At 46.6% G+C, this 59,098-nt stretch overlaps 1 protein-coding gene across 7 annotated transcripts; it reads right to left on the bottom strand.

The window, feature by feature from the left end:
• Nucleotides 1–579: 579 nt before the first annotated feature.
• CFAP70 (cilia and flagella associated protein 70) lies at nt 580–44,112 on the bottom strand. Of its 7 annotated transcripts, none has more exons than XM_084818834.1 (29): nt 43,793–43,860; nt 42,548–42,679; nt 41,006–41,136; nt 39,540–39,726; nt 37,605–37,703; nt 37,020–37,099; nt 35,141–35,317; nt 34,025–34,207; nt 33,000–33,094; nt 31,746–31,845; nt 30,141–30,311; nt 28,730–28,882; nt 26,423–26,503; nt 24,851–24,942; nt 22,897–22,957; nt 21,134–21,325; nt 18,691–18,822; nt 16,756–16,881; nt 15,780–15,913; nt 14,824–14,939; nt 13,240–13,428; nt 10,700–10,852; nt 9,015–9,139; nt 8,501–8,653; nt 7,495–7,656; nt 6,571–6,660; nt 3,801–3,902; nt 3,279–3,326; nt 580–1,493 (listed from the first exon to the last, which is right to left on the bottom strand). In XM_084818834.1, exons 3-29 carry the CDS (start codon nt 41,093–41,095, stop codon nt 1,407–1,409), a joined length of 3,378 nt encoding a protein of 1,125 aa, XP_084674960.1. In that variant the 5' UTR covers nt 41,096–41,136; nt 42,548–42,679; nt 43,793–43,860; the 3' UTR covers nt 580–1,406. The 7 variants fall into 7 exon arrangements, 5 of the variants coding, with proteins under 5 accessions (XP_084674960.1, XP_084674959.1, XP_084674961.1 ...); XM_084818835.1 differs by having other exon boundaries at nt 593–1,487; XR_014785590.1 differs by lacking the exon at nt 42,548–42,679 and adding an exon at nt 6,796–6,885 and having other exon boundaries at nt 661–1,493; nt 43,793–44,112.
• Between the last annotated feature and the right edge of the window lie 14,986 nt (nt 44,113–59,098).

Below are 59,098 nucleotides of genomic sequence, written 5' to 3' on the forward strand. Positions count from 1 at the left end.
AACTCCCAAGATTTTGCACAAGATTTTGAATAGTATGCTCGGGGATGCGCACTCAAGTGCTGATCTATACATCATGTACAATGAGGTGGTAGAATTCCACACTGGACTCTTTCATTCTGCAGCTGGGATATGTACTGTAAGTTATTGTTCTGAATACTCCTACACATTGAAAACAACAACACCCTGGACACAGTAAATAAGCACAACAGGGAGAGATAAAAGATGCTAAACCAGAAGAGCAGAACCTTTTTCAGCTGGAGGGCCAAATTCCATTTTGGAGAATCATTTGGGGGCTGCACTCCAGCTTCAAGCTCTTACTGCTGGTGAAGAAGTCTTAGGGGAGGCATTTCAACCCTTCAAAATTTGGGGCGGGAGGGCGGAGGGTGGAGTGAAAATCCAGGAGACCACCAATGATTGATGCTCTGTGTCTTTTCACTTACTGAAGTGAGGTCCGCGAGGCCACAGAACAGGGCCTTTTCAATTGTGGCACTGACTATGTTATACAGTAACTCAGTCCAGTGATAGTTCATAGGCTTCATCACTTCAAGCATTCCACTACTAGGTGACGGATGTGGAGCTCAATTTTATGCTGCTGCTCTTCTTTATTTGCATTGTTTTGCAATACAATTTGCAAATTGGTTATTTTATTATTTATTTATTACACTTTCATCCCAGCCTTCCCTCCAACGGGCTGATGGATGCATACATCGCTCTTTCCCAATGTTATCCTCACAGTCACATTGTGAAGTAGAGCAAGTTGAGAGAGACCATGACTGACCCAACATCATCCAGTGAGCTCCGTGGCTGAGCAGGGATTTAAACCAGAATCTCCCCAGTCTAAGTCCAAGACACTTGCCACTACATCACATTTTAGCTGTGTATTGTTGCCAGTGCTTTTTTTAAATAGAAAAATGATACACGCATTTCATAAATCAATAAAGTATATTTTAAAATTAGAAATAATCTAGCTCCGGAAGTTACTTTCAAATTATGTCAGGTTTGTTGTTGTTGTCTGGATGCCTCAAATTCCAGGGACTGGGCATGCTAGCACTTCTGGCCCTGTAGTCCAGTCAACCCTTGTGGCTCCTTACTGGTCCACACAGCTGGCAGCGAGGGCACGACTTGTGCACTCCACACAGCTCATGGGGTGTTCCCAAGGGACTGGGTACCTGGGTTTCCCAGGACAGTCCTCTTGCTCCCAGGAGCTTAGAAAGCTGCTGTCTGGAATTCCCATAATCCCTATACAATAAACTTTGGATGTGCAGTGCTCAGCATTTCTGGGCACTGCAGGTTGGACTGCCCTTTGGAAAGAATCTGGCAACCTGGCATATCTTCCTATGCTGTAACACCCATTGTTTATTCATCCCCTGGCTGAAGCATCTGAAGCGTCCATAAATCAGAGGAGTTCAGAAAGATGGGTCGCCGAAGCCAACAGCTAACTGCACCTCTTTGATCTCCTGCAATAGATCCTTGTTGACCAGCTCCAGCTGCAACTAAAGGAGAAGGAGATGAGACCGGGGCACAAATCAAGCAACTATTTAAAGATCTGTCAAGTATACTTTGGTTCAAGGAGGAAGACTGAGCCAGCTAATCCTACATCAAGGCTACACAAGACAAGCAGAAATACTGTCACTGTCAGTCTGCCAAATGCTGGTATCTGATATTAGATCTCATGTCAGGATGGTGAGACAGTGGCAAGCAAAAGCGGCAGACTCAGAAATGCCATGTTTAATTCAGCTGCATCTGCAACATATAACGTGTGTCACTTTTCATTATGGGAATATTCAGAATACAAGATGAGGTCTAATATACAGTTGCTTTTAAAACAATCTACATCTGGACACTGAGCGGTCCTTTCTATATTTGTTTCTAAATACAATCAAAACTCAAAAAAGTATTTTGGTAGTAGGAGATAAGAGTTAACTGTGACTAGACAATTCACTGAGTAATTTTCAGTGCAATCCTATGCATGATTACTCTGAAGTAAGTGCCGTTAATTTAAATGGGGCTTAGGCCCAAGTAAGTGCACACAGGCTGCCTTAGTAATTTAGTTTTTACTACACTTGCTTCAGCCTTTTGTTTAGTTTATACCATGAAGGGCAACTAGTAACAAGCATCTCTTTGAAGATTATAGAAGACTAGTGTAAAGCTCATGTCACCATGAGTGCTAATAGTCCCACTCCTTTCCCGCTTTTTTACCCCTCAGTCCCCTCACCAGAGGGGCTCATGAATAATGCAAATGTGGCTCATGCATCATGAATCCCCCCTCTGAAATTTACATGCAGTGCAGCCCCTCCCTCTCCCTTGCACACCCTGACTGGCTGCTTCTGTCCGCTTTCCCCTCCCTGCTGGTGGTGGCAGCCTAACTGTGCGGCTGCACTCGAGGCCCACCTTTGAGCCACACTGATTGGCTAAGCAGGGCTGTCTGTCATCCCGCTGGCAGAGGGGCTGCCCTGCCTGTTTGGCGCGGAGGAAATTAATTGCTATTAAAGCTTGGGCTTTGAACTTTTTTAAACTTTCAAAATTGTCTGCATGTCTACACTGCTCAAGCTTCAGTTTAAAACAAAAATGAGCAAAATCAGTTTGGTAGACCTCAAGTAATAAGCCTGACACTGCCATATTCTTATAGAAGATAGCGTTTTGTTTGCACCCTGAAGATTGCAAGAATAGCATCTTGTTTCCAAAAGAACGCATGGACTGACACACATGGTTAGAACAGGTGGTTTGGTTTTGGTTTGATGCAAACTAATTCTGTTTTGAGGTGGTGGTGGTAATTCACTTAGATCAGCTAGAGAGACCCTTTTGTATGCCCCACCTCTACTGTTCTTGGTGGGAACACATGGAAGGGCCTTCTCTGTTGTTGTGGAACATCCTGCCAATGGAGAACTGTTTGGCCCCCTCTCCAATGGTGTTCTGACTCCAGTTTAATTTTTGTTTGTTCGTTTGTTTTGGCAGGCTTTTGGCCTGATCAGTGTTTTAATTTATTATGCCTGGCTTTCTGGTTACTGTTGATTATACTTGCTGCTCATGTTTGTTTTCTTAATTTGTTTTTTTCTAAATTGTGATTGTTTTTCATTTTTGTTGTTTTTAGGCACCTTGGATATCTCACAGAAAATGAAAATGTGAGATATCCTCGTTTGAAAAAGTAATGAATGAATGAATTATTCCTGGCTTAAGCATGCATGACCTGCTAGTCACACATGCTAGTGGCCCCAGAGCCAAAACGTTACACCCCTCCACAAATCTAGCAATCCAGAGAGAGAGAGAAGGCAACAAACCTTAACAGCATATTTGTATGACTGTTCTGACTCCAGTTGCCTTCCACCCTGAAAAACAGCGATTCACAATAAGCTGATTTTGACAAGACAAGACTGCAGTTGTGAGATATTGAAAGGGGTTAATTCCATTTTGAAGAAGAATAGACAGTGGAGGAATACATCCCCCAAGGAAGAGTGTGTTTGTTGACTTCTTGAGAAAGATAAGAGAAGGATTACAACAAACAAAAGGGGATTTGTATTGCTGTTGTTGTTTTACTTCTAAGATGTTTCTCCGTTTCTATTTGACAGAGAGCATCCTTGAACCCATGTGCTTACCAGTCAAATCTCGGAAGGTGTGCTGTTTCAAGTAACACAGGCAGGCAAACACATGGAGAACTGCGTTAAGTTTGGGCATCAGAGTGCCTGAGTACCTGTTTCCGCAGAGAGCATCCTTGAACGCATCCACTTCTGTCCCCACATTGCTGCAGAGAAAAGCAAAGGACCCTGTTTGTTGCTGGATAAAACGGCCCTTTGGGAGCTCACCTGCATGCAGACTAGAGCCAGATAGGCCCACACTTCAGCATTGTTGTTGTTGAGGGCGTTGGCCTCGGACAGGGCGTCTTCTGCCTCCACCATCTCTTTGAGCTTTAGAGAGGAAGAAATATAGTTAGGTACTGATGAAAACTGAACTTTGGCAGAAGCCGTCACCACCTGCTCAGTACAGCAGCCTCATCATGAATGTCTAGGAAAGCTCTAGCAGCTCAGTGGTGAGGACACTGCACATGCTCAGGGGCACTGCCTTACTGATCATCACTTTGCACATTTCAGGACTGAGTTCTGGCAACTCTTTTTAGAAACTAATTATAGACACTGGGACCCAACCACTTCATGCTCAGTGTCAGGAAACCCCCACAGAGGAACAAGGAAGGGGTTAACTGAGAATCAGGATCCCCCGTAGATGAGGCAGGGAGCCACACAGTGATTTTTATTCATTATCTAGGTTCTGGACAAGGCTGGTGTCATAAGCCCTTGTGGCACAGAAAGAAGCTCCCATTTTTCAGGACACAACTAAGGCACAACTAAAAGGAAGGTAGGAAAATCAGAGTTTGGAAATAAGGAAGAACCAGGAACAGACTCATGGGAGTGGGGGGGGGGGTAGTGCGAGAGAGAATAAAGAGCGAGCTCTGTCCTGGGCAAAGGCAGGGGACGAAACTGGAAGGGGGAAGGCAAGGCGACCAGGATCGAGGCAAAGAGTCTTGGTCAGGTGATCCCTGCCTTGTCCTGGGCAGTGGGTGGGACATAGCCCATCCTGGATCCCTCCCTAGCACCAAACAAGGAACAGTGACATCCTGAATAATGATTTTCTTGCGCAGATAGATGACTGTGATTAGCTCTATGGCTTGAGACAGCACGGATTATTTCTTCAGGAGGCATGCCCAGAGTAGAGAATGCTTCTGCGCACTGAGGCCAATTGAAGATGATAAACATGGCAGCAGCTTCTAGAAGCCAGCTGCTTATGCACTCCAAGGTGGAGTCTGGGACTCAAAATGGAAACTGAGACACTTGGGTCAATGTGCCCAGACAGTCTACCCCAGATTAGCAGGTCCCCACACACAGGCTAGCACTAATCACTCAAACGGCTGGTTCATACATGCATGTACAGATCGCTTGATTTTTCATTACTTAAGGAATGGGAGCTGAATGTGTGAACTGCCTTGGCTGGAAGGGCACTGCAGTGGAGGGGATGCTGGAGAAAATGGAAGTTCTATCTGTTCTGTAATGGCCCACTAGCAGAAGCAGCTCTTCCCTTGATATCGTAGTCATCGAGCGATGAACATGCATGCATAAATCACTCTTCTTTTGTGTGCTCTTGCTTAATCTGCAAGTGGCTGTTATTATTTCTTGTTCATATAGCATTTAGAAGTGTACATTTTTAGAAAATAGAATATGAAAAAGGTCCTTTCAAATAAGAAAAGCAATTCAGAGAGCGTGCTATTTTAAATTTGCTAGTCGGGTGAGTGTATAGTTGTCAACATCTTTGTTCCTTCCCAGTTTCTATTTTAAAAAAAAGTGGAGAGTGTCTGGATTCCAGAGCACTCCAAGTTCTGCGGAGGGGACTACAGCACACATCCTCCACATTCACATGATCCTTAGTTCAGTCTCTGGTACGCCCAGCTAAAAGATAACAGGGCTTGGTGGGTGGGGGAAACCCTTCTCTGCCTGAGGCCCAGGAGAGACGCTGCTAGTCAGAGTAGGAGACAACACTGGGCTCGTTATATCAATGGCCTGACAGTATAAGGCAACTCCCTATGCTTGTATGGCCGTCATTCATTTTCCTGTGTCCATTAGGACCCATTGGCTGCATCAGAGGGAGAGGCGGGTTCATGAGGCCCCCTCCATTGGTTCTGCTGGCTAATTGCCACTTGACCCCTCCGCTGGCTCTGGTGTGGCGGTCCTAGTTCACCCTCCCTTCAACGTTGTTTACCTGACTAAGGTCCCTCCCCCACCCCAGGCAAAAGAAAAGCTGCTAAATGCCTTGTGCGGCAAGTAGCAGTTTTGAGAGCTGTGTGTGATTTTCACTGGGAAAATGGCAGGGGTGGGGGTTAAAAAACACTTGCCCAGCACCACAGTCTCCATCTTAATCTTGCCCCCACCCCACTGCTATTAACACCTTTCTTTAAAAGTGGGCTTGCCTAGTCACAGATTTCACATTTCTTGTTTCATTTTGCCCTTAAACTGTAACCCTGCCTTCAGTGCAAAGGCAGTATAGAAATGTAAACAACAAATGAACAAAAGAAAACGTTCCATGAACTTACGACATCACCACGGTTACTTGGATGGCACAATCATTCAGAAAAAAAGCATCTCTGACCAATTCTTGATACTGGCTGGTAAACTGCAGTGTCTGTGCAAAGCACAGCGATCAGTCACAAAACTAATGGTTTGCTCATAGCAAGGCTTTGCTTCGCTGAAGTTCCCAGTCAGGACGCAGAGATGGCCTTTCTGTTGTTGTTCAGTTGTGTCCGACTCTTCGTGACCTCATGGACCACAGCATGCCTTTCTGGGCCCCCCTAAATTCCCCCCTGTGAACACCACCCCTGGCAGCTGGGTAAGGACCACAGGAAACTGCTTTATATCAGGCCAGACCATTGGTCCATCTTGCTCAGCACTGCCTACACTGACTGGCAGACAGGGATCTTTCTTAGCCCTACCTAGAGATGCTGGGGATTGAGCGTGTGACCATCTGCACACAAAGCCGGTGCTCTGCCACTGAGCTGTGGCACTCTGCATCCAAAGCAGCTGAGTTCCTTACCCTGTAGCAGGCAATTCCCACTCCCAGCCATGTGAGACAAGAAGGTGATTTCTTACTGGCCATCAGATAGATGTACTTTGCTTTGTCGTACTGCCAAAAGAAAAGATTGGCGAGTTACTCTCGATGCCGTGGCTGTTTACACGGCACTCTGGCAATTTGATTCTGGATAGAGGCTTTCTCCAGCCACCCTTACGAAAAAAGATCCACAAGAAGGTGATTTCTTACTGGCCATCACAAGAAGGTGATTTCTTACTGGCCATCACAAGAAGGTGATTTCTTACTGGCCATCAGATAGATGTACTTTGCTTTGTCGTACTGCCAAAAGAAAAGATTGGCGAGTTACTCTCGATGCCGTGGCTGTTTACACGGCACTCTGGCAATTTGATTCTGGATAGAGGCTTTCTCCAGCCACCCTTACGAAAAAAGATCCATAGATAACAATATAACCACACTTGTCTATGTGACCTGCCAGAGATGAGTGGCTGGAGGCGGCTCATAAATCTTTGGAACCAATAACAGAAAACTGGGTTGCGGGGAGGGTGGAGTTCTGCTCCTCCACTGTTAAAGCAAGCTTACGATTTATTATTGCTATCTATTCTTTATACAGCACCATGAATTTATCTTGCGCTTTGCAGCATAAGCAAAAAAAAGACGGTCCCTGTAGGAAAGGGATTACAATTTGCAGAACATATTAAGCACCTTGCTGGATCAGTCCAAAAGGCCAACTAGTCCCGCGTCCCATTTCAAACAGTGATCAACTAGACTCATCCAGGAAGCCCCCAAGCAGGGCTAGAAGGCACCAGCTCTCCCCTGCTGTAGCCCCAGACCCCCAAACAACTGGCATTCAGAGGTATAATGCCTCTACCCATGGAGGTTTCAACTAGCTATCATGTCAAGATTGCCAGTTCTCCCAGCACTCCTCACCTCCTTCCCTTCCAGATAGATGGATCCCAACCGCAGGTACACAAAATGCATATCCTTTGCATCAGTCACAAAACTAATGGTTCGCTCATAGCAAGCCTTTGCTTCGTTGAAGTTCCCAGTCAGGAAGCAGAGATGGCCTTTCTGGGCCCAAACCTCCGGATTCTGCACAAACGAAATTGTGGTGGAGAATTTTGATTTTTTTCAATGCTTTCTGTAGGAGAAATTGACAGAGGAGAGCTTTGTCTAGCACATAGGTGGCAGCCAATCTGTGGCACAGGCCAATGGGGGCTGCGGAATGCTTGGACAGGCCAAACGTGCTGTTCAGCTCTCCGGTGCAGGGCTGCTGCTGGCTCTTTACCTCAGTAGTCTAGGGACAAGTGCCGCGCGGCAGCTTGGATATGTACTGTGCAGCGAAGAGGTAGCTGTGTACGTCTCTTGCAGCAAAACGGCAACAGCCTTGTGCCACCTTAAAGGTTACGGAGTAAACTTTTTTGACCTAGGTCTACTTCTTCGCATACTTGAAGTGTTATCCTCAGTTGGGGGGGGTGCATGTGCGTGCGCACACACATACATGGATATAGAGGAAAAAATGTAAACAGTAAGGTCCAAGAGCAATGAAAGAGAGCCAGTGCGGTGTAGTGGTTGGAGTGTTGGACTGGGAGTCAGGAGATCCAGGTTCTAGTCCCCATTCGGCTGTGGAAGCTCACTTGGTGACTTTGGGCCAGTCATAGACTCTCAGCCCAACCTACCTCACAGGGTTGTTGTTGTGAGGATAAAATGGAGAGAAGGAGGATTATATACACCGCCTTGGGTTCCTTTGGGAGGAAAAAAGGTGGGATATAAATGTAAGAAATAAAATAAATAATAAATAAATAAATGCAGACATAATGCCTATGACATCATTAACACGATGCTTTCAGTTCCTTTGGGTGTGAGTCTTTAGAGGTGTCTTCCTTATGCAGCTGGGGTGGGGCGGACTGGCACAGTGCTAAAAAGAGATACTTGCCATGTAATCAATCTGGACAGCCATTTCGAGGCATTCTTCTGTCTTGCCAAATTCGTTCTTGAGCAAGTATGTCTGGGCCAGCGCCAGGTAGTAATCGCAGCTGGGACCTCCTTGAGGGCAGAGCAGTTCATGCGCTAATGCCCTGTGAACAAACTAAGAGGGAAAAGACAGCCCTGGGGTTGCCACACAGCTGCAGGGATGAAAATGGTGCAGTCACAGCCTGGACCGACTTTCCAGTCTGCTCATCCCTGCTGCCTCTAGCCTTCTTTCTCAGCCAGCTTCGTCTGCTCCCTCAATAGCCTTTGATGGCCTCTTGTTCACCTGGCTATTAGTTTTCCACGGTCCTACATGGCTGGCTCAGGAATGCTGGGACTTGTAGGAATTTTTTCAGCCTAAACATGCATAGGACTGCACCCTAATCCACCAGTTAAAGCTTGCAACCCTGGTAACTTCCCATCAAGTGGATCATGACCATCTTGCAGCCACCTCCATCCCCAGTCGATTCCCCACTCACCTGGATGGCATTGACCTCCATCAAGAAGCTTATTGTCTCCATGAAGATGGTGGTGGTGGGCTGTGAGGAAGGGATCACCACGCAAGGCTCTGTTTCAAATGCAACCACAGCAGCTTTGGCCGCTTCTGAAATGAAGTGAACAAAATCAAGGCATTTAAGGGCTCCTCTTCAAAATTAAGAACCACTCTCCAGTGTCTTTCTTTGGTTCTCAACGGTTCAGTTTGTTAACGAAACAAAGTGAACCACTGAGCCTTTAAACCACTGGACCATGAAACAAAAAACACTTCTTTTTCCAATTAAACTTTTAAGCAAACTTATTTTAAAAAGGTAAAGGTAAAGGTGTCCCCAACCAGTCGTGTCCGACTCTAGGGTGCGGTGCTCATCCCCGTTTCTAAGCCGAAGAGCCAGCTGTCCGAATATGCTTCCGTGGTGATGTGGCCGGCATGACTGAACACCGAGGTGCACGGAACGCTGTCACCTTTCCCGCAGAGGCGGTACCTGTTTATCTACTTGCAATTTCTTGCTTTCGAACTGCTAGGTTGGCAGAAGCTGGGACTGAAGACGGGAGCTCACTCCATCACGCAGCACTCGGGTCTCGAACTGCTGTCCTGCCAACCTTCCAGTCTGCAGTTCAGCATCTTAACCAACCAAGCAACCCCTCTCCCCAACTGTACCCCCACACAACCCCCCCAAATAAGGTTTGGAACTGCAAATTGGCATTTACCTATAAACGGACAGGCAAAACAGCAATGGGGCTGAGGGGGAATTCTGATCACACTAAACAAAGCCTTAGCCAAACAAATAGTCTGTCAAGATCAGGAAATGTGAAATAGGTACAGTGCTAGCTGGTTGGTTCAGCTCCTTCTGTTCAAAGGAAATAATTTTAATTCTGCTTCCAGCTAATTGTTGAAAAACAGTGCTTCAGCAGCACTAAAGAACTCTGGTCCATCTAGCCCAGCTTTGTTTCCTGTGACTGGTAGCAGCTCTGCAAGGTATGAAGCAGAGGCCCTTCCTTTTCAGAGGATTGACCCAGGAGCCTCCTATATGCAAAGCCTGGGCCCTCTTCCAGGCCACTGTCCAATTCTCTGCCCAAAGATACCAGCACCATGTTATGCATGTTTGTCAGTGGCTTCCAGCAGCCAGTCCCCAATCAGCTAGATGGAGAGAGGCTTCACAATGCCTTGCTAGGGGAGGGGAGAGGAAGAGGGGAGATTGAAAGACGAGCTGAGATGGGGCGGGGAGCAGCGCTCTGCCGCCACCTCCTCCCCTGTAGTCCTTCCTTCCTGCCAACCCTAAAACCTTGTGGGGCATGCTCAATTGCATACCCCCAAGGTGGGATGGGGGACCACGATGGTGGTGGAAGCAGGATGAAAGATAGAAGAAACCTCCCCTTGACTAGCATAGCGGTGCCTGGTCTATGGGTCTGCTTTGTTTGGCTCTGCTAAGGAGTAGGAGGCGTAACTCCTCTGTGGGTGGTCACTCTGCCCATAGCTAGGACCATTCTACTACTGGAAAGATCACCCTATGCAATCCAGACCCGTCTACTTCTACAAGAACACATGCATTTGATTTTCGCAGGTGCATCCCTCAGACTACTGGCATGCTATCGTGCCAATCTGTAGCACCAAGAGCGGCATTGCAGCTCATGTGGTTATTCCTTGCACGCCAGGCTTGTGGCCCCTAACCTTTCTGAGAGCCCATCTTGATTCTACTGGACACCGTCGACAGCCGTTTGGATAACTTGAGTGCTGCATCTTCTTCAGGTAGGCGAAGGGTTATGACTGGCTCTTGAGAGTCTGTTCGGGTTTTCATGGAGGTGTCTGGAACTTCATCAGAAGCTACAGGGAAATCAACATCAATGGGAAAACAGAAACAAACCTGGGTTCAAATATATCCGAATGGATAGCAGGCCTCTGTTCAACAGAAATAAGTCCTTCCCCCCATTCCTGCCACACACAAAAACCCATGTCCTGTTTGGCTGGGAGCCCTATAGGAACGTCTTGGGTTAACCAATGGTGAGGACATTCTGTTAGTAGCTGGATGCCTGTGGATCAAGGCCACTTCCTGTTTTCCCAGCATTTTACTGCTGTGTTTACTCTTTGCCCTTTAATAAGACCTTCTTCTCTGGCTACAGATGTCAGCTTATTTCTCCTCCATCTTGCAAATTGCTTCATGCTGAACCAGTGCTGACATTTCTGAGGAGCCAGAGCCTGAAACCTGCCTCCAGGCCACATCTGTTGGCTCAGAAACCCCATCCTGTAATCCCAAATGGCTAATGGTGAGCTATGCGTAAGGCACCAGGGGTCTCAACCCGGGGATTCTGCCAAGGAAACAGTGAAAGAGAAAGGAAAGCCCAGGCATTACAAAAGTGACAAAGATTATAAAAAAGGGGTACCTGATACCAGGTGAAAGAATGTAATGTACCAGTGGAAGTAATTACAAAAATGATTCTATTATTGTTAACCGAAGAGCCTTCTATCGGATGGAATGCAGGTCCAATGCATTTTTTTTAAGTATTTGGCAAATACTTAAAAAAATTGAACTTCCTTGTACTTATTTGGAAGCATCATCTTTCAGGACTGCTGGAGTCCGACAGTTAGTCTATCTAGTCAAGTATTGTCTATTCTGAGAGGCAGTGATTCTCCCAAGTCTCAGTAAGGTATTGTCCCCAGCCCTGCCCTCTGAGGTCTTAAGGATTGAAGATGGGAGCTTCTGCAGTCAATACACATGCTCTATAGCCTTAGGAACATCCGAAGACTTGAGGAGGCTTGTAAAACACTTTTGCTCCCCCAGTGCCTCTTGCGTCTGCCACCAGGAGCCCCAAATGCCTCCCATCTGAGAGCCCAACCAGGTCCATCTCTACTGAGGTTTAGCAGTGCTCCCAGATTGTTCGCTGGGCACCTTGTTCTCCTAAAAGAACCTAAGGATCAGACCAAAGGCCTATCTTGCCCAGCATCCTGCTTCTCAGAGTGGCCTAACTGCTGCCCCAATGGGAAGCCCCCAAGCAGGACATGAAGGGAATAGCCCCCTCCCGCTCCTATTCCCCAGCAGCTGGTATTTAGAGGTGTGCTGCCTCTGATACTGGAGGCAACACAGAGCCATCACTATTAGTAGCTACAGAAAGAAAGAGCTGCCAAAGAAGTGTGGCATGTTCTCCACATTTAAGACAGACAAAACTGATCCCCTGGTACACATCTTTTGACGCTTTTTCATGGTGATTCTCATGGCACTTGTGATAATACATGGTTGTATTATTTTTTGTGACTAACCCTAGAGGTGCACTTGAACTTGTGTTGGAAGAGGGTCATACTCCCCTTATACAAATCTATGGTGTGACCACATAATACTGTGTACAGTTCTGGTCACTGCACCTAAAAAGGGTATTGTAGAAAGGGCCAAAAAGGGCAGCTAAAATGATTGAGGGGCTGGAGCGGATCCATTATGAGGAAAGGTTACAACAGCTGGGCTTGTTTAGCTTGGAAAAAAGGAGGGTAAGGGGAGACATGTGCGAGGTGTACCAAATTATGCATGGTGTGGATAATGTGGATAGGGAGATATTTCTCTCTGACTTTCATAATACTAGAACTGCGCTCATCCCATGAAGCTGATTGGTGGGTAATTCACGACAGATAAAAGGACTTCTTCACACAGCACATGGTTAAACTATGGAATTTGCTATCACAAGATGTAGCGATGGCCACCAATTTGGACAGCTTTAGAAGGGGATTGGACAAATTCATGGAGGAGAAGGCTATCGATGGCTACTAGTTCTGATGCCTCCATGCTACCTCCAGTATCAGAGGCACTATGCCTATGTCCACCAGTTGCTGGGGAACATGGGCGGGGGAGTGATAGGCCCTTGGTCTGATCCAATGATGTTACCTTCTTCTGATTCTTGTGTTCTTAAGATTTCTGTGTAAAAATCTTCTTGTCCTGTATGAGACCTCCTGATTCATTGATTGCATGCCACTATATGAGCCCTTACAGCCCAGACATAGGTACCACCATAATGAGAATTAGGCCTCAGAGAGGGAGCCCAGAACAGGCCACTCACACGCACCCCTTGGCAATGGCTCTGTTAGCATAATGTATTCTGCTTGCTTTGAACTTGAAGAACTTTTCTGTGGTTGGAAAAAGGTGGGAGCTCTGACTTGCAGCAGACAAACTCTGCCTTCCTCCAGAGCCTGTTGTCTGCCACTATCCCAGAGGCCATGTCTCAGCTTACCCATCTCGTCCCTGGAAATGACGATAGACTGTGCCCGTGAAGCGGGGGCAGACAGAATCCTTCGCCCACCTACATCCACAATCTCAGGTGGTGGTCTCTCCCTAGCCAGGCGAGCCTTCTGGAGTTTGGTAGCCTCATGAAATGCATTCTCCACCCTAATGTCATTCTCCTGGATATCATAGAATAGCCCTAAAGGAAAAGCAAGAGAATGGCATCAGGATAAATCACTACAGGGAGAAGGGGACCCAGAACCTTTCAGGGGACTGGAAACAAAGCCCTGTGAGGAGAGACTGAAAGAACTGGGCATCTTTAGCCTTGAGAAGAGAAGACTGAGGGGAGATATGGTAGCGCTCTTCAAGTACTTGAATGGTTGTCACAGAAAGGAAGGACAGGATCTCTTCTCGATCATCCCAGAGGGCAGGACACAGAATAATGGGCTCAAGTTACAGGAAGCCAGATTCTGGCTGAACATCAGGAAAAATGTCCTGACTGTTAAAGCAATACAACAATGGAACCAATTGCCTAGGGAGGTGGTGGGCTCTCCCACACTGAACGCATTCAAGACGAGGCTGGACAGTCATCTGTCAGGGATGCTCTGACTTGGATTCCTGCATTGAGCAGGGAGTTGGACTCAATGGCCTTGTAGGCCCCTTCCAACCCTAAAATTCTATGTCTCTGTGAACCTGAAGCACCCTCAACTGACCAGGTGCCTTAATGGGCCATGGGTTTCCTTCCCAGGAAGGAACAAGGGGAGAGTTCTTCTCAGAGAAGGGTGAAGATGCCTAGGCTGTATCATCAAAGCAGTGGGTCTGGGAGGAGGAGGGGAAGGAATGAGCAAGGTATCAGATTTTGAACCAAACCAGAATCAAAGCAATATTTAATTTATTATTACATCTTTATACTGCCCAATAGCTGAAGCTCTCTGGGTGGTTCACAATTAAAACCATAAATTTTTCATAAGATACATTGTAAAAGTTTAAATGTTTAAAACTACCGTATAAAATAAGAGTAAAAACTAAGATAAAAACTAACTGCAACACAAATATTTAAAATACAGTGACAGATTTAAAACAACAGAACGAAAAGACTACAATGCCTGGGAAAATGAAAAGGTCTTCACCTGGCGCCAGAAAAAGTACAAAGTAGGTGCCAAGCAAGCCTCTCTGGGGAGTTCATTCCACAATTGAGGTGCCACAGCAGCAAAGGCCCTCTTCTTGGTAGCCACCCACCTCACTTCCTTTGGCAGGGGCTCCTAGATCGCTGAAAATGATCTTAGGATCCAGGCAGGTACATATGGAAGGAGGTGATCCTTCAGATAACCTGGCCCCAAGCCATTTAGAGCTTTGAATGTTAATACCAGCACTTTGAATCGGGTTCAGAAATGGACTGGCAGCCAGTGCAGATGGAAAAGGACTGGCATAATATGATCACGTTGGACAACCCCTGTCTACTTACCTGAGAACAAAGCTACCTGTGCATGTGCAGATGGAATCTTATAACAGAGAGCTACACCCAGTACTGATGGAGACAATATAACAAAAAGCATCAACAAGACCACTCAAGCAAATCTAGTTGACCTCGTACCTAAGATAGTCCAGGCCTGAATGCTGGATGGCTCCAGGCAGGTGGCATCCTCGAAGAAGACCTCGGCCTCTTCATAGTTCTCCAGCATCACAGCCATGATACCGCAGAGCAGCACACTGGGCAAGTGGAAAACAAAGAAGTAGCACCCAAATGCAAAAACAGCCCTTTACACTGTAGAACATGGAAGTTCCTGCCGCAATAAGTTTCGTCCAGAGGGATTCTATGCATGCGTGTTCAGAAGTAAGTCCCACTCTTTTCAATGGAGCTTGCTACTCCCAGATCAGTGTGCATAAGATAACCTTTTCACACAGGCTTTTCCCTGGGCTGTAACTGCTTCTGGGGTTTACCTTGGTTTTACCTGGTATTTTAAACTTTTAACAATTTTATATTGTGTTTTTTCAAGTTGTATTTTATGGTTTTGATTGTGAACTGCCCAGAGAGCATCGGCTCTTGGGCAGTATAAAAATGTAACAAACAAACAAAGAAAGTTGGGAATTCTTGAGACTAACAAAAAGAATGTTGTGATGAGACATATCACTCTTCCCCAACCTGGTGCCCTCCAGATGTGTTGGGCATGGCTGGCTGGGGGATGCGGAGTAGCTCAACACATCTGGAGGGCACCAGGTTTGGAAAGGCTCAGGCACACAGCCTTGATTTGGGACATATTGTGAACAGCATGGACACCTTTCCCTTCCACTAAACCCCTGCAGTAGCATATGACACAGAGGCTCCCAAGTCCAGCTACCCCATCTGTGTACCTCTTTTTCTTAAACAGAAAGGGGGGTGGGAAGGATGGGGTCATGTTACAGTTCATATTAATCTCTGTGTGTTACATCCAGAGTATACATTACTTAATGTCAAGGGCAGAACTGCCAAGCCACTCCTCTATCAGGTGAACCCTCCTGGTGCAAGATAAGTGTCCAAACAGGGCCACAGTGCTCCCCTCCAAGGCGTACCTGTGCAGGTGATTGGGATCCAGCCCAACAGCTTCGCGGAAACACTCCTGGGCTTTGAGGTTGTTCTCAGTCAGCAGACAGAATGCTCCATAATCCAGCCAGCTCTGGATATCCTGGCGGTCACGAGCCAATCTCTGGGGGTGGGGGGTGGGGGCACAGAAGTATCATTACATGAGTCAGGTCTCTGCTCCTGGGCTTAGAATTGGATAGATGAGAATCAGAACTGGGGCTCAATCTTCCTGATGATTCACCATATCGTTGCTCATCTCCAAAGGCCAACTGGCACTGTATGATCTTTATCTGATTTTATTTCAGTCTTGGGGTTTGTGAGATGTCCCTCACTTGCACAACATCCCTGCAGAGGTTCTCAAATACGAATCTATCCTTCTGACCCAAATCGCTCAGTCAATCAGGCCTAGCTCAAAAACAGCAGATAAGGTGGTAAAATTCTTCTTGGACTATAGCACTTCAGACTGCAGTTGATGGGAACTGCTTCCCTATGGGCATGGGGGGCCATGCACATAGAAAACTAGTATGTCAGGGAGGAAGCTAGCCTAGAAATATTCTCCTTTGTATGCCAGCTTTCTATATGTGGGGAGTTTATATGGAGGAGCATTCAATCAGATGGCCCTTGCCTGCAGTCCAAAGTGATATAGTCCAGAACTAGTTTTACCGTTTGAACCGCTGGCCTTATACCCTATGACACAAAATACTTCCACTAAAGTCTCACTAAGAAAGTGTCAGTAGGCTTCACTGGTTCAACAACAACGTGCCTCCCCAACATCCTGCCTCTGGTTGGAATACACTAATGCCTCCTGCAAAATCCCAACCCCCTCCCCCAGATTATGGCCACCATTGAGGCACCAGAATACAAATGACTAAAATATCCTTTCTAAATGTCTCCAATTCTGCCTGAAAACCAGAAAGACTCTCTGTTCTCGCAGCTGTTCTGCGTGGAGAGAAGGAATTCTGTCACCTCCTGGTAGTAAGTCGTTGCCATATCATAGTCTCCGTTGACTTGGGCTTCACGGGCAAAGAGCCGGAGCTGCTCAGAGGTGGTGAAGGTGGGAGGAGGAGGGCTTGGGCTCTGCTGGGACAGCACCTGGCCAAGGGCAAGGAAATACAAGAACATTCTAGAGCATACAGTTCAACCAGTTAGAGGCTCACATGCATTTAACACTTGAAAAGGATTTTCAATACATTGGGGGGGGGGGCATTCTGATGACCCCCCTCACATTTTCAAAGAAGGCATGAGGGGGTTGCAGGTCCATATGGGCTCACCTTGTCCCCAGTGGCCCTGTCCAAGAAGATCCCTGCTCGTGTGGAGGAGCTCTACACACGGACGTCCACACCAATGCAGAGCCCCATCTCACATGCACCGAACGTGCATACAAGGGGACAGGGCTGCCAGGCACAGCAGGGCAAGTTTGCATGGCTCCACAGCCCTCTCAACGATTTGTTGAATGCAGTGGCTGGGGCCAATCCCCTGCTATGGACGGAGGCAGATGCCTGGCATCTCTCAAGAAGCGTGACAATGTGGCACACAAGAACAGACTTCTGGAACCCCCACCATCAGTATCCAAGGCACAGACTTGTATTTTTATATCAAAACCTCAGCTAGAGTATAACAACATCCATCACCGATTCGTGTTCTAGGCTTCATCTGATAGTCCCCCAGATAGCCCCTTGTGAAGGTTTGAGGCCTACAGAGGCAAAGTAAAAAGGTCAGGTCTAGAGGCCTGGGCATTTTTGTTGGGAGGGGGTATCCCTGACAGGAGTAGTTTCATTTCCCTGGTTAGTTTCATCTTCCTGAGTTAAGTTTCATTTCTCTAGGTTTGAAACAGTACTTTTGGTTTTGGGGAAGGAGTGTCAGGGTTGCCTCTGAGCACAAGGAGTGGCATAGTAGCTCAGATTCTGAAGAAGAATTGCAAGACATGGGGGAGGAAGTTTCCCAGGCTTGTCCAGAGATGGAGACACTGACTCCTCAGGCTTCAAAGGCCCAGCTGGGCAGAGAGGGCCTCTCTTCACACACTCCTGTGAGAGACAGCGAACAGGGAGAGGTGGGGCTTGGAGAGCCTGAATTCTTAAGACACCAGGTGCAGACGCAGAGCCAAGACAGAGAAGGCAGGGGCCGGAGCTTAGATGGTCTGCCTGATTGGCCCGGCGTGAACAGCTCCGCTTAGAGGCCTCACGAGAGAGAGGGAGATCCCTCCGCCCCTTAAGTTAGGATAGTAGCCTGCCTTTTCTTCAAATGGTGGGCAACTTTTGTAGCTTTCTTTTGAACTCCCTGAAGGCATTTCCTTTGTAGGCTGTGAGTCACTGACAATCTGTATGTCCCATTGAAGTAAGTGGATTAAAAACTGTGGATTGAAGCCTTTTGTCTGTGTTTTGATTTGGCTTTTGAAGTTTTCAGCAGGGGCAAAGGGAATCCTGACAAGGAGGGGATAAAAAGGACAGAAAGCCAGTGAGAGAGATAGAGAGGAAGACCAAAGAGTCAGGAAGACCACAGCCTGAAGAGAGAACAGGAAGAAGCAGCCTGGAGAAGTCTAAGTGCAGCTAGGGCAGAGGAACTTGCGGTTTTGCAACCTTTATTTTCTCTTAATGCTTTTTGTATCCCTCAGCTCTATTCTGTAAACACCTTTAGTTGTGATTTGCTTGCTTTAATTTACCAGTAAACTGTTGGGTCTAGAGAGTCAATCACCCCACGCCTACAGCCTAAACCCCACGTTATTGGAAAGGGGAAGGTAAAAGAAGGAAAGTGGGACTCTTAAGGAGGCAAGAGATCCTTAAGGAGTTGCTCAGGGGGTCCAGGTCATAAGGCGAGCCCTGACACCCCTACAATAAAAAAAAAGCAGTGGTGCATTGCTGCAGGACATTTAAGGATACAGCTCTGTCTTCTAGTCTTGCTGACCTGATTCAAAGCCACATGCATCTGATCCACCAGGTACACGTACAACTCGCTCAGGAAAGCTTGGAGCTCATTCAGATTGTTGAATGCCGTTGTTTTCAAGTACTTCTCCCTCACAATTTTCACAACAGCGTGCTGCAGGGAACACAAAGTCTCCACTTGACCACAAGAACCCAAACACTTTTTGAGGCAGGGGACAACAGTGTGTCAGGAGATGCCAATTTCAACTGCCCTGTAGACAGAGATGTAAAATTTCTGGAAATGTTGAGGCCGTGGAAAAAAACCGTTTTTCCCTGGGGGGGGGGGGGGGGGTTGGAGAAAACTAGAAATATTGGGAAAAATAAGCAATACTTTTTTAAAGCACTCTTTACAGATCTAAAGTCACTTCGTTGCTTTAAGATAGCCTTCCCCAACCTGGTGCCCCCCCCATATTTTGAACTTCAGCTCCCATCAGCCTCAAGCTGCATGGCAAATGGTCAGGAATGCTGGGCATTGTAGTCTAAAACATCTGGTGGGCATCAGGTTGGGGGAAGACTGCTTTAGGAACATAAAGCAGCGTTTCTGTTCCTAAAGTTATTTTATGTATCATTTGGTTTGCTCATAAAATTATCATTATATTTTAAAACTTTCAAAAGCAAACTCAGTTAGTAAATTTGTAATTATTGTCTGAATAAACTATACTTTTACACTTAATGTACCAAACATAATGTTATGACCAAACCAACATATACATGTTTTAGGTTCCTATTTAAAGTCTGACCAGAGTGAACATCAGCAAGTAGACCCTGAAACATCTGAATAATCCTAGAAACCAGAAGAAGCAGGAAGAACTGGAGGCAGAGGAAGACCGGTGTACAGCATTTGTTCCTATTTGTAAAGAAGTTTAGGGAAATTCCTAAACCTGTTCATGTTTATGGGGTGGAGCTTAGGGAAATCTGATCTGAAAGAAAAGCTATTAAGATTTTATTTAGCCAGGAAAGACTCAGCTTAGGAATGGTAAGCAATTGTATTTAACTGAAGAACCTTTAAGCAATCTTAACCTATTATATGAATTATATTTTATTCATTTTTGTAAATAATTTCTGTTAATGAACATCTTATTTTTTTTGTTCATTTTGAAAAGTTGTCTCTAGTAGTAGTGTCAATCCCATGTCTATGCCATAGGAGCCAGGCTACTGAGTTTCTTTTAGGTAGAGAGGGTTTATTTTGGTGGCAGCAATTAAAAGTTTTATAGGTGAGGCAACATACCCTAGTGGTGAGGTCTAATTGACAACTTTATTAAAACTGTGGCAGTGAGTTCTATAGATCCAAGCCTCACTGTTATTTTAAAAAAATACATAGGTGGGATAACCCACATGCTGTTCTCCATTGCATCAGGTGACAACAGCTGGATAACCTACAGTGTATTTTTCACATGTGGGTTTTAGATTAGAACTACATTAATTGACTGCTGCAGCATCTAACCAGACCAAGGCCAGAAACACAGGACTCTATAGAACAAAACCCAAACTGTTAAGAATGCACAATAGTCACTCTACTCACATGCTGGGAAACTGAGCATAAATGGCTATCAGTAAAATATACTTCAGATCAGTAATTTTAATAAGGAATGAAAGAAATAACTATGCTGGGAATCTTACAGAGAGGATTAAAAAAATGTTTTTCCCCATGGCTTCATTATTTCAGACCTTTTACATCTCCAGTCTTTCTATAAGTGCTCTTATTACATAGTTTTTAGAAATAATTTTGGAGGGAGTAAAGGGTGGGTAACAACTGACATCCATGGCCCTTTGGGGAAGAAGAAGGAGTGAGGAAGCAGGCAAAGGGAACATCAGGACTTGCTCCAGCTGGACTGCTCCTCCTTTGGGAGATGAGAGGGGGGAACAGGGCCATCCCACCAGCCCTGCTGACAGTCTACCTAATTCTTTTTTCTCCCTCTTCCCTCCCCATTGCCTTTTCCTTGTGTGCCGTGTCTTTTTTAGATTGTAAGCCTGCGAGGAGAGACTGTCTTCTTTGTTCATTGATTGTAAGCTGCTCTGGGAGCCTTTTTTGGCTGAGGAGCGGGATAAAAATACAATAAATAAATAACATATAAACACTTGATCTTAAATTCTAAAAGAAAGTATTTTAAAATCCAAAACAGTTCAATTTTTCCATTTTTTCAGAAAAAAACAAAAACGGTCCTCGGAAAAAAACATTTTCCTTCCAAATTTTTCCACTTTTTTTCTGGGCCTTCACATCTCTACCTGTAGGGCTAATACAGATGTAAAGGAATGTGGCTTTTGAAACACTGAATAAGAGCCAGATCAGGGGAAAACGTGGGGTTTTAGCACACCTCTGGACCCTCCACAACAGGATGTCATTTTTTTTTTTTCACAGAACGAACTGAAGACTTTTGCCGGCAGAGCACCGGGTATGGGAGAATCAAATGAAATGGAACTAGTACCTTGAGTTGCTCCTTAAAGGCAAAATATTTCCCTGAGCTGTTGAGCTCATAGTTGAGCTGGCATTTCTGGTCCTCCAGGGTGTGGCTGTCGATGGCAAGCCCTTCGGCCAACTGTCTTCCGAACAGCTCATGGTACTCATCCAGAATGGCCCCAGCGATGCTAGTGATCTGTGTATGGTAATCTTCCACAGCCTAAAAAGACAGAGAAAGAAGACTTTGGGAAGAAGAGCAGCTCATCTGCACTCACGGTCAAAAAGAGCCGTTCCGAGTGAACATGCCATTTCTCGCCAGTGAGGTCTTGGGAAGTATATCCACTTCACTGAGGCAGCCTGCAGCCCTCCTTCCCACAAAGTCAGTGCTTGCACACCCAGAAGCAGAGGGCCTTTGAGTGTGGAAAGAAGACTGAGGCAGAAAAAAGCCATCATGGGTGTCAGTGCAGAGTCATAAGCAGTTGCTGTGCGAGAGCCAGAAATAATGCACAATCTCCTTCCATGTCAGGGAGAGCGTAGTGTAGTTCAGTCTTCCCCAACCTGGTGCCCTCCAGATGTTTTGAACTTCAACTCCCATCAGCCCCAGCCAATAGTGAGGGGAGGCACCAGATTGGGGAAGGCTGGTGTAGTGGTTAGGGTGTCAAACTAGAAGGACCATGGAGATGATAATGATGAATTCAATGGGCTCAAATCCCCACTCAGGCATAAACTTCACTGGGTGAGCTTAGGGCCAGTTTCTGCCTCTCAGTTTAACCCAGTCTTCCCCAACCTGAAGTCTTCCAGATGTTTTGGACAACATCCAATATTCATGACCATTGGCCATGCTGGGTGTGGATGATGGGAGTCGAAGTCCAAAGTATCTGGAGAGCACCAGGTTGGGGAAGGTTGTTCTAACCTATCTCACAAGACGGTTGAAAGGATAAAATTGGGAGTGGAAACTCCTTTTTTTTTAAATTACAAATGTGGGCCCCAGCCTTCAATACTAGTATTTCTGGTGAGTCTACATGGGCAGAGTCACTCCACTCCAGAGTTCCACTACCAAAGGGACACTCTCCTCTGCAACCCAGTGGCTCACCACATGAGACAGCAGCATGCAGATCCTGACGGTGGACCGCTTAATGAACTTCCAGGGCTATGTACATGCTGATTCCATAGGAAAGCAGAGTGTGTGCTTAATGAGATTCTGGGGGATTCCAGAGAATCTTCACTTCATTTTTTCAGTAAGAATACATTTTTAGCCCTCACAGTTGCAAATAAATGCTTGGAAGCACATGTAGGTAGGCAGTGCCCAATGAAATCTCAGAAGCTGGGGTGGGCTGGGGGGAGTCCAGTGGTCAGAGCAGGACTTTTCTGCTCTGCTCAGATCCGCATTATTAGCCAAACCAGATAAATTACAATGAAGAGTCTTGTGGCCCCTTAAAGACTAACAAATTTATTATGGCATAAGCTGTAATATTACATATAATCAGATATATCTGAGGAAGTAGACTGTAATCCATGAAACTTATGCCATAAGAAATGTTAGTCATTACAGTGCCCCAAGACTCTTTGTAGTGTTTGCTACAACAGTCTAACATACCTACCCCTCCAGAAATCATTACAGATATATTACATAAAGTAGTAAAAAATAAATTATGCACAGTAATTAAGCACACTTATGCTATCTATTCCATTTACAGAACTAACGTTTTCCTGGCAGAGAAACTGGATTACCATGGCACAGAATTTCAGTTGTTTGTCAGGTACAGAAAACCCTATGACTCTACTCAATACCTTTTTAGCTCCTGTAGTCCTTCGAGGGAGTTGGGGGCGTGGAGGAACCATCTCCCTTACTCTGTAGGTAAGAAAAAAATGGATTCCGGTAAGCTGGCAGTTAAGTCTGCAATCCTATACACAACTTACCTGTGAATAAGTCCCACTGAACTTAATGGGACTTACTTCTGAGTAAACATGCATAGGATTGTGCTGTTAAGTTGCTTCAGTCTTGGCTAATGTCCTTCCACTACAGACTGTACCCTACATTACATAATACACTGATTCCTCAACAAGAGCAACTGTGGCATAGTCCATACACACAGGGTGATGAAGTGGGAATGAGGTGGTAGAATAGACAGTACCACTTTGGACAGCAAATTGTGGACTGCATTTTTAAATGCTACCCTACATTAAAACAATTGTGCAACGTAAGAAGAGCCGTGCTGGATCAGACCAAGGATCCATCTAGTCCAGCATTCTGTTCATACAGTGGCCAACCAGCTGCCCGTGGGGAACCCACAAGCAGGACACGAGTGCAACAGCACCTCTCTGTGATGTGCTACTTTTCTACCTGCAGGGAATGTATCACATATAAGAGTGTTCAAAAATGGTATTTCCTACCTACAGGCTGAAGTAGTACAGTCCACTCTACCACTTCCAGATTCTATTTGCATGTGTAGACCAAGCATCTGTCCAGTCTTTCCAAGCACTTATGCCATGTGCCCAAAGACATATTTTTGGGATCAGTTATCCTGGAATAACAACCCCTGAACTCTCAACTAACTCTGATTTGCTTAGTCATTTGAAGAGCAACTCAGAGACTGAAGGGGGCTGAAATATACTAGCCAAATTAGGTCTCCCAACGTTCCTGTTTTCCATCTTGCATAAGTAACCATGTAAGCTCCAGGGTTATCTCTGGCATGCAAAAGTAGGTAGCGTATGGATTTCCCCCAAGTTAGCGCAATATACCTAAGATAGTTAGCAAGGATGTTGCTGTAACACTCAAGCATTCATGTAGTCCGAGAGAGAGATGTCTCAAGATAGCAACCTTAAAGTAACGACCGCAAGGCGTACTAGTTTACTTCCTTCCAGAGCCTGATCCAAGCCCACTCAAGGCAAACTGACAATAACTTAATTGTTTAAGACAATGATTGGAGTTCTCCGCCTACCATCAACTATCTAAACCAGGGAAGCAAGGGCAAGAAATAGCTGGCAGGTCTCGGAACTCTGGAAGACTCTGTTGCTGTGGAGCAAAGAGGAGCAGAACTAGATGTGAGTACCTCCATGACCCGGACCCTGAGTAGCAGGCAGGACTCTGACAAAGAATAGGAACCAGCTGGATCAAGAAGACTAACAACCCGCATTGCAGAGGTGCTGAACCCAGACAGACCCAGACCCTAACACTGAGCCTATGCCTTTCAGTCAGGAGCCCCTTGAGTCAGAGAACCCCAGGCTAGGACCCCTGGAGGCATCATTCCCCCTGAGCCAGATTCCTGAGAACCGGCCCGCTTTTCACTAGGGGCCTCATATCCCTATTCCATGCTCACCAGCGCAGGCAATGTACAAGACAGGAGCCGAGAGGCAAAAGAGAGCTAGGCTCCATGCCAGGGGACTATCTGGCCTGGAGGGGAGCCCAGGAGGGACTGTTTGGCCCAAGTGGGATACAAGGCCTTACCTGAGCTCCAGGCCTTGCCAGACCTATCCAAGGGTCCAACTCCATCTGGACCCTATCTGCTATTGACTGACTGAACCACCCTCAGATTTCTGTCCTACCCCATGGGTTCATGATCTGCACAGGATGCAACGAAAGATTAAGAGTCTGCCATGATCGACCTGGCCCAGTCTGTGGAGCAAGGAGGACGAGTAACCCAGCTCAAGATAGCTTCCTCCACTGAAGGATTTACAGAGCACCTTAGGATGCACATTTATGGAAAGTGTTTCTTAAAACCCCCCGATCACTGCACATGCGCACCGGCTGGCAAGTTCCTCTGGCAAGCGCTTGGGCACCAAAGCTCTGTCCAGTGCAAACTCGATCACAAGAAATGTTCCAGATTCTGCATATTGCTGAAAAGACAAACAGATTGACACTTTCTCAGGATGGGAATGGGAAAATGGGGTTGTGACAATGCAGGTGCCAATTAGCCAGTCAGCACAGGTTCTGCTGCAAAATGGCAGGAACAATTTTCATGGAGCCTGGCCCTGGAGAGAAATGCACAATGGGATGAGCCTGTTTCCCTAGTGGCTTGACTACACAGATACAATATATATAAACATTTTTAATGGCTTTCCTTAATATTACTCTAGGGAGGCAGCTAGAGCTAAAGTAAAAACAGATTTCCACTTTTTGCCTGATGACATTTATCTAACTTTTATTATTTTATAAAAAAGGAAATTACTATTGTATAAGGAAGTTACAACAGTGTCCCATTGCAAAATTTTGCCTTCTTAATCCCTGTTCATTTCTTCCCTTTCCCACCCTTTTGCATTTTTGCATATAAAAATAAAACAGGTATCCTCATTCTTTCTCCTGTATGTATCGAGAGGGAAATGAGAGAACAGATGGGTAGACTGATAAATAAAACACATAATTTCTAAACCAGAAGGGGAGAGGGAGGGAAACTCTAAGAGAAAAGGAAGCCAGAAAGGAATCGGTTCTCTCCACAACGTTCAAGGGAGGGGAGGGGGACATATTTCCATGTCAAGATTTTGCCTGTCTCCTTAATGAAAAAGCATTGGCTCCCCCATAATCTACTACATTGACCTCCCTAACCAAGACTATGAAAAGAGAGACTGGCTGCTTTCTAGTGGCGCATCAGCCCTTTAACTACCAAGCAAGTCCTGCAAATCCAGGCCTTACGAGCATGGCGGAGCACCCACAGAGCCAGCATATAGCTCCAAATTGCATTAACAAAAGGAAACCCATACTATTCCAGTCACCAACCAAATATACTAGAATATTTCCCTCCTATTATTCTACAATCCCATTTTATGTGTGTTGGTTAACACCCAACCATGGCTTAGTGTGGCATGAATAAGCCGTGTAGTCATGCATTCCCTCTTCCTGCCTTCCTCTCCTCCATTCCTTCATATGTACCACTTCAATGAATTACTTCTGCTTTCACAGAAATGGTATTTTGCAGCTATTTGCACAGGCCCTCAAAACCATGACTGCAAACCAGGATCAAACTGTGGCTTGCAATCCTGGTTTGTAGGGCTTGTGCAAATCATCGTTTGCTGGTCTGGATGTCATGACAAACGATGGCTTCTGAGAAAGAAGAACTAATTAAAGTGGAGAACACAAGGGGGGGGCAGAGGGCTCATTCAAGCAGCGCCAGACCATTGCTTCATTTCACATGTGAATTAACCTACTACTTCACATCACACACACGTTGATGTAGTGGTGAGAAAGTCACTCTGTAGATGCTCAGAGGCACAGGTTTCACATGACCCAGGACTGAGCCTCAGCATTTCAAACAGGTTCCATACTCAAGAGTAAGGCCAGGATTTACAATTCCTCAGCCACCCATTTAAAGAAGATATTTACCTGTCCTTCCAGGTTCTGGCACATAGATACAGCGGCTTCTATTGTGATATCTGATGCGTCCTTTTTTAGAACATTGGATGCCTTGTAAAAGAAATGTGAAATATGGTGCTCAGCAGTCAAAGAGCCCTAGATGCAGCACAGCTGTTATGTGGGAGACATCTATCAAATCACAAACCACACTTCGGTTCTGCTGAGGCCAGAACTACAACAGTCTTATTACCCAGGCAACTATCTGCAGCTCCAGGTTCAATACCTCAAATCTGATTGACTATGATGGCTTGCTCCCCAATGGTGGTTGGAACCAAACTACATAGGGCTGTAAACTCCAGTCTGATCCATATAAGTGGGACTGCAACCTTTGACCGGATTAACCAGTATAGGTTTAGTTCAGTGGGTTTTTTCCCTCCAAACTATGTCTTTGAGATTCCTCAATAAAAAGGTCAGTAATGGTGGACAAGACAGCTTGCCCAGTGCTGTTCTAGAGGGGACTCAGTTCAATACACACAAAGCTGAAGTGAGAGCAAAGCTCAACAGGCTTAGCCAATGTCCCTTGTAAACTGAAGGTATATCCAGAAGCATGTCCCAGAATCCACTGGTGTTCCCCGGCAAGCAAGTCCATGTGGAAAGGGATTCCTCAACGTAGTAAGCTGAAAAACCACTGCCTCCCTTGCCTACATGGCAAGAGCCAATTTTAATCGGTGGGACTGAAAGTTAAGTTTTACTTTTTTGCAGCTATTTTTGTACCACCAGGTTACCATAACAGGGAACGAAAAAGATAATTATTAAAGGTGGCCTTTCCTATTACCAACAAGTGGTAGCTTTTGTTTATTAAATTTTAAATTCCTCCAGTAGTTTGCGTTATACTCTATATTGAGGCTTTTGGGCAACGTGAGCATTTATTGCAATTTAATGAATTAACTAATTGCCAATATGGGAGATGATTATCAACTACAAATTCTTTAACTGATTGGCAGCTCTAACATGAAGATTTCCTGTCAGGCCGTACGACTCATTGGAAAATATTCCAACTCACCCTGATTTTGGCACTATGAGCACCACTTCGGCCTTGCTAACAACTCTGAGGGCATGTGCAGGATGTTTCCTCTGAACTCCTCACATTTCCTCTGTGGTCTGGTTTCTTTGGCAGGCGCGCTATTCTAGTTGAAGGTGTACTGGCTGCCCTATGAGGTGGTGGTTCTTCACTTCAAGGGTTGCTCGTGGCAGTTCTCTTGCTTGTGGCAAGCAGGCTGTCGGACTTTGAGCTGAGCATCATGCTCATCCTGTGTAAAGCCTGTTCAGAATGCTAAAGGGCTCCCTTGAGCAAGCTGCTCAGAAGAAGCTTGCAGCTTCTTCAGAAGAAGCTTGCCCCTTGGCCTTTTTCCTGTCTTGTCAGGGAAAGAGAGAAGCCTAGAAGTAGCTCGTAAGTGCTAACCTGCCCCGGTTCTCCCCCTCCCAACTGCTAGGGAAGATTAGCTATTTGCGAGATAAAATCAGGAGATTACAAAAGCCTGGCCAGCAGTGATGACAAGACCTTTTCCCTCTGGCAAGACATTTCTCTTGTGGGGCCTGTTCCATGCCAAGACAGCAGGGAAAGGAAACGAGGAAGCTGGCACCACATGCCTCTCCAGCCTTTCCTAACTGTAGGGACAGACGTTGAGGGAGCTCTTCAGTGTTCTAAACAGGCAGAGGCCGACTGATTCTGATGAGGTAAGCATCATGCGTAGCACAGACCCTATTTGCACTGAGCAGATGCTGCTGGTTCATCCCACCAATGTGTTCCAGCTGTGGTGTCCAAAAGCAGAAGCAGCCAAGCCAGATGGCCAACTTTCCATGAGCAGGAAACAGGCCTGGGGCCAGAACACACCATTCTCAAGCAGCTGCCCGGGACCCCTCACTGCTGACATCTGTCCTGAGCCCGCCTAATCCCCCGCCCCCTGCTGCGCCTGACACCAGGTGGCTGGATCTAGCCACCATTTTAATTTCCCCATGACATTGCCAAAGTAGCATTGCTCTGGAGCACTGTGGGAAAATTAAAATGGCAACTAGAGCCAGCCCCCAGCCCCCGCCCCCAGTCATGGCTTTAGCACTGAAACTAATTATAAGCCCATTAGGGCTTATTGACTGGGGGGGGGGGGGACATTTTGCTCATTGTACAAGATTCCAGTGTCTCTCTTGGACATGGGGATTAGGGGGGACATCCAGAGCAAAGCACCTTGTCACCACTTGCCCTCCTTGCCAAATGATGGTTCTTCTTCAAAATCATCAGGACTTCCATCTCTTTTGCACAGACCTTCTCTCCATACGCACCTTTCTTAGGATGACCTCTTTAGCAGACCTGTCCTCCTTTGTGTTCTTTCCCAGAATACCTTTGGTATGCAGGGTGTACATTCCTACCGGCCCAAATTTATTGAGGGCTGCCTGGTGGCCAATGTCACGGAAGAGACTGAAGAGACACTTGGTCTGAAACAAAAGGACAGAGGAAAACCTTAAAGTGGAGGTACAAGTGATATAATAAAGCAAGTCTTGGCCCTCTAAATGTTGCACTTGAGCTGGGGTGGGGTGGTTCCTTCTATGGGCCCATCTCATGGTACTATGTTAATGTTAAAAGACCAGGACAACCAGCCCTGTCCACACAACAGCATGCCTTCAAACCTCACAGGAACACCATAGGATGAACGAATGGGGAAAGCACCTTCCATGGTGCTTCTGTAGCATTTAAAGGACATCTGGAGGTGGCCCCAAACTAGACGTACAGAAAGAGCATGAGGATTGCCCCTCAAACTCTTTCCAATATGGAAATGTTAGGAACAGAAGGGAAACTAATGCATACGTATGTGAAAACAGAGGTAACAATGCTGTGCTATTAAAGACCCCATGAAAAAGTAGAAATGTGTAAGAATAGGTTTTTTAAAATAACTTAACTAGTCAAACACCAGTCAAGAAGATGGGGGAGAGAGAGAGAGGAAGAGAGAGAGAGAGAGGGGTAGGCTGCAGCTCTGCTCTATCCTGCCCCCTCCTTTTTAAATAAGATGGCTTAACATATAGACAGATAAATATACAGGTGGAGCTTAAAAACAGGAAGGAAGGAAGGAAGGAAGGAAGGAAGGAAGGAAGGACGGACGGACGGACAGACAGAAAGTTGCCTGTCTGAAGAATGGGAAGATGGTTGACCCAGTGCCTGGGTAAAAGTTGGGCTCACCATGTGGGTGAAGAACTCACTGTGATTTCTCTTTAAATATTACAGGTTTCTAAACAGCCACTTTACAATGTTGCTTGTGGAAAGTGATAATTGCCTCCAGGCAACCAGGCCAGGAAGCTATACAAAAATGTTTTCTTTTCTTCCCCTTTTAGACCATAAATGGCTAACATGGGCTTGTGTGGGCTACTAAAATGTTTGCAGGTCAGTGAGTTTTATGGGCGTTAATTATCTGAAATATGACATCTGTCTTCAGCCTCAGATGTCTGGTTCCATCAAGATTGATTGATTTAAAATATTTCCTGAACACCCTTCATCAAGAGAATCCCAGGATGATGTGCAAGAGCATGATTAAAACTATCCACACAAACATATCAATCCAATAAAAAGAAGGTACATCCTGCGGCAAGTACAGGCTTGTCTGTCTCTCCTCCTGTTTGTGTTGAGGGGGCCCACCTCCCTCTCCAAGTCCCATGGCAAGAACATCAAAGGGCAGGTAGGCCACGCAGCACAGGTTCTCACCCTTTCAAACACCTCGCTGTCATGGTAGGCTAAAACCCGGAATGCTCCCCGGATCCGCTTCACCCCAGGGTACAGCAAAGGGATTAAGTTGACATAAGCTACACCATGAAAGGAAATGGGTTCTTCATCTCCGCCACCAGCACCTCCTCCTGCGCCACCACCTCCGCCTCCCTGGAAATGGATCCACTGAGATTTATAGCTTGCCCAGCCTCCAGTCTGGAAGGCTCAGAGTGGGTAGCCAAAGCTAAGTAGAGGAAACAAAAAGCACGACAGCAGCAAAACAGAGTAACATGGAGTCAAATTCACAGAATGTTCCCCACCATTGGCTGACTTAACTCTGGGCACTGAAGGCCAGCCAAAACAGATCGGCCTCATGAGACTTGCGAAAAGTGCTCAGCTTTGAATCTTGGAGAATCTGCAGAGGAAGCAAGTGGATACCTAGGAGGCAACTGATCAAAATGCCTCTTTTTGATACCTTGGTCTCTGAATCTGACATACAAGTGGAACCAACGAAGAGGATGTCCTCAATAGATCCCAGAGATCATAATGGGGCATATGGGATGAGGTGGTCTCTAAGGTATGCCAGGTCAAAGCCCAAGCAAGTGGAGAAGCCCTTGCTTTCAAGAAAGGATTTCAGGCAGCACTACAGAAGGAAGTCCTACCAAAATAAAGTTCTTCCAATTAAGCCTCTCCAGTACCACCTAGAAATGATACTAAGAGAAGAGTAGATGGTCACTCCTGCAATATTTGAGGGACCACCTTCTACTGGATGAGCCTACCTATTTACTGAGGTCAATCACTGAAGACCTTGCTCTGGGTGCCGCTGCCTTCAGAAATCAACGAATTACCTGGTAAAAGGCCTTCTTTGTGGTTGCACCCAAGGATGTTGAACAGCTTAAGACATTTGCTTGGCACTCACTAGTTTTATTCCTTTCAGCACCAAGTTACAATGATTGTAGAAAAGATAATGTGCCCTCATGAACTGGCCCAATGGCACCAGGCAGCATGGTTGGGCTGCTGTCACTGGCCCAGCACCAGCTCCTTGCTGCTTCTCTCACTCCTCCGTCAGCCACAGTGCTGCTTCTGGTCCCTTTGTCAGCACTGCCACTGCATCTTCTTGCTCCTCTCTCTCCTCGCTGTGTATAGGGAGGTTCTGCCCATCTGCCAAAAGCAAACTTTTAGAGGATGAGAGGATGAGAGAGCAGCACTGGCATGAGGGAGCACACCAAGAGCGCATGCAAACTTGGAGTCAGCCAGCCTTATGATTCTGATATGGATGAATTGAATCTGTTAGGAACAGATGCTCTTATTTTGCTTTCAAACCATTTTTTAACACGGATGATGCATCGTTATTTTATATTATGTACTTGGTTCGGATCATTCATGCTCACACATGCATTCTGCCATCGTTACTGGCAACCAAAGCCCACCTTTGCCCATTTTAGCTCATGGCAGGCCCATCTCTGGAAGGATGAGCTTCTTCACAAAGCTGCAGGATTTCCCCAGATGTAGCTCATCCTCAGATGCCAAAGGATTCACATGCAAGTAAGCAACATCTAAACACACACACTCACGTCCCTTGCCCGAGCATAACAGGCACTTTACCTTCTCTCCTTTCCCACCTTTTCCTTTGGTGGAAGTTACGACGGGCACTCTGGTGATCTCCACAGGCCAGTACCGACAATCTGCAATCCGCTTTCGAAAGCTGTGGCATAGAGGAAGACAGGCAGCACGCCGCCTATAATTATTCTAGTCTGAATAACACCAGTGAGTGTTTGTACATTTGTACCAATGAGCCAAGCGACCAAACAAATGTAGAAATGTGTATGGAAATGCAGCCATAACATAGCTCCTCACCCAGAAAAGGTGTATTATTATTACTACTACTACTACTTTTACATCCCACCTTTTCCCCCCAATACTGGGACTCAAGGTGGCTTTACAACTTAAAAACTTGTACAGTTAAAACATATAAATTTACAAAAGTTAAAAATATAATTAAATCGTCAGCCCATACAGCAGGGATCACAACTTTTTCAGCTCCACGGGCTACATCTGGTGTAAGCTGGGGGGCCCGGGGGCTACACATGTCCACACTTGTGCACGCACACACTTTCACTTTCTCTCATGCGCACCCCCCTAACGCATAGGGATGGGGGGATTTAAACCTCCCCCTCCCTGCCCATTGAGATCTAGGAATTGCTGGGGGGTGGGAGAGGCTTTGGTGCCTCCCACCCACTGTGATCCCCACCACAATTGCCGTTTTTCCACCACATTGAGAGCAGCAGTCAGAGGGACACGCAGCCCTCTGACTGTGGCTGCCAGAGCATCTCCTAGAAGATGCTCTGACCTCCAGCACTCAGAGGGTGTCTCCTCGGAGACCAGGTCCTAGAACGTCCTCCCAGAAGCAGTAACGCTCAGCATCATTGGCGGAGACGGGCAGTGGGGGATGAGGGTTAAATGGCGGGGGGAGGGGGGAACACATCAGCGCGGCGGTTCAAGGGGGGCACACAAATAGGAGGGCGGGGGAGAGAATCAGGATACAAATATAATAAGAATCTGATGCACAAGACACCAGTGTAGATAAAGCCATAGTTATAACACTTACTGAATATTTATATACAGCTTTACCTCAGTAACCCTTATAAAGAACCTGTCAGGTAGGTCAAAGTCAGTCATAGAGTAGACCCAGATAGAGAATTTACCTAAGGCCACCAAAGAGTGTTGAAGGCTGTGGCAAGATTCCCAGCCCCCTGCAATTAGCCATTGCACTACAGTGGATCTCATTTATTTTCACTAGGTTGGTCTGTCCCACTGATGAAGTTATGGACCCCTGGAGAATGGCCTGTGTTTTCTCACCAGAACACAGCTACAGGATCTAGGTAACAGCGCCTTTCCAAGTCCCACACAATCCGTTTTTTTATTATTTCTCCCTGAATCCTGATATCTCTTTCCTATAAAAAAAGAAAAAAAGGAAAGAATATGCGGCTGAGAAGGTCTAGAAATCTGCATTTCAAGAAAACTGCACATTCTGCAGCAAGAAACCCACAAATCTGCCATTAAGAGAGCAATCCTATGGCCTCTAGACAGTGTCTTGGGCGCATAGGATTTTTCGGATTCCTGGATTTGAGGCCAGAGACAGCACTCCGATCTTGGGCCGAGGAGTCTGAGCTCCCCTGCCCCTTGCGGCTTGGCATGGACACAACTGTGCCGGCTGCCTCTGTGAACTCGCAAATGCAAGCTCGAAGAGGAAGGAAAGGGGGCATGCCAATGGGTGGGGTGGGGTGGGGACTGGGGAGATAGGGATATGAGCTGTCCCCAGCCTCCTTCCCTCCCCCTCCCCAAAGCCTCCGGGGAACTATCCCCTGCCATCCCCAGCCTCCTTCTCTCTCCCTCCCCAACACGGCATGCCTCTCGCCTGTAGTGGATACTCATAAGCCTCTGGGTTCAGAGGCTTATGGGTATCAAGGGTGGAATACATAGGATTGAGCCCTAAATGTATTTGATAAATATGCTTATTTTTGTGGTGGCACCAGGAAAAATAAAGGGCAAAGGTGCATTTCTAGATGGGGGAAATTTTGTGTGGTGTTACATTTCTGAAAGAAACCACACTGGGGAGTGGAAGAGTGAACGGCTTGTCTGGGAAGAAGCTTCCCTTCCTCACCACCCCTCTGATGTTGCATATGCTTATTTTGCACTCTGGATTCACGAGAGGGGAGGGACATTATGATAATACTCAGCTTTTATACTCTCCCTTGACTGTCCCAAAAAGGGGATCCTGGGGGAAAGAGACTGTTGGCCTGACTTAGCATGCCAATTATTACGTTCTTATGATTCCAAGCAACTATTTCAGCTATATTCCCTCCCAGCTCGGCCAAAGTCACCTCGGGCGTGTTCAACTCGCCATCCTCTTCTTCGTAAGGACCACCAACAATTAAGGAATCTGGGATGTTCTGCGCCCCTGGGGCTAATATGTTGGTGACTGGCCACTTTTTGGGGCGGGGCATTGGTTCTCTCTCACCGCCAAGCTTCAGTACCCCGTTCTTGAACAGGAAGGGGCATTCCTTCTGGAAGGGCGATAAAGGAGAAGCCCTTTAAGTCATGGAGTGAATGAGCAAAATAACTTATACAGCACGGTGGAAAAAATAACAGCACAGATGCACCATGAAAAACATATTCCAATATAGTTACAGAAGGGAGGATGGAATATATGTATATGCGCCTTTTAATTTGTCCTCCCCTCCCGACCCTCCAAAACCTCATACACGAAGTAGGCCACTATTTTTAAAATTTTACAATGGAGGTGGAAACACAGTTCACACACAACACAAAACCATAGTTTGCCATTACATGAGCACACCTCAGGCTCATCTTCACCACGCCCAGGTTCCGATTCCCTCACTGACTTTCTGTCTCACAGCAAACCATAGTTTGCCATTACATCCAAACTGGCTAATTATGATGCGTGTCGGCTCTCCAAATTAGAACTGGGAATCGCCATTAAACCCAAGGTTTGCGCACATAGTGAGCTAATAACTTGCTGAATGCCATACAATAATTCCATACCACAGGCAGGAGTTGATCTCCCAGCTCCAAGACCACCCCTCTGTTCATTGCTGCGTGGATCTGGATTTATAATCATTTGCCATACACACGTAACTTATATTGCAAGGTCACAGGGATCTCAGGCTAGAAGCTACAGAAACACCTTGTTAATAACAATGTATGACTGGCTAAGATCTGGAGCTGGACCTTGACTGCTTATCAAGCAGAGTTTATAGAGGATTAAAAATTTAAAGATCTGATATCGTACAGTTAGAATTAGAGGGCTCTGCTTTTTATGTGGCTGCACTGGGGCTGCTAGTGGGCTACTTTGGCCATCCCAGTAATGACACCCTCTGATGTCAACAACAGCAGCGTTAGCAAGACTTTCTCAAGGCAAGAAAAGCACAGCTCAAGGACAGAAATACAAAAATTTGGCACTCTAGTGGCTGACTCACCTCTCCGATTGCTGGCACTTGAAAGCCCACCATGTAGTTCTGTTGGGGCCCTGTGGGAACAAACACTTCAGGGACTGCATAAGCAGCTTCCACCGTCACTCTGAGAAGATTGCCCTCAGACAGCTGCACTGGAGACAGCAGACTCTCCTGGACAGACACTAATACATCGATGGCACACTGCAAAACAAGAGCAAGATGAGTGTATGCTGGCACTACAAACTTATACCACTTTTATACCAACTTAAAGTGACACAGCATCCCTCAAGGAATCTTGGGAATTGTAGTTTACTGGGGATACTGAGAGTTCCCTGTTACAGATCCCTAGCCCACCCTCTTACAGAACTACAATTCCCCAGATTCCTTGGGAAGAGGGTAACTATCAAACCCATTTAAGTCTGTGGTGTAGATACAATCCTCAGCAAACAGCACAACAGGATCAGCAACGTTGCTACACATTTATGCCAACATCATCCAGCTGCAGGTCTCTGGGTTAGATTCCGTCTATTCGACCCTCCTGGCTGTCTTTTTCTCTCTGAGCCAGCCAGCAACTGAGGAAAGTAAATGTGGTGAGAGGGACACGTGGGGGTGGGGGGCAACCAAGCCTCTTCCTCAGCCAGGGCCATCCCAAGACACTTTGCTTCCTGAGGCAAAGGAAAAGATGGCTTCTCCTCGCTCCACCCCATTCCATGTACAGAAGCTGACTGGACTGGTAGGTGAATTTTACTTTAACACTGGCAATGGGATAATGTCCTCCACCACAACAGAAGGGAGCAGGGTAGGCGGCGTGGCACACGCCGCTCTGTCCTCCAACAGCTTGCTGCTGCTCCTTTCCCCCCAGCCCCTGCCGCCTGACATGGCCCCTTCACTCTGCCTAATGGTAGAGCTGGCTCTGTCCACAGCTCAGAATAAGATATCTGAGGAGTGGCCAAAGACACGGTCAATGTGGGGTTGCTGTAGCGAACAAGTGATGAGTGTGCATGAACGAGCCAGCCCTCCTTCCAAGCTGAGAATCAGGAGCCACAAAGCTATCCAGCTGCCCAAGAGGAGGTATTCCAGCCCACTGCCTTCTCATGTCGAAAATAATCTTATGCTTATTGTGTGCTATTTTTTTTTTTACCACTGTAAGCTACTTTGGAGGCTTGTTGTCAAGCAGAATGGAGGGATATAAATAACTTAAATAAGTAAATAAATAATAAACACATTTATCTATTTATAAAATGTATTACCCACTTTTCATTATAAAACATTCCTGAAATAAACCACCAACCACCAGTAACCAATTAAACAATATAACAGGGGAGAACATATAATAGAAAAATAGTGATACGCAAACCACAGCAACACAGACGTAGGGTGCAATCCTCTGGCCACTAGTCAGTGGCTAGACATCCATAGGATAGGTCGGTTTCCAGGAACCGACCTCGGAGCCCACGCTCCAAGGTTGGTTCCCAGAGAACCGACCCCCACCCCCTCTGCCTCATAGGCAGCGCCGATTGGCCCCGCGCTCGTAACAGCAGCGCAGAGTGGAGAAAATGGGGCATTCCTGGGGGTGGGGTGGTTGGAAATGCTGGTACAACACATCCTATGTGTCGTCCGGCTGCCGCTTCCTGTGCTCCGAGGTCCCGTGGCTAGACAGCTGAAATCATCTGTCTAGCTGCGAAAGCCAGGCAGGGGGATCGAGGAGGAGATTCGCTCCTCACCATTCCTCCCACCCTGCAGTGGATAGGAGGTCGCCCCCGGGCTTGGAGGCGACCATCGATCCAGACAGGATTGCTCCCTTAATGTGTTTACGATTGGGAAACCAACCACCAATAATTTGGAAATGGAGATTTCCAAATTATGTTGCTCGCATGCCTCTGAAAAATTGTATTAAAAATACCTTGGCCTCTAGTCGGATGGTCTCCAGGGGAGAGCCAGACACAGGGTACAGCGGAAGTGTTGCATTAAATTCACACAATCCTACAGAGAAAGAAAAACAAGACTGGAGGAAATCTGAGAATGTCACGAAGAAAAATAACTTTTTGGTTGGAAGGTTGCAGGGAAGCACTATCCGTTTTCTTTACACCACAGGTGAAATGTTTATCATGATCACAGGTGGGGCATATGAGGGAGGAAGAGTATTCAAATACTCTTCAAATACTCTGCAGGGACTCTTGGGCTGCAGTCCTAGACACACATACCTAGGAGTATGTCCCATTGAATTCAATAGGGCATGCTTCTGAGTAGACATGCACAGGATTACACTGTTGAGATGTATGTGTATCTACAATTCATATCTGTGCATTCTGCATGCATGAAATGTAAAAAGGTGCCTTTGAGAATATGTTCTCTTTTTGCATTTCATCCAGTTTGAGTGCCTCCCTTTTGGTTTTGTTTGTGCATTCTGCATGCAGCACATTGCAAACCTTCCAATGTGTACCTTCCAACGGGCTGAAGAGGACAGAAGATGAATTCTATCACCCACCTTCCAATAGAGGCAGAAGGTCCATCACAGCTTGACCGAGGGTCACAGTCTTCTCGTCTTTCTGCTTCTTCTCCTTTGGTAAGACCTCAATCACAGTGACTGGTAATACCAAGCATAAAATCTGATGGCATTCCTTAAACTTCTGAGATGCAGAAGCACTCAGCAGTGTGAAAATGTGTTGTTTTCCTTGTAAAAGTGAATGGCTACTCCCCACCATCTTTTCATGGAAGATTCTCCAAGAAGCTGCTCAGGAATCCTCAGGATGCTCAGAACACCATTGGCGCAATTCATCTGAATTGCCCTCATGTGTGTTTAACTCTTTCTGGCATGCAACCCATGGGTCTAGGGGTTCCCTAAGACAAGCACAGCAACTGGAACCAGTCTTAGCATTTGTCAGTTTAGGAATTTCACCTCTAAAAAGCTCTGCCTCACATCTCCCACCTAGTTGTCCACTCAACAACCTTGCCCATCCCTTTAAAAGCAGCCCATTTTTTTAATACAAAACATACCAATATTTGACAAATGATGAGGAATGAGTTGCATTACAGTCCCCTGCACTGTTATGTGGATAGCTCAATGAAGAAGAAGTTACTCATTTTTACACGACGGTATGTACTACAAAGTCTGCTTACAGCCACTCACCTTACAATGGAGTAACAATAAACAATAGTTTATCATTACAAGAATGAGCCTGGGCAAGTCTCTGGCTTATGCATTCCCCACTTCTTTTCCAGTGCAGCTGTGAAGGGGAGACTGGGAGTTTTTGCTTCCAATTTCAATTAACCACAGTTTAGTGTTACATTTGAAACCCAATCTTAGCGATGGTTAGTCGAAACAAGCCAGCTTCATAGCTTGTGGTTTACAGTTGGCTTGTTTCAACCAACTGTAGTAAAGACTAATCTTAGGCTCACTTAGGGTCATTCTTCTAAGGCTAAACCATTGTTTATCATTACATTACATCCATTAGCTCAAAAATGGAAGATGATTTGAGCCTACTTTTGAACATGACTGGATTGAGAAGGTAAGGGATTTAATGGTAACTGATAAGCTATTACAACCAATCTGAATACAAAAAGGAAGCAAAACACTGATCATTGAATGGAAGAATGGTGGCCAGTTATTACAGTTTTAGAGGAAGAACAATATGACAGAGACCACCATAGACTCAGACCAAGGAGACCTGGGTTCAAATCCCCATTCAGCCACAAAGCTGACTGGGTGACTTGGGTCAGCCAATATCATCTCTTAGCGAACCTACTTCCCAGGGTTGTTGTGAGGATAAAATGGGTGAGAGGAGAACCATACCCTGAGCAACTTGGAGGAAGGGTAGATAAAAACGTAATAAACAAATGTGCAGTCAATCCAATAAACATAAAGCCATACACTTGTACTTCGCTTATTTTGTCAAACATATTTCCCCCCTTTCCTTTTGTTTTGAATGAGCAACATGAAGGGGGTGGGAGGGTGGATTTTGGTCTGTTAGCAGTTGAATGATTGCTATGCAGTTTAATAACATTTTAATTCTGGGAAAGAAAGAGAGAAAGAGTGAAGTGGGAGCTGAAAGGTCCACAGTTCAGACCTCACCTCAGTCAGGTGGAGAAGAGAAGCCTCTCTGCTCTCAGCCTCAGCCCCTTTATCTACAACATGGAAATAATACTGGCCTACCTTACAGGGTGGCTATAAAGATTATTAAGATCATGTAATACAAAGTGCTTTGAACACTTGAAATTCGAAGTCATTGTAGGGTAGGCCTATTATAGTGTCTTATATCAAGACAACATCATCAGCATGCAATAGTTTCTCTCTCAAAATGATTGAAGAACAAAAATGATTACTTCCCCTCATTTCCCCACCCCCCGTTTTTAAATAAGTTTCAATTCACTAGCAATTCCTATTAATGGGGGAAACCAGTAAAGGAGAGGAACTCTTACTCACATAGTAAGGGCTTGTGTGCAATGTCATCCAAAGTGTGTGGCCCATCAGGCTGGCAGTCAAAGGTGGTGGTGAAATTATACCTCACGTTTCCTTCTGGGGAAGCATCTACTTTCAGGGAGTCACCAAGAATAACACCATTGTACTCGGCACGCACAAAGGTAACCGGACCATCTCCTTTGACACCTTTCTATTGAACAGACAAATATTGGCTCTCAGTTGGCTTCCTCTGGACAAGATGGATTCAAGCACTGCACCACCTGAATTATTTCATGCACTTGGTCTCCACACTGATTGATCCTGAACTGCTACCACCACTGCTCTTTGAAGAAATCTCAGAGGCATTAAATTGTGCAGAACCAGCAAACACATGCAGATTGAGCTTTGCAGCTAATCCAGAATCCATACTGTACTATACTTTGATTATTTATTTAAACATATGTTTATAATGTTTTTCTAGAGAAATATTAATGTGGTTTGCAATGTTTTTAAAAACACTGTCATATCATAAGAAAACAATTCAAAAACAATTTGCACAGTAGGACTGGCAAGAATAAAAATCGAATAAATCAGAAAAAGACTGCTAAAAGCAGCAGTCAGCAACCGAACTTTAAAGCTCTCGGACAATAAGGGCTAAACTGCACAATACATTAAATATGTAGTGTGCAGATAATCCTTGCTGCTTTTTCCCCCCCGAAGTAAACGTGCAGGGGACCGATTCGGATTGTGATCACCATGCATGGGTAGGAGAGGTTTAAACCTTTAAACCTTCCCGCCAAGCCACATTCCCCCTTAAATCCCCCACACACATACACATACGCACAAATCAGGGTGGAGAAAAAAGAAAGAAAAATACCTCAATTGGCACCAATTGAGGTTTTTCTTCCATTTTTTAACCCCGTGTGAGTGTGCGTGCGTGCGTGCGTGTGAGAGAGCGCGGGGGGTGGGGGTGGAGCTTATAGTAAATGCATATAACAAGCCATCCTTAACATCCACTAGTATTGCTGAGGACACATGATTAATGTAAAAAAAAAACAACAACACTCTGTACTGCGTCTAGATCAAACCAAACTATAAGCCTGGCCTAACTTTGCATTTCAAAAACATCAAGGAAAGCAGTTAGCATTGACACAGATTAACCCTCTACTTTTAGCTTCCTTGCCTTGCCTCCCGAATGTGTCTCACCTTTAACTTTAGACTGAAAGCCTGTGGGCTTGGCTTATTTTAGTTTTAATTTTTGTACAGCACCTAGTGATGATGATATACTTTAAAGATTCGTAAGTACATAAGAATATAAAAAGAGTCGTGCTGAATCAGACCAAAGGTCTATCTAGTCCAGCATTTTGTTCACACAGTGGCCAGCCAGCTACCTTTGGGAAACACACAAGTAGAACATGAGTACAATAGTACCCTCCAACTAAAATACTGAACTCAAGATGAATGAAGACTTTTTCAAAAGGAACATTTACCAAGTCACGTCCATCTAGCACTGTGATGCTCACTGGCTTGGCTAAATTTCCCAATGTCTCATTATGGTAAAAGGAAGTTGAGCCAGCCATGAGAAGGAAGATTCTGCTGGTCAACAGAAACAGCTACAGATCTAAAAAAAAAGAAGTGACAAAAGCAAAACAAAACAGGAAAAGTGACAAACAGTAACTTATTCACATTCCGCCTTTCCTCCAGGGAGCACATGGTGACACATATGGGCCTCTCCTAACTTTGTGAGGTAGGTTAGGCCAAGGGATTAGCAAATGGTCACCCAGTGAGCTTCATGGCTGTTTGTGGATTTGAACCTGGATCTCCCTGTCCTAGTCTGACACTCTTTAAACTACACCACACTGGCTCTCTATCTTGTTGTTGTTCAGTTGCGTCTGACTCTTCGTGACCCCATGGACAATAGCATGCCAGGCCTTCCTGTCCTGCGCTCTCTCCCGGAGCGTGCTCAAGTCCATATTCATTGCATCGGTGATGCTATCTAGTCATCTCATCCTCTGCCATCCCCTTCTCCTTTTGCCTTCAGTCTTTCCCAGCATCAGGGTCTTTTCCAGAGAGTTTTCTCTTCGCATCAGGTGGCCAAAATATTTGAGCTTCAGCTTCAGTATCTGTCCTTCCAATGAGCAGTCAGGGTTGATTTCCTTTAGGACTGACTGATTTGACCTCCTTACAGTCCAGGGGACTCGTAAGAGTCTTCTCCAGCACCACAGTTCGAAAGCATCAATTCTTCGGTGCTCAGCCTTCCTTATAGTCCAGCTCTCACAGCCATACGTTACTAGGCTCTCTATCTAATGTAATAATAATAATAATAATAATAATAATAATGGCTGAAGGGGGATGATTTGCCCATGGCCAGCCAGGGAGAAGCTGCATAGCAGAGGGTGGGGATGCATAGCTGAGGGTGGGGGAACAGGGCTTGTCCCTACCATTAGGCAAAATAAGGAGGCCTCCTCAGGAAACTGAATTTGTGTGTCATCGAAGAGCAGCTTAATTTATTCTTAAATTAATTATGTAATTTATTATTATTAAAATAACGCCCAAAGGGGAGCTGTGTTATATAGGGCTGTTTTTCTGTACTGACTGTGATGTGCTGGCTGGGGCATGCTGGGAGTTGTAGGGCCTGCTTCTTTCTAAACATGCATAGGATGGCGCCCTAAATATTGCAAATAAATAAATTAATAACTGGGCCCTACCCCGAGCACTAAGCACGTTCAGCGAGGCGCCGCCACCATTTGCTGGCTATTCTCTGGAACTCTGCATTCAGTTGGATATATCTTCCCCTTTCTCCCTTGCTTTTCGCTTCCCTTCTTTCCTCAGCTACTTGTAAAGCCTCATCAGACAGCCACTTGGCTTTCTGGCATTTCTTTTTCTTTGGGACGGATTGAGTTGCTGCCTCCGGAACAATGTTACGGACCTCCGTCCATAGTTCCTCAGGCACTCTGTCTATCAGGTCTAATCCCTGAAATCTATTCCTCACCTCCACTGTATATTCATCAGGGATATGATTTAGGTCGTACCTGAATGGTTTAGTGGTTTTCCCGACGTTCTTCAATTTAAGCCGGAATTTTGCAAGAAGCAGCTCATGATCTGAGCCACAGCCAGCTCCAGGTCTTGTTTTTACTGACTGTATGGAGCTTCTCCATCTTTGGCTGCAAAGGACATAATAAATCTGGTTTCGATATTGACCATCTGGTGATGTCCATGGGGTCACAAAGGGTCGGACACGACTGAACGACTGAACAACAACAACTACTCAGGACTTGGGTCGAGCTTGGCAACACTGAGTGGTGGGGGTCTACAGACTGCTTCCCCCAATGGCTGGGGGTCTACAGACTGCATCCCCCAATGGCTGGGGGTCTACAGACTGCATCCCCCAATGGCTGGGGGTCTACAGACTGCAGCCCCCAATGGCTGGGGGTCTACAGACTGCAGCCCCCAATGGCTGGGGGTCTACAGACTGCAGCCCCCAATGGCTGGGGGTCTACAGACTGCATCCCCCAGTGGCTGGGGGTCTACAGACTGCATCCCCCAGTGGCTGGGGGTCTACAGACTGCATCCCCCAGTGGCTGGGGGTCTACAGACTGCAGCCCCCAATGGCTGGGGGTCTACAGACTGCATCCCCCAGTGGCTGGGGGTCTACAGACTGCATCCCCCAATGGCTGGGGGTCTACAGACTGCAGCCCCCAATGGCTGGGGGTCTACAGACTGCAGCCCCCAATGGCTGGGGGTCTACAGACTGCATCCCCCAGTGGCTGGGGGTCTACAGACTGCATCCCCCAGTGGCTGGGGGTCTACAGACTGCATCCCCCAGTGGCTGGGGGTCTACAGACTGCATCCCCCAGTGGCTGGGGGTCTACAGACTGCATCCCCCAGTGGCTGGGGGTCTACAGACTGCATCCCCCAGTGGCTGGGGGTCTACAGACTGCATCCCCCAGTGGCTGGGGGTCTACAGACTGCAGCCCCCAATGGCTGGGGGTCTACAGACTGCATCCCCCAGTGGCTGGGGGTCTACAGACTGCATCCCCCAGTGGCTGGGGGTCTACAGACTGCATCCCCCAGTGGCTGGGGGTCTACAGACTGCATCCCCCAGTGGCTGGGGGTCTACAGACTGCATCCCCCAGTGGCTGGGGGTCTACAGACAGGGGGGGCCCCCTCCCCTCCCCTCCCCTCCCCTCCCCTCCCCTCGGCTTTGCATGGAAATGGGCGCTAGGAGTGCAAGCGGCTGGAAGCCGAAGAAGCCTGAGGCGAAGCTCGCCGCCTACCTGCCCCCGCCGTGAAGGGGCCCGGCGACCGTTGCAGGCGCGTCCGTTGTTACCATAGCGACGCCGCCTCGCTCCCCTGCTCTCCCGGCCGCCGCCGCCGCCGCCGCCGCCGCGGGAAGCCTCGCGCGAGGTACGCGCGGGATTTGCGGTCGCCATGTTTGTTGCGGGCAAGCGAAGGGGACGCGTTGAGGGTCTTCCTGGGAGCTTCGCCTTCGCCGCCGCCGCCGCCGCCGCCTCGCTTCTGGGCGTATCGCCCCGGCGGCCCGCGTGGCGCCTTCGCTCTGAGGCGAAGCCGTGAAAGGGGAGCTGCTTTCAGGGGCAGCAGGGCCTTACGCGGGGCCGCCCAGCCGGCCTTGCGCGCAGCAGGAGCGCCCATTTCCGAGAGGGGGTTCCAAGGCGCGCAAGGAACCCGCCGCAACGCTACCGGTCCCCGATCGAACTTGCGCGGCAGCCAAGGCAAACAAATATACAGGCCGCAGGGGCGTCGCATGCAGGGGGCCCACCTGGGCACAGGCCCCGGATCTTTTGAGCTGTCCTAATGGCCATTCCCCCCCCCCCAAGGGCCGCGGTGGCTCAGTGGTTAAGACGCTGAACTGCAGACCGGAAGGTCGGCAGGTCAGCAGTTCGAGACCCGAGTGCCGCGTGACGGAGCGAGCTCCCGTCTTCAGCCCCAGTTCCTGCCAACCTAGCAGTTCGAAAGCAAGAAACTGCAAGGAGATAAACAGGCGCCGCCTCGGCGGGAAAGGTGACAGCGCTCCGTGCACCGGCCACATGGCCACGGAAGCGTCTTCGGACAGCGCTGGCTCTTCGGCTTAGAAACGGGGATGAGCACCACACCCTAGAGTCGGACAGGACTGGCTGGGGACACCTTTACCTTTTTTTTTACCAGGTGTTGGCGCCAGGCCTGGGGCTGCAGGAAGATCATGATAGGGCAAGAGCGCAGAAAAGGGTACAGAATTCAGCTTCCTGAGAACCTCGGCTTTCATTTAGTGCAAACACAGGTTTCTAGTCCTTGCGGGTACAAAAGTCTTGGAAGCGTGTGGGAAATGGCAGCTGAAATCTCATGAGCCAGAAGGAGTGCTGAAGATGGTTTCCAGTGGCCTGAGGGTGGGGGCGGGATGGGGGTTCAGTGCTCTGCACAGATCTTTGCCCCTCCTCGTTGCCGGAGTCAATAAGGCAACAAAATATTTCTCCATAACAGTTAAGGGCAAGAGGCTCATCACTTAGAGGACAGCTAAGTCTCCTCTAAGGGCCGCAGTGGCTTAGCGGTTAAGACGCTGAACTGTAGACCGGAAGGTCGGCAGGTCAGCAGTTCGAGACCCGAGTGCCGCGTGACGGAGTGAGCTCCCGTCTTCAGTCCCAGCTTCTGCCAACCTAGCAGTTCGAAAGCAAGAAATTGCAAGTAGATAAATAGGTGCCGCCTCGGCGGGAAAGGTAACAGCGGTCCGTGCACCTCGGTGTTCAGTCATGCCGGCCACATGACCACGGAAGCGTCTTCGGACAGCGCTGGCTCTTCGGCTTAGAAACGGGGATGAGCACCGCGCCCTAGAGTCGGACACGACTGGCTGGGGACACCTTTACCTTTTTAATTGCCATTTTTAAAAACATTTTCCCATTGACTTGCACTGGGAAACAAAAACGGCCGTACCTTTTTTTAGTTTGTATGATAAATACATGAAATTTGGAGGCTTGGTAGCCCCCACGGAGCTGATTGGATCTGCCAAATGGCAGGCAGTTAGGTCCAGTGGCTTTTGTGCTAGTCACAGGTGAAATTTGCTATTTTCAATAAAATCTGTCAAAGCAAAGAGCTGTATATTTTTTGTGCTTTCACATACATGCATGGAATTTGGAGACCTGCCGGACCCCGTAGAGATGACTGAGCCTGCCAAATTTCAGACAGTTTGGCATAGTGGCTTTTGTGCTAGCCACAGGTAAAATTTGCTTTTTCCAAGAAGATGTGTCAAAGCAAAGAGCTATAATTTCTTTGCTCTTCCACATAAGTGTATGGAATTTGGTAAGCTGGCAACCCCTGTGGAGATGATGGAACCTGCCAAATTTCAGGCAGTTATGTCTTGTGACTTTTGTGCTAGTCACAGGTAAAGTTTGCTATTTTCAAGAAAATGTGACAAAGCTATATTTTTAAGCTATATGTGTCAAAGCTATATTTTTTTGTGTGCTTCCACATATGAACATGGAATTTGGGGACCTGGAAGCCCCTATAGAGATGACTGAGCCTGCCAAAGTTCAGACAGTTAGGTCTAGTGGCTTTTCTGCTAGCCACAGATAAAATTTGCTTTTTCCAAGAAAATCTGTTAAAAGTAAACAGCTATATATTTTTTGTGCTTCCACATACATGCATGGAATATGGAGACCTGCCAGCCCCCATAGAGGTGACTGAGCCTGCCAAATTTCAGACAGGCATAGTGGCTTTTGTGCTAGCCACAGGTAAAATTTGCTTTTTCTAAGAAAATGTGTCAAAGCAAAGAGCTATAATTTCTTTGTTCTTCCACATAAGTGTATGGAATTTGGTAAGCTGGCAACCCCCGTGGAGCTGATGGAACCTGCCAAATTTCAGGAAGTTATGTCCAGTGACTTTTGCGCTAGTCACAGGTAAAGTTTGCTATTTTCAAGAAAATGTGTCAAAGCAAAGAGCTGTATTTTTTTTTGTGCTTCCACATACATGCATGGAATTTGGGGACCTAGCAGGCCCTATGGAGCTGACTGAGCCTGCCAAAGTTCAGACAGGTCCAGTGGCTTTTGCGCTAGCCATGCGTAAACCTTCCTTTTCTCAAAGTCTAAAACAAAAAGTAAAAACTGTCAAGTCACCCAGGGGATTAGAGATCCTAATCAGAAGGTGTTTAAGGGGACCATTAGGAGGTCACTATCCCTAATCTTTGATGTAGGGTTTTCTTGAGGTGCAAAAAACCTCTCTCCCCCTACTTTTCTTTTCTGCTCTTAGGGATGGCAGAGAATTCCGCCACAGATCTCGGTGAGGCCGAATGCCAGTGCATTCGGCCCCCCGAAATCTGTGGCGGAACGGCCTGCCACCCCCCCGCCACCCTGCGGATCCCCCCCGGGACGAGACTTACCTGGGGTGGATCTGGGCGGCGGCGGCTCCGGCAGCTGTTGTGGCGGCGGCGGCTGCGGCGGCTGGTCTTCCGACCGGTTGCTGCCGCCGCCATTTGCAGTCTTGTCGCTTTATTTATTTAATTTTTTTACAAGACGTGATAGGCTACGTAAAGACTTGCGTAGCCTATCACGCCTGGCTTAAAAAAAAAACACGTACGCAAATGGCGGCGGCTATGGCCGCCGCCATTTGGGTTCCTTATTTTTGGCCGTCTTAGTCTACGTAAATATTTACGTAGACTAAGACGGCGAAAATAAGGGGAACGCAAATAGCGTAGCGGACACTATTTGCGTTCCTCCTTATTTTGGCCGTCTTAGTCTACATAAATATTTACGTAGACTAAGACGGCCAAAAATAAGGAACCCAAATGGCGGCGGCCGTAGCCACCGCCATTTGCATACGCGCGTTTTTTTAAACCCAGCCGTGATAGGCTACGTAAGTCTTTACGAAGCCTATCACGGCTGACTACAGGGACGCAAATGGCAGTGGCTACGGCCGCCGCCATTTGCGTCCCTGCTAGCCAGCAGCCGGATGTCCAGCTGCTGGCGGAGCTGGCCGGCGGCTCCGCGGAATCCCTGCGGACTGGAGCCGGCCGGCGAGGATTCCGGGGGGAGGGATGGAACGCCCCCCCCAGCGGAACCCAGCAGAGCCAGGTAAGGGGACTTTCATACATCCCTGTCTGCTCTTACGTGCCCACTGTTATGAGCTTGCCTGCAATGAAATTTTGAAGAGGGAGAAAGAAGGGAAGAAAGCACTCCATGTGAAATACTGGTATTTCAAACAGCATCTGATCTTACTGCCTTAAACTGGAACCTTTGGATTCAGCAGAAGTTTCATAGCTTCAGTACAGCAAAGGATCCAATCAGCCTCCACAAACGTCTTTCTCCCCCTCCACTTTAATTTCTCCTAAATAGCTGTAGGACTCAAATAATCCCAAAGGGAGGGTTAGGACTATGTGGCGTCATGATCGAGGAACTGCTTGGGCTTTTAAATAGGTTCTACAGTTTTAAAAAAGCTAGAAAAAGCCCTCAGCCACCTCTCCTCATAAAGTTCATTTAAGCACGTGCAATCCTTACAAACCCTCCACAGCCTCCTAAATTCCTCTGAAGTACCACCTCTCTGAAAGGAGCCGCTTGGCTTAGGGAATTCTTTCTACCCCACCCCCCACCCCCGCACACATTTCCAATCACCAGTCTTCTTTTCTTCTTCCCTCTCCTATCCTGAAATCACCTTTCTCTTCTTTATTCCACCCAGAGCATATCTTGGGGAATTCTTAAAGAGAGTTTGGTGGGCAAGAAAAGTTCTGAACTGTATTTGACTTTATACAAACAGACAAGAGGGTTGGTTTTTCTCCTTCTCACTCAAGCCTTTGAGAAAAGTGGGTTCACATGGTTGCAGAGAAACAAATCTGGGGCTGTTTTGTTTGTCAGTTGCCATTATCCCCCAATAGAAGGGCTGTGCCTTGTTGTGGCAAAGGGGCTTGCGTAACTCAGTGAAGCCATAAGCTCAGTGACAGCCATCTGTCAGGGATGCGCTGACTTGGATTCCTGCATTGAGCAGGGGGCTGGACTCGATGGCCTTGTAGGCCCCTTCCAACCCTACTATTCTATGATTCTATTCTATGCCGTGCAGGGCCACCCAAGACAGACGGGTCATGGCGGAGAGTTCTGACAAAATGTGGTCCATTGGAGAAGGAAATGGCAACCCACTCCAGTATTCTTGCCAAGAAAACCCCATGGAACGTATCACAAGACTAAAAGATATGACGCCGGAAGATGAGCCCCTCAGGTTAGAAGGTGTCCAATATACTACTGGGGAAGAGCAGAGGGAATTTCCAAGTAGCGCCAGAAAGAGTGAAGCGGCTGGGCCAAAGCTGAAAGGACACTCAGCTGTGGATGTGTCTGGTGGTGAAAAGAAAGTCCGATGCTGTAAAGAACAATATTGTTTAGGAACCTGGAATGTCAGATCAATTAATCAAGGTAAGCTGGAGGTGGTCAAACATGAGACGGCAAGAATGAACATCAACATCTTGGGAATCAGCGAACTAAAATGGGCAAGCATGGGCGAATTTAATTCAGGTGACCATCATATCTACTACTGTGGGCAAGAATCCCTTAGAAGAAATGGAGTAGCACGCATAATCAACAAAAGGGTGGGAAAAGCAGTACTGGGGTACAATCTCAAAAACGACAGAATGATCTCAGTATGAATCCAAGGCAAACCATTCAACATCACAGTAATTCAAGTCTATGCCCCAACCACTGAGGCCGAAGAAGCTGAGGTTGATCAGTTCTATGAAGACCTACAACATCTTCTAGAACTAACACCAAAAAAAGATGTCCTCTTCATCATAGGGGATTGGAACGCTAAAGTAGGAAGTCAAGAAATCACCGAGATAACAGGCAAGCATGGCCTTGGTGTACAAAATGAAGCAGGACAAAGGCTAATAGAGTTTTGCCAAGAGAACACGCTGATCATAGCAAACACTCTTTTCCAACAGCACAAGAGGCGACTCTACACATGGACATCGCCATGCAAAATTTCGGCTTAAATTGAAGAACGTAGGGAAAACCACTAAACCATTCAGGTATGACCTCAATCATATCCCTGATGAATATACAGTGGAGGTGAGGAATAGATTTCAGGGATTAGACCTGATAGACAGAGTGCCTGAGGAACTATGGACGGAGGTCCGTAACATTCTTCAGGAGGCAGCAACTCAATCCATCCCAAAGAAAAAGAAATGCAAGAAAGCCAAGTGGCTGTCTGATGAGGCTTTACAAGTAGCTGAGGAAAGAAGGGAAGCGAAAAGCAAGGGAGAAAGGGGAAGATATATCCAACTGAATGCAGAGTTCCAGAGAATAGCAAGGAGAGACAAGAAGGCCTTCTTAAATGAACAATGCAAAGAAATTGAGGAAAACAACAGAATGTGAAAGACTAGAGATCTCTTCAAGAAAATCGGAGATCTCAAGGGAAAGTTTTGTGCAAAGACGGGCATGATAAAGGACAAAGAAGGCAGGGACCTAACAGAAGCAGATGAGGTTAAGGTGGAAAGAATACACAGAAGAACTATACACGAAAGATCTTAATGTCCCCGATAGCCATGATAGTGCGGTCACTGAACTTGAGCCGCATATCCTAGAGAGTGAAGTCAAGTGGGCCTTAGGAAGCATTATTAACAACAAAGCTAGCGGAGATGACAGTCTTCCAGCTGAGCTATTTAAAATCCTAAAAGATGATGCTGTTAAAGTGCTGCACTCAATATGCCAACACATTTGGAACACTCAACAGTGGCCACAAGACTGGAAAAGGTCAGTTTGCATTCCAATTCCAAAGAAGGACAATGCCAAAGAGTGTTCAAACTACCGTACAATTGTGCTCATTTCACATGCCAGCAAGGTTATGCTCAAAATCCTACAAGCTAGACTTCAGCAGCATGTGAACCGAAAACTACTGGAAGTACAAGCTGGGTTTCGAAGAGGCAGAGGAACTAGAGATCAAATCGCCAACATTCGCTGGATCATGGAGAAAACAAGAGAATTCCAGAAAAACGTCTATTTCTGCTTCATTGACTACGCTAAAGCCTTTGATTGTGTGGATCACAACAAACTGTGGCAAATTCTGAAAGAGATGGGAGTACCAGACCACCTTACCTGTCTCCTGAGAAACCTGTACGAGGGACAAGAAGCAACAGTAAGAACCAGACATGGAACAACCGATTGGTTTAAAATTGGGAAAGGAGTATGACAAGGCCGTATATTGTCGCCCTGCTTATTTAATTTATATGCAGAGTACATCATGAGAAAGGCCAGGTTAGATGAATCACAGGTCGGAATTAAGATTGCTGGGAGAATTATCAACAACCTCAGATACGCAGACGATACCACCCTAATGGCAGAAAGCGAAGAGGATCTAAAGAGCCTCTTGTTGAGGGTGAAAGTGGAGAGTGCAAAAGCTGGTTTGAAACTCAACATTAAAAAAACGAAGATCATGGCATCTGGCCCCATCACTTCCTGGCATGTAGAAGGGGAAGAAATGGAAGCAGTGACATATTTTATTTTCTTGGGCTCCAAGATCACTGCAGATGGTGACTGTAGCCATGAAGCAGAGACATCACCTTGCTGACAAAGGTCCATATAATCAAAGCTATGGTTTTCCCAGTAGCAATGTATGGCTGTGAGAGCTGGACTATAAGGAAGGCTGAGCGCCGAAGAATTGATGCTTTTGAACTGTGGTGCTGGAGAAGACCCTTACGAGTCCCCTGGACTGCAAGGAGGTCAGATCAGTCCATCCTAAAGGAAATCAACCCTGACTGCTCATTGGAAGGACAGATACTGAAGCTGAAGCTGAAATATTTTGGCCACCTAATGCGAAGAGAAAACTCTCTGGAAAAGACCCTGATGCTGGGAAAGACTGAAGGCAAAAGGAGAAGGGGACGGCAGAGGATGAGCTGGCTAGATAACATCACCGATGCAATGAATATGAACCTGAGCACACTCCAGGAGAGAGTGGAGAAGGCCTGGCATGCTGTGGTCCATGGGGTCACGAAGAGTCGGACACGACTGAACGACTGAACAACAACAAAGCTCAGTGGCAGAGCCCCTGCTTGGCATGCAGAAGGTCCCAGGTTCGATCCCCAGCATCTCCAGGTAGGGCTAGGAAAGAATCCTGCCTGAAAACCTGGAGAGCCGCTGCTGCAAGTCAGTGTCAACAATACTGCGCTAGACGGACCCAGGGTCTGACTCCGTACAAGGCAGCTTCCTATGTTCCTCTGAACAGAAAGCTTTAATAAAAATAGGAGTTTTTGGTTTGTTTTTTAAGTGGAGGGGAGATAAATATTGCTAATTTATGCAATCCTATTTATGCCTACTGAGAAGTCCCATTATGTTTAATGAGGCTTACCCTCAGGAAAGTGTGCATAGGATTCCAGCACGTTGCTTTTGCAGGGAGGTTTGCACCCTGATGTTCTGCATGTTTACTCAGAAATAAGTCCTGAGTTGTGAGCATGGTAGTGCAGGCTAAAACAGTGCCTACACAATTCTGTCTAATGAATTGACTACCCTTTCAGCTCAGTCCTATGCATGTTTTGTCATTTGTGGGTTTGGAGGTTTTTTTGCATGAACTCTAGCTTCAGTGGTGAGGGAAAGGCACTTAGTACATGCTCAGAGTTTCTCCATAACTTAGCTCTAGTTTTGAAAACAGACTCCTTGGCTGACTCCTGGAGACGTCTTGGCACAAATGAAGTTATGGGAAGGAAGATACAATGAGAGCTTGTGCATAACAAGGAGGAGATAGAGAGGAGTTGCACAAAACAAGACATCTGTTTTTATGAAGAGTTGCGGGAGGGTGGTAGGACGAGGAGGGATGGTTGCATGGAGGGGAATAGAATTGGTAGGGGGAGAATGTAAGTGCGCAGTGGTGAAAGAAAAACATTCTGCACATGCTCAGAGGTACTCTCCAAGAACATAAGAAGAGCCGTGCTGCATCAGACCAAGGTCTACTAGTCCAGCATTTTGTTCACACAGTGGCCAACCAGATACCCATTGGAAACCCACAAGCAGGACATGAGTGCAATAGCACCTTCCCACCCATGTTCCCCTGCATTGGTGAAATGTAAATAAATTCTAGTAATTCTAAATTTCCATGCATGTATATTGTTCAGGAACTTTGCAGGTTTCTTGCCTGGGGTTTCTTGCCTCTAATGACCTGTGCATTTTCTTACAAATCTATTCAAAAACTATTGGAGAAGGGGTGAATGGAAGGGAAAGCAAATCACTCCCTCCCCCAAACTGGAGAACTCCCCTTCCACATGAACTGCTGCTCCCATCCTTCTGAAACTTGGCTGGTTTCTTACTTAGGGACAACTGTAGGCTGTCTGTAATTTTCAGAACAATGGTCCACAAGGAAAATAGGGAGGTAAGTATATCTTCTTTTGGAGACCTCAAAATGTCAAGGCCACCCTCGCACAAAAACCCCTGTGGCTAGCATTCTGAAATTTGGCAGACATGATCTCCTCTGATGGGGCAATGAATCCTGAAATTTTTATCCAATTCTTCCAAGGAATAAAAAACGTTATTGGCAGTTCCCTTTAAAAGAAAATATAAACCCTGCACCTATTTTTCTGACATTGGGCAGGTGTAATCCGCTTCTAAGGGGCTACTATGCCTGAAATTATCATCCAGTTCTGACCGAGATAAAAAAGTTACTGTTTTTTTTTCTAATTTCCCATGGTAGTCAACAGGAAGCATAAAGACTCATTTTTCCAAACCTTGACTCAAGTCTGGTGCTGAGCTGAAGTGGCCAGACTACAAATTGGCCAAAGCAGAAGCGGGATGTTTTCCAAAACGCTGAATTGGGGTCTGAGTTGAAGTGGGGGGGGGCGGTCAGTGCACACTTCTTATGTATGTATGTAATCTATACACACACGCAAGCACATTGCATGCACACACCACACACACACACACACACATACATATATTAGATGTGCGCTTAGACGTGTGTATGTGCAAATTTGTGTTATGGGCCTGTGCCCCGGATCTTTTAAGACCCTAGCAGCGCCCCTGTATCAGCATTTCTGGGTGCTTTTCTGGCTACGGAAAAGGGACAGTGCACAAACACAGACGCTCATGCCAGGTTTGCGTGCAGAGCAGTAGAGCAGTTTTGTGTGATGCAGCACACCTGGCCCGCATCTGTCAATGTCGAAATGGGAATCGGAAGTGAAGGATGCATTAGGGCACAATCCGATGCATGTTTGGACAGAGAACCTCTTCTTTCCTTCCCTAACTCTATGACCGAATCTGACTGATCCAGTTTTCCCTGCTGCTTAAAAGCACAATCCTATGCATGTTCACACAGAAAAAAGTCCTACAACTACCATAGCTGGCTGGGGAATGCTGGGAGTTGTAAGACATTTTTCATGTCTAAACGTGCATAGGATTGGCACCTAAATGTATTAGGGTTTGATTGTGTTGATTCATTAGGAGGTTTCCTTTTACTGAACTTGCTCCCCTCTTTATTTATTGTGCACAGGAAAAGTGGTGAATACCTATTATTATTTACACCTACAAGTTTTCCAGGCACTGCACCGTTAAAAAACACACACTAGTCCCTAAGCATAGGGCAACAATCTAATGGACATGATATAAAAGGAGAAAAAAGTGATGGGGAAAGAGTAGGAAATAAGCAAAATACAATTCTATATAGAAGTAAGTCCCACTGAGTTCAATGAGACTTATTCCGAGATTAGTGTAAACTCCCAGGTATCTTCACAAAGTTACGTGATATGTAGTAAACATTTTTAAAGGCAAGATATATACAGGGTAATTTGAAATGGACACAGCTCCTAGCGCTACCAATCCAAAGACATTTGTGCAGCTATCCTGTCTTCCCTCCTTAATGGAGATTTTGTGGTAAGAACAGTAGTGTAGTAGCAAATTCAGAAGTGCAGGGTCCCTTTGTGACAGTCACAGCCATGCCCCCCTCTAAGATTATACAATCTTGTAAGATATACAGCCTTTAACTGGGATGCAAAAACAGTGCAGCTGAGAGTAAGGCAGGGGTATTTCAACTGGATGTCTGAGAAAAAAATGCAGGGGTGTTAAAATCTTTTTCACTCACTCACAAATGTTTTAGGTCTTCAAAATATGATACTTCATGGAAGCTTCACCCTCTCAACTCAGCCCTCATGAACAGATCCCTTCTCATTTAAACACCCCCCCGCACACTCCCTTAGCACCCCAACATTACCCATTAGCCTTCCCTAAGCTCCTTCATTATATCTCCCCCCTCCCCCTCCAACAGAAACATCCACACACCTGGCTCAATTGAACCACACACACACACTGGTGTAGTGGTAAATTTGGAAATGCAGGAGCTCACTGTGACAGTATCCAAGGGCAGTCCAAAAATTTCAGGCAGCCGCGTCGATCCATATCAACAAACCAGTTCTAGGAGTTTTTATCTCCTCCAGGAGCACATATTTGGTAAAATGAATAGGCCTTAATTGCCCATTCCAGACCAAATCATCCCAAATACTTTGCATTCCAACCTGGAACAATATACTGTTGCTTGGAAAATGCATTTCCCCCCCACAGCTACAGTGAGGATCGCAGCTAAGCTCAGAGGGAAAAGGGAATCCTGAGAGGGGTGGCAGATGCCATCAGAGTCCCTGCTAATGAAAAAGTGCTGGGGCTGCGTCCCTGCGAGCCCTGCCTCCACTACACCACTGGGTAAGAAAAAAATTACCCCAAAGAAGGGATGGGAAAACATGGGAGGGTTACGAACAGAAAACCGTCATCTGGACTCCCTGTAAAATTCCACGAATCATGCCGAGCAATTGCACAATAATAGCGTCATCTGGAAACACCAGAAGGCCCCCAGGCAAGTCCACCTTTCCCAACCTTGAGTTGGGTCTATTGATCTTTGCTGGCTGGCAATCATGGTATTGTAGCCGAGCAATAACCAGGGACCCAAAGTTGGGAAAGGCTGCTTGAGGGGCGGTGAGAACCTAATGCTGGAAAATGTCCACTCCTGACAGCCCAGGGTGAGGTCTGATAAACATGGAGGCCAGAGCAAAAATGGCCCAAACTACCAAATTGGGCAGAAAATAGCATGCCGGCATCCCATTGGTTCTGATCCCTTGCCTTGAGATTTTACTCCTTCTCCTGGAGACCTTAAGAACAAACCAACATCCTGAATCTTGAGGTTAAATCCTGAGCCCTGGTAAGTGTTCCTACAATTGGCGCGTGCAGGCAATAACTTCCCAGTGATAATGAACTCTGCGCATTCTCAGAAGGCTTTCATTCTTGTTCGAAGGCTGAGCTACTGTCACCAGAAAGCATTCCTGACCCGAATTACTACTTTTCTGCATGTAAGCACACTTTTGGATACACACGTTTCTATCTCTTTTCTCCCGTTGTGGAACATGAACCTGGACTTCTGACATGGTAGCTAATAAAGAACTCCTGCCCGGTTCAATGTTATGATTTGTGTGTGTGTGTTGGGGGCTGAGGGATGGTTCGCACTGGCCATTTACCGCTGTTTCACCGCTAGAACTATTTCTACTGTGGCTGGAATTGCACCTGACCAGCAGCCCTTTGGTATTAAATATTTTCATCTCAGCAAAGTGGGACAGCAGTAGCGTAATCCAGGCAGAGCAGTGCAGAGTGTATATAAGTGCAGTATGTCCCTGCTGAAGTTACTCCTGGAATGAATGGATAAATAAATAAATAGTACCACTGAGCATCTGCAGAACTGGCTTTCAAGGAGCATTTTATTTCAGATAAAAAATAACCAATCATTCATTCAATCAATCAATCAATCAATAATAGATAAATAATAATAAACCAACAAGCAAACCCCATGCAGCCTACCTGCTCTTCCCATAAGGCCGAAGATAATAAGCTCCCCAAGCCCCCCAAAAACCTGAGGCAGGGCCAGAGATAAATATTTATTATATGGTACAGTATATTATATGGATTTATGCATGAACCCCACCACTTTTATACTGCATTTACCCACAAGGAATTACTTGTGCTAAGGCTAATTACAGGCTAAGCCTATCTGGGGTGTGTCCTTCAGGAGGAACAGCCAGGAGCAGGAGGGTGCTGGTGCTGCCACCCCCACCATCCGCCGCCTGAGGACGCCACTTCACTTTGCTTATCAGTAGGGCCAGCCGCGCCTGCAAGCTAGATCCTTACGATGGTTTCTTTTCTCGAAGCTGCAGCTGTGAAAAGTAGAGTGATGATGGGGGGTCTCTTGTAGTGTCCTCTCCTTTCCTCTTGGGGGCAGAGTGCCCCTTCCAATCCTCCTCGAAATTTTTGGGCAGTTGGAAGGGAGGGAGGATAGGTTCGGGGTCTCACACGCTCTTCTGTCCAGTTAGTAGGAATCTTCCTTCCTCGTCAAGATCTGGAGCTGGCAGCAGGATACCGTCAGATCGATCGTCAGGTTCCTCCTAGCATTTCTGCACTCCAGGAGCATTTCACGGGGGAATAGCTGCTGCTCCAGGAGAATCTGGCCCAGCAGAGAGGAACGCAGGCACCACCTGGGTGAGTTGGCTCCTGAACTTTTAAGTACAGCCTGTCAGGCAAAGCCTCGACTTGCACCAGCTTCCTCAAAATCTGCTTCCCTGACTTGGTTAGATGAAAAATGCTTCCAGAAGGTTCCTCCCTCATCTCCTTGCATGATGTTGACCTCCAAATTCTTCAGCCAACTGGCCTCCTCTCCAGCTTCGTTGATGCAGCGGGAGACCCCAATCTATACTTAGCAACCTCTGTGCCCCATGTCCCCAACGGTCCGGTGCCTATGTTCTGCTCCATCTCCCAGATCCATCCCTGCCCCCTATTTTTGCCTTTGGGAAAGATTTTGCCCATGGGCTATAAAACCTCCGTTAGCGTGCACATATGTTCCTCTGCAAGTTCGGTCTTGGGGTGACATGCCTTAACTGTGAGGCAGATGTATGTATATGCACACACATAAAGTCAGACGGGGTACGTGGACTGACTCGGTACGAGAGGGCTTCATATATCATCTCTCCAATGTGTTGCTCCCTGGCACTGCAGAGCTGAAGCGAGGCACACTCTGATCTCTGCCACTGGCCATGGGGCTTAGGGCTGCTGCCCCTGGGCCACCCAGGTACAACACCATCACAGCGAGGGGGAGACCAACCTGACCCTATCCATCTGCCAGTGAAGGTGCAACCGTGCCAGGATTTCCTTTCCTCTTCCCTCCCCTTTCCGTTTTCCTTTTGCATCATGTCTATTAGACGGTGAGCCTGCAGGCAGGGACTGCTTAATCTTTTAATATCCGTACAGCACTTAGACAATTGAAGGTGCTTTATAAGAAATCATAATTAGAGATGGTGCAGTGTAGCGGACTAATTAGAGTGTTGGACTAGGAGCTGGGAGATCCAGGTTCTAGTCCCCAGTCGGCCATGGAAGCTCACTGGGTGACGTTGGGCCAGTCACAGACTCTCAGCCCAACCTAACTCCGGGGTCGTTGTTGTGAGGATAAAATGGAGAGGAGGATTATGTACGCCGCCTTGGGTTCCTTAAGGAGGAAAAAAGGTGGGATATAAATGTAATAAATAAATAAATAATCATAATAATTCATGGGAAAACCCATCTATTCATTGTCCTTGTCCTCTATCATTCTTTGCATCCAGATGGTCCTCCTGTATATCTTTATACTGAAAGGCTTTTGTCCAGCAGGTTTTGTTTTCTTTAACACAGTGACTGGGCAGCGTATCGGTGTGGCAAACAAAGAAATCGATTTGTTTACCTGATGGCAGCAAGAGCTATTGTCTCCCTAGTCCTGTGTCTTGTGTCCCCAAGTGTATGTGCAAGCAGGGTGGCCCTGTGTCCTACTTTACAAAGGACTGTCCTCTGTTTGAAGGCATTCCCTGTTTGAAGGGCTGTCCAGTCCAAGACCAGTTTAAAGAGAAAAAAACCCCTAAAAAGGAAGAATTCAGGGTCCTTGAAGTTGCCCATCAACAGTTAGAACCTGGACAGCAGACGGAGCAGGGCACATGTCACTTAATTACCATGAAGAGATGTATTTCTATTTAAAGACAGCCATTATTTCTAAATGAGCATCTATACCTATTCTACATTATTATTTATTTCATACATTTATACCCCACATTTCTTCCATTGGGGATCAAGATGGCTACGAGGGATTCCCAGGTGGTCTTACCTCCAAGTACTAGCCAGACCCAAACCTGCTTAGCTTACAAGGTGGCTGCCTCATGTGCCTTCAGCCTATACCCTGGATCTGACTTCCTGGCGATGTTAATGGCTATCAGAAGCTAGTCAAATCATTGTACCCAGGATGTGGTTGTCAGGCATTCTGTTTAGTTGCAGTAAACTACACCTTTTCAATGGCAAAAAGAGGTGACCCTGTCCAATGCCATGTCAGTTTTAAATATGGGGGTTGTCTTGTTACATATACATGTAGTACCAGACAAAGACCAATCTTTTAAAATGGATCTGATAATAATTTTGGATGCCTCTCTAAGCTCTTTGGATACACGCATACATAGACATACACACATGCACACGCATGCACATACACACATATATACACACATATACAGAGACACATACCATTTCTGGTTGAAAATCTACAGTTTCCCCCACTTTCTTATATTAAACATACTTTCATTTCCCTCTGGGGGAAAGTGG

This window comes from Heloderma suspectum, chromosome 12, assembly GCF_057233095.1.
Source record: "Heloderma suspectum isolate Gila_16-S chromosome 12, 16-S_ref, whole genome shotgun sequence".
NCBI lineage: Eukaryota > Metazoa > Chordata > Lepidosauria > Squamata > Helodermatidae > Heloderma > Heloderma suspectum.

Excerpts from the sequence above, each read along its gene's own strand:
- CFAP70 (XM_084818833.1), bottom strand. The coding sequence starts at position 41,095 with ATGGCTGGCTCAACTTCCTTTTACCATAATGAGACATTGGGAAATTTA. Across the intron at positions 30,312-31,745 it reads AAGGTGGGAAAGGAGAGAAG|GGAGGCGGAGGTGGTGGCGC; the intron begins GTAAAGTGCCTG and ends ATCCATTTCCAG. Across the intron at positions 7,657-8,500 it reads CTGTCCAGATTGATTACATG|AATCCGGAGGTTTGGGCCCA; the intron begins GCAAGTATCTCT and ends TCGTTTGTGCAG.